This window comes from Dermacentor albipictus, chromosome 2 (genome assembly GCF_038994185.2).
Source record: "Dermacentor albipictus isolate Rhodes 1998 colony chromosome 2, USDA_Dalb.pri_finalv2, whole genome shotgun sequence".
In the NCBI taxonomy this organism is placed as follows: domain Eukaryota; kingdom Metazoa; phylum Arthropoda; class Arachnida; order Ixodida; family Ixodidae; genus Dermacentor; species Dermacentor albipictus.
In genome coordinates this window covers 44,350,180-44,422,268 of record NC_091822.1, presented here as the reverse complement: position 1 = coordinate 44,422,268, position 72,089 = coordinate 44,350,180, and the positions used below count along the sequence as shown (strand labels likewise).

The following is a 72,089-nucleotide window of genomic DNA, read 5'->3' as shown; positions in this document are numbered from 1 at the left end:
AAGCGTTTGCTGAAGCATGGTTTTAAGTCGCGCTAACATGACGAGACACAAGAACCAAGAAGGGAGACACACACAAAGCGCTACAACTTTTTACTGAAATTTATTTGAAGAAAACAAGTAACTTTAACACAAAAAATGTAACCAGTTAGAAATCCAACAGTGGCATATACATTTATTATGGAATTTCCATGAAGTTCATCTCTCCTTTCAAAAACGATACACATATACACACATCTGGCTTATGCACCCGTCACCACTGCAACATGAAAACACCCGTGTACTTACATTTAGGTGCACGTTAAAGAAGCCCGGGCGGTCTAAATTTCCAGAGTCTCCCACTACGGCGTGCATCATAATCAGAAAGTGGTTTTGGCTGCTGAAATACCATAATTTAATTTGTTACCACTGCAACATATGCCTTAAGCCTCGCCTATCTTCTTTTCGATGGCGTCATAATGCCTATAAAACAGAGTAGTACTTTTAAACTTTGGCTGGATCTGCAAGTGGTGAAATGCTGAACTAGATATGAACAAGGTGGACATCTTAAGCAATCTGTGCGTTCCCGCCATCGCACGCTTAGAAAACGGCCAGTCAGGGTAATATAACTCTTGCCACATGCAATCGGTGTTTCGTATACAGCGCCACGTTTGTACAACGTTACCGAGGATCTGTCAAGCTGTGATAAACCGTGCTCAGGCGCAGTCATTAAGGAAGGGATGCCAAGTATAAGCACCCAAGAAGTTTCTAACGAACAAACGTAGCTTTATGGCTGGTTCCATTTTTATGTGTACTAAAAGTAGTTTTATTCCACTAAATTTTAGTTGAAAATTGTTCCTTTTGGTTTGTGTCTTCCTTCTTCGTTCTTGGGTTTCGTCAAGTCAGCGCTACTTAAAGCAATAAGAATTTGTTATAGAGAGTACCTACAACGCTTATTTTACCTCTTCTTGTTTGTCTTAAATAATAAGAACGTGCTCTGCGCTCAAAGTGTTCTCGGCTGCCTCTTTCATTGAACATCTTCTTTCGGTCAGATACTTAAAGAAGGCTTGCTTTAAAATAATACGCCGTGCGTATCGTCTCGCACAGAACATTCCCGAAATATTTGAGGGTCCGTTTGTGACACCAAAATTTGCCCCGACACCATTCCTACCAACAACCTGACATAATTACGCACCAAAGTTTGAAGGCAACCGCTAAAACCTATGCCTGTACTTGCCCCCCCCCCCCCTCTTTGCAACGAATGAGAGTATATAAATAAAAATCGGTGAATTCTGATCTCAATATGACTTGCCACGGTAGTGTTTTAACACTGAATTCACAAATACCTAGGAAAGTGGGCGGGAGAACCGCCGCCACGGTAGCTTAACTGGTGAAGCACTGGCCGTATTTTCTGGAAGCTCTGCGTTGGGCTGCTACCTGCGGCGTGCAGGTTGCTTTTTTCTCCACTTTCATTTCAATTACTGTTCTTTCTCTGCCATCATTATACCTTTATGATACAGTCGCGACTAAGAAGAAAAAAACGCCGAACCCTTTACGATGACTGTCGACGCTAATGTGTATAGCATTGAATCGATATTGCGACACAACGTATTGCCGCTGTCGAAACGAGTTATGATTGAGGCGCTTACTACAACGGGACTCGTGTTTCGCGCTTCCCTAAGAACACTCAGCGCAATCTAGCGGTGCTACCGGGCAGCCTGCACGTGGCCTTTGAAATTCATGGCTCATCGGTTTATGTGAACGCTGGGAAACGCTTAATTCGGCATCTGGGCTCCTTCCTCGTGCTTCTGTGTGGACACGCTGCGCCACGTAGTGGCACTGCTGAAGAGTCCGTGCGTACCTTTCGAGACGAGAAGCGTGGCGCGCCGGTGCCTGCGAACGCTCGGACGTGTTCCCTCTCTTGCCGCACATGCAGTGGCACATACTCAGTGACCCATGTTGGGCAGAGGGTCATCGAAGAGCGACACAGGCCCAGTGCATTCATGACGCAGCTCGCTAAAACATTGTCGGGAAATACGTTCATTGAACAGCGACACATAACCGTCTGCTTCGTTGTAGCGCAGGCTAAAGAACAGGGACAACAGAAAGGCGCATTGCACAACCACTGCGCACTAACTTTAATGAACAGATTAATTTTTAGTTTGCGTGGCTACTAGTACCCCCGAGACGTCATACGACGCGTGCGCATACCTCGAAAAACATGAACAGATTATGGAAAACCACACGCAGTCATTTTAGATCGAAAGCTCTACTACGGTATGTCTCTCAAGGTCATGGATGGCGTCGCGATGACCTCGAGCCGCCGGAGCGCAAGTGTGGCAGGTGTGACGCCACGCCAAGTGATCCGCTGCGGAGAGCGTCACAGTTGTGCTCGCTCGGATACGCTCGGAGCCTCGCCGCTACTGTACCACATGACTAAGCGAGGGTTACCGGTGGCTTCGCCAGCGCTTGGTCGCTTATGTATGGCGTGCCTGTGCGTGCGCTTCACCGCAAGCGCCCGTATGAATTCAGTCATCCAGTAGATATAGCTAGACGGCAGGCTGCGAACTCCAAATGCACAGTTGCCTGCTGAACCACCGGAGCAAGGAAGGGCCAGATTTGCACGTTATAGAGAAAGTTACCAAGCGCGGAAGCGTGCCAAGATCGAAACTACTGCAACCGCCACCGTCGTTCAGCAACACGAACAACAAGAAGGAGAAGGAGACGAAATAGTGGATACAAGCAACGGCACCCACTGCGATCGTTTGACGAGCCACATCCTTTGGCTGGCGGAAAGTTCAACTATTACGGCTAGGTTTCACCGCCACTTCACGGACGGTTCGGCAGTGTATGTAACGTGTATAAAAGACTGAGTCCTAAGTTATATGAAACACGGTTTGTATAGTCTTTGCAAAACCAATCCAAAGAAACCTTTCGCTCGTGATAACTAGGTTTACAAGAGTTAAACCCCAGCCAATGTTTTAGCCACACTGATTGTTAGATACGTTCAACGCCCGCAGAGGATAATAGCGTTCTTTTGTCGGTAAAGGAACTGATGGCTCACTAACGCATGCCTCACCAAATGTTGGTATGTTTCTCTCCTCCTTTATAAACAGTTTCTTTAAATGAGGCTTAGCAGTTGCATCTTTGGCATTGTAGCGGAAGACAAGCATCAGCAGACACAGTATTGGCTTTGTTTTAGGTGTGTGTGTTAGCGGTGACCTTGGCGAAACTGCGCGGCGACGAAAAATCACCGGTGCCGCAAAGAGTGAAAACGCGTCAGAAAAATGCACTGAATGACGTCATATTTCCCAGGGAGTTTCCAATAAAAATAAAGCTAATTACTTGCTTTAAAAAGGAAACTTCGTACATTTGGTCTAGGTGGGACTCGATCCTCGGCATCCTTCCCTGAAGCCACGAGTGATCTTTCTTTTCCTTATTGTCATATTTAACACATTGGCCAGCCACTCGCATTTATTCACTTTCAACTGTGTAAAGACTTCGAATATTTGAAGCACTTCTGTTGTGTTATCATCGCCGCTTGAGCGATAGTGGCGGCGCGACTATCGCGACAGCTTGCTATATTAGCCCAGTCATGCGGCCACCGCGGGGCATTCCACTACGAGCCGTCATGGAATAAACCACGTTTGGTTCTGCTCACGCCTCTTCCTTCGGCTGCGGTTTTCACCCCGTGAAAACACTACATTGGCGACGAAGATGGGATGCTGAGCAATTCTGCGGCAAGCTGACATGGCAACGGAAGGACCGGCAGCGGCGGGTGCAGTGGCGCAAATCGTGGGTCGACTGGGACACATCGAGCCCTTTGACGAGTCCACAAGCGACTGGCCGTCGTACGAGGAACGCTTGTCGTCGTTTCTTCAGGTCAACCGTATCTCCGAGGATGACAAGGTACACGCTTTTTTGAGTCTCATAGGCCCAAAGACGTACAGTCTTCTCAAGTCGTTGACCGCGCCGGAATTGCCGTCAGCTAAAGGTTTCGAGTTTTTAAAGAGACTTCTTGGTGACCATTTGTCACCGAAGCCGTCGGTAATAAGCGAACGCGCAAAATTTCACAGAAGAGCACAACTTGAGACTGAGTCAATTTCGGAATATGTTGCGCAGTTGCGGAAATTGGCACAGACATGCGAATTTGAATCCGCCCTTGACCAGTCATTGCGGGACCGTTTTGTCTGCGGTCTGTGCCGAGAAGATATACAGCGCGTGTTATTCACGGAGGATAACAAGCTAACCTTCCAGAAGGCCGTAGAACGAGCGCTAGCCATGGAAGTGGCGAAAAAGAGCGTTGCAGAAGTGCACGCTTCGGAATCAAGCGTATCAGGCGTTCACAAAGTCGGAGCGGTTGGGAAAACTGATATGACGCAGGGAAATTGCTACCGCTGCGGATCTGCGAAACATGCAAGCAGACTGTGCCCGCACGTTGCGGCCATTTGTTTCAAATGTGATAAGAAAGGGCGCATTCAAAGAATGTGCCAAGCTAACAAGAAGAGAACGACGAAGGGAGCGCGTCGAAACGCAATGAAGGGGTTGAGTCCCGTTCAAGCTTCTGTTAGCGTGAAGGGAATTGTTTCGCCTGGTCTGGAGCCGATAAAAGTTTCAGTGCAAGTACAAGACGTGCCCTTGGAAATGGAGCTGGATACGGGGGCTACTGTGTCCGTAATGTCTTTGGATCAGTTTCGTCAAATGTTTCCCTCCATCAAGGTCGTGCCAACGACGCTGAAGCTGCGGACGTTCGACGGAGCCATCATCCAGCCTGTCGGAGTGGCTCACGTTGCCGTGCAGTACGGAGAGCAGAGGGCCCAGCTGCCTTTTTACATCACGAGAGAAAAGGGACCCCCTCTGCTAGGTCGACAATGGTTGCAAGCCATCCGACTCGACTGGAGCCGTATTTTCAAGCTCAATGCTATTCCCAGGTGGGACGATTCTGCCTGTTCCAGACTGCGCGCTCTTCTAGACAAGTACCAGAGTTTGTTTCGGGACGAACTGGGGACAATGGGAACTGGGGACGCGACGCCGGTGGTGCCAGTAGTAAAGAAGGACGGTGGCATAAGACTATGCGGCGATTATAAGACCACCCTAAACCCTTGTCTTGAAACTGATCGCTATCCACTCCCGAGAATCGACGAGTTGTTCACAGCGCTCGCAGGGGGCCAACAATTTTCTAAAATTGACCTAAATCGAGCCTATCAGCAGGTAGTAATGGCAGAATCGTCAAGAAAGTATTTGACACTAAATACTCATAAAGGACTTTTTTCCGTAAACAGGCTGCCGTTCGGTGTTTCGTCGGCACCCTCTATTTTCCAAAGAATTATGGACACAATGTTGAAAGGCCTGAAAGGCGTCAGCTGCTATTTGGATGACGTTCTCATCACCGGCAAGACGTCAGATGAGCACTTCGCAAATCTAGAGGCGGTTCTGAAGCGTTTAACTGAGCGCGGCGTTCGAGTAAAGAAAGAAAAGTGTTCATTTTTCCTAACGGAATTACGGTATCTGGGTCATGTTATCAGTGCAGCAGGTGTCAGCACAACGCCAGACAAGATAGACGCACTGATGAAAGCGTCCGCACCCACAGGCAAGCAGCAACTGAAATCGTTTCTGGGCGTTGTAAATTACTACGGGAAGTTTGTTCCTCGATTGTCTACTCTGGCGAATCCACTTTACAAACTGCTGCGTCCCGACCAGCCATGGCTCTGGGATGAATCGTGTCAAAGGGCATTCGAGAAAATCAAGAATGCGTTGGCGTCATCCTCGATCCTGGCGCATTACGACCCACATAAACCTTTGCAAGTGGCATGTGACGCTTCCCAATACGGCGTGGGCGCAGTACATTCTCATGTAGCTGAAGATGGAAGCTCTCGGCCTGTGTTTTACGCGTCGCGGACATTAACCGAGGCCGAAAAGAACTACAGTCAGCTAGAAAAAGAAGCGCTGGCCATTATCTTTGCCGTAAAAAAGTTTCATTTCTACATCTATGGAAGATGTTTCACACGATTACGGATCACAAGCCATTGCAAACAATTCTTGGGCAAAAAACGGGCATTCCGCCAATTGCAGCGGCACGCTTACAGCGATGGGCTGTCACGTTGTCCGCTTACAAATACTCGCCCGTGTACAAAAAGTCCAGTGACAACGCAGAAGCAGATTTTTTTTTCAAGGTTCCCGCTCCAGGGTCCTGAAGACGGTACGTCTGAAGGCGAGGAATCATTTTATGCTTTGCGTCTGGACTCTATGCCGGTGTCCGCTAAACAGATTGCGCTCGCTACAGCACGTGATCCGATGCTCAGTAAAGTGCTCCAGCTTACAAGCATAGGCTGGCCATTGCATTTGCGCGATGCGAGCTTAAAACCATTCTTTGACAGACGTTTGCAGATCAGCGTACATCAAGGGTGCCTCATGTATGGCCTGAGGGTTGTTATTCCGTCCCCTCTTAGAGAAGCCGTGCTCGACGAACTGCACCTCGGTCATCCCGGCATTGTGCGGAGCAAGGAGCTGGCTCGCAGCTATGTGTGGTGGCCGTCAATTGATGCAGACTTAGAGACAAAGGTACGAAGTTGCCAAGCCTGCCAGGAACAACGGAATGATCCAGTTAAGGCACCTCTGCATCCCTGGTCATGGCCGACCGCACCATGGAGGCGAATTCACTTGGACTTCGCGGGACCTTTCCGAGGAACTATGTTTTTAGTCGCTGTAGATGCTCACTCGAAGTGGCCGGAAGTGTTCGTTATGCGAAGCACAACATCCGAGCGTACTGTTGCCTGCTTGCGTGAACTTTTCTGCAGATTCGGAGTTCCGGAGACGGTGGTGTCCGACAATGGACCACAACTGGTGTCCGAAGAGTTCAAGGCGTTTATGCGGAGCGTCGGGGCCAGGCACGTCGTGAGCGCTCCCTATCACCCAAGCACAAACGGTCTGGCGGAGCGTTTCGTGCAAACATTGAAGTCTGCTCTACGCAAGTCATCTCCCGGTGAGTCTATCGAAGAAACACTTCACAACTTCTTATTGGCGTACAGAAATACGCCTCACCCTACGACTGGAGAAGCTCCAGCTAACCTATTGATGGGTAGACGATTGCGCACCTGGCTGGATGCAATGAAGCCTACAGTGGAGGGGAAGGTGATGCACAGTAAGTTCACCCAAATGCAGCAGCGCAGGAGCAACAGGGACTGTTTTTGTGTTAATGACAGTGTTCTAGTTCGCAATTACAGAGGCCCAACGAAGTGGGTTCGTGGAACCATTCTGAAGAAGACTGGACCAGTCTCGTACAAAGTCATGGTAACCACCCCCCGAGGCAAGTTCATCTGGCGTCGACATCTCGACCAGCTGCTGGCTGACGCCGGCCCTATGGTGACACCAAGGGCATCCGACTCCGATTTCTCGGAGGGGTTCCTGGTCTTCCCTGAAGGTCAGACTGGTGACCAGCCAACATCGGAAGAGCCGACACCCGGGGAGTCCATCCCTCCAGCTCCCGGTCCTCCATCAGAGACATCGGCTCCGCACAGGCGCTACCCGTCAAGACAACGCCGTCCACCCGACAGATACCAAGCCGTTCTTTAACTATTTCATAAGGATACAAGGGCACCCTCTAAAATAAAGAGGGAGGAGTGTTGTGTTATCATCGCCGCTTGAGCGATAGTGGCGGCGCGACTATCGCGACAGCTTGCTATATTAGCCCAGTCATGCGGCCACCGCGGGGCATTCCACTACGAGCCGTCATGGAATAAACCACGTTTGGTTCTACTCACGCCTCTTCCTTCGGCTGCGTTTTTCACCCCGTGAAAACACTACAACTTCCTCTTCAGCGCCTTGGTGTTTCAGCACATCTCTCACTTTCGTGACATTCTCAACAACATGAGAATTAACCGATCGTGCTTGGGGATCAGCTTGGAAGTGCATACGTGACCTCCAAAAGCTTTAAAGACCGAGAAGCATAAATACGTCATAAAAGACGCTATTTCCTTGAACAGGAAGAAATCTTATGCCGTGCGCATCTATTGGAACTGCCTTGCACGGTGTCCTTCGAAGGACACCCCAATAAAGACAGCATTCCAATAGCCAATGAAAACATGCTCCATTCATTGTTGTTTCCTGCACAAAAGACAATAAACCTCTTCGTTCGAGCCAAGTTTTTACTGGCAGTGTGCCTGTGTGAAGTTTAATGAAAACCATATTCACCCATGCAGGTACTAACTTGTTTTTGACACGCTTCAGAGCTTCGTTTTCTAATTCTTCATGACAAATCCATCTATATATGGGGGCCGGAAAGACGGTGTTTACACAGAGAATGCAAAAAGAGCCCTTAGGAGGCGCTTCCTGGGCACATTGCTCGAGTACTCCATAGAAAACCTACTGATCAGAAATTTACAGGAGGACATAAAGCCACGACTCATCCACGCTTCTGCCTTATTAAAGCTGTGCCTAGTGCGTACCTGACTGCAGACGTCACGTCGTAGCCATCTCGCCAACTAGCGTGTGCGTTACTGGGCGGTGCACGTGGTGGTGCGGAGAAGGTGGCGCCATTTATTTAGCGTAGAAAACAAGCGCGTTGACAACCTTCCGAGGTCTACAAACGGTATAATGTGTTCGCATTCCCACAGGCGAGCACTCTTAAGTGTCTGCCGAATTTTAGGTTTAGTAATTGCTGTGGCGCCCGGTGTTGTGGGGCAGACAGAGAAGCAGTTGGTTGTGGGAAAGGGGGAAGATTGACGCTATCTTCTGCAGCCCTTGCGGGAGCGCGGCTCAGCGCTCCCGCAAGAAAAGCGGTCGCACGCACCTAGCGCATGGACGTCACAGTTCGAGCTGCGGCAGCGGCAGCGAGCGATGGAGCAGCGGGCGCGCACTTGGGGCTCGGAATGACGGACGCTGGTGGTGGTGGTGGAAAAAGTTTATTATTTATTGAGAGGGAAGAGGGGAGTAAGAAAAAGGGCAGGGTGGGTGGGTCCCTATTCCAGGACACCAGTGATTCTGGCTACTCTCTCCGCCTGGTCCAAGGGGTTCCTTTGGGCCCGCAGCTCTGGCCGGGTGAGGAGGATCTCCCACGGCTCCCTAATGTAGGCAAGCATCTCAGGCGAGTTCGCTTCTCGTGGTCTTTTTGTACATTCTCACGTCACATGTGGCAGCGACGGCCCCGCACCACACCATGGACAAGCGCTGGCATGTAGTGTGGGACTCATGTGGTGTGCTCTTCCAGAGTGGGGATAGGTGTGTGTCTGTATTCTTCTGTGTGCGCGGGCTTCTTGTACCCCCAGTTGCCGATGCGTGGGGGCAAGGCGCTCTCTCGTGCGACGTTGGTGTTCGAGGATGTCTCGGGCTATACGTGGACTATCTTGGAAAGGGCTGTGGTTCCCCGCTCGGTTTGTGAGTTCTCGAGCTAGGGAGTGTACCCTCTCATTGCCTGGGATTCTCTCGTGGCCTGGACACCATGTGATTGCATGTTCTTCTTAGAGCGCGTCGCCTAAAATTCTCAGGGCGATTCGTGGCAATCTGCCTTGCACGTAGGTTCTGCATGCTACTTGAGAGTCGGAGATAACCAGTGCCGAGTGCCCGGCGCTGTCACTGTGTTTGATTGCCATCGCGATTGCTGAAGCTTCAGCAGTGGCTGTGCATGTTGTGTTTATTGAGGCCGTTATTTAGGCTCTTTTCCGCTGCGTGTTGCGAACTGCTACAATGACGTCTCCTCTAGCAGTCCGAGCGGCGTCCGTCGATTGCACTTCTTGATTATTCCCAAGGCTTTTGATAAGTTACTTAGCTCGGGCTTGTCTTCGGCCTTTGTGGTATTCGGGATTCATGTTCTTTGGTATCGGTGTGGCTTGTATTTGCTTCCTGATATGGCCTGGTATCTGGTGGATTTGGTCACTGCTATATTGCGGTTTCACTGAATATCTTAGTTCAGTCAGTACTTGTTGTACGGCTTGTGTGAGACACAGGCGCTCTGTCTGATTTATCATAACCGCTGTCTTGAGCTCTTCAAAGGTATTGTAAACTCCTATGGCATGCAGTCTTTTATTTCCGGTGTTCACCGGTAATCCTAGCGCCACCTTGTACGCGCGCCGTATGATGTGGTCCACCATCTTGATTTCTGTGCGATTTAAGTTTTGATAGGGAAGAGCATATGTTATACGGCTGATTAAAAAAGCTTGAACGAGTCGTATCGTTTCGTTTTCGTATAGGCCTCTCCCTTTCTTTGTGATTCTTCCTATTAGTCTTGCTATTTGCTTCGTTGTCGCTTTCAGGGTCGCGATAGTGTGATCCGCTCGCCTGTTGCTTTGTACCCAAAGGCCCAAGACACGAACCTTGGTCTTTTCTGGAAGCATTCGGTTCTCTAGTTGGAGGTACAGGTTTGGCCTGTTATGGTAGCTTCATCCATGGACTCTGACCCATTCCGACTTTTCTGGTGCACAGGCCATGCCGTGTTCTGCCACGAAGTGTTGAACGGTGTTGATGGCTTCTTGTAGGGTACTTTCTTTGTGGCCTAACGATCCTTTGTGCATCCATAAGCTGATATCATCCGCATAGAGCGCGAATTTGAGATCTTGGATTTGATGCAGCCTTATTGCCAAATTGTTCATGTCAATGTTAAACAATAATGGTGAGAGTATAGCTCCATGTGGAATTCCTTTGTTGGAGAGATTGAGCTTGGGTGATCACACATCTTCTAAACCTATCGTGGCAGTCCTACCAGTTAAGAAGGATCTGACGTAGTCAAAAATTCTCTTTGCGCATCCCATTTCTTTTGAGTACGCCACTGCGGAAGAAGCACGTGCCGCTGCGCCTTAGCGAGGAGGTCGCCTTAGTGCCGCACTTTTATTTTCCATTGTGGTTGGTTATGTCTTGCAAGAAGACTAGCCCCGATTGCATAACTTCATGAATTACCAACATGTCTTACAAAGAAGTGTAACCCCACCTGTATAAATTCATGTACTATTTGATGTGCAGCAGGCTTTCGCCTCCTTGTGTTACAGTGTTACAAGAGTGTAACCACCTGCCGAATATTTTGTGCTCTCATTGCCTATAATTTATTCATCTACCAGTTTGATTGATGTAGTGCATTCCACACGTGAGAGGAATGCGGTATTCTACACATGCCTATAAGTCTATTTTTGAGCGTACTGCAGGACGAAGGCCTTTCCCAGTGACCTCCTATAAGCCCTATCTTGCCCTAGCTCATTCCAAATTGCGCCCTCATTTTCCCTAATGTCATTACTCTAGCTAATTTTCTGTCACCTTCGACCACGCTTCCCTTCTCTTGACAACCATTCTGTAACTCCAATTATCCACCGGTTATTCGCCCTAATCATTGCATGACGAGCACAGATTTATTTTTATTTTTCCAAACGTCAACTAGAATATTTGCCATCCGCGTAATTCGCGCTCTCATCCACATCCTTCTCTTGCTGTCTCTTAATGTTATGCATGAGATTGTTCGTTTCATCCCTCTTTGTGCGGTCCTTGTCTTGTTCTCGAGATTCTTTGTTAACCTCTAAGTTTCTAGAGCATATGTAAGCACTTTTAAAAGGCAATGATCGCACACTTTCTTTTCACTGACAGTGACAAGCTGCCAGTCAGGATTTGGTAATACTTGCCATGTGCACTCAAACCCGTTTTTTTCTTGTGTAAATTTGTTCCTCATGATCAGGGTACCGTGTGAGTAGTTGACCTAGATAAACGAACTTCTGTACAGGCTCTAGATGCTGATTTACGAACCTGAATTATTGTGTCCTTGCCACGCTAATGAACGTTATCCTTGTCTTCTGCGTATTAATCCTCATCCCCACTTCACACGGTTTCGGTTAATGTCCTAAATCATGTGTTGTAGTTCGCCCCCATTCTTGCTGAACAGAATAACGTCATATGGAAACCGAAGATTGACGAGATATTCGCCGTTGATCCTCACTCCTAAGCCTTCCTACTCTAATAGCTTGAATTCTCCTTCTAAGCATGCAGCGAATAGCATAGGAGAGACTGTGTCTCTTTGCCGGATCGCTTTCTTGACAGGTAGTTTTCCGCTTTTCTCGTGGAGACTCTAGATAGCTGTGGAATGTTTCCAGATGTTTTCTAAGATATTCACCTATGCCTCCTGTACTATTGGATTACTCGACGCCTCCATGACTTCGATCCATTAAAGTCATATAGAGCGGTTGATTGTATTCTGCGGACATCTCAATTCATGATTGATGTCAAGGACGTGATCCGTTGCAGATTCCTTAAGCCAGCCTATCTCTTGGTTGATTACTTGGTTGGTTGCTGCCACATACAAGTGCGCAAACGTCGATTGACAGTGTTACGCATGCCTACATGTAAGGCGCTTGTGTATGTCGCAGTCATATGTAAGGAGCCGTGAGATGACCGGAAGAGATACCCAAGCTCCGCGAAGGAAGAAGTCAACGGGTGCACGACAGCGGTGGCACGAGGCACAATATCGCGGTTTTCAAACAAGGCGGACAGCAGTTCCGAGCTACCCAGTGTGGCCAATACCCCTCGTGGGTACGAGCCATGTTTTGAGGCAACAACAACAACAGTTCCGAGCTACTGGGGTGAACGAGCTCCTGCCGGGTGAGACGTGCGTAGCAAGGTGCGGAGAACCGCGGAGTCGAGCGTGGACGAGTCTCCGACATATCGGAGCTCCAGCTACCATTGTTCGAAACGCTGGCTGACCCGAGGGCCTCGTTAGCTGCCGCATCTCAGCTGTGCCGAGGAGCGTTCCAGTCTCGCGCAGTTGTGGCTGTGCTAGATGCGTTCCTCACGGCGACCGCCACACGCAGGTTGCGGGTGGCCCATGCGCCGGGCACCGAGGCCATGCTGCACATGGCCCCTCCAGGTTGCCGCTGCGGCTCCTCAGCGTGCCGTGCGTGCAGAGAACCGTGCTGTGCGGGGAGAAAAAGTGTCGTTGTCGCAGCCGACTAAAGCAAAGGTACTCTACAGTGCAGTGATGACGAAACCGCGAACCTCTCAGCACGAAACTGCTTCTCCTGTGCTTGTGTGGGGACGTACTGCCTTTACGCAGCTTGTTAACTTTCTTTACATTTTTTCAAGGTTCTTTTAATTTACGTCAATGTTCACAATAGAACAAAGGTTCGGAAACGACTCTATGTCTTTCTTCCGCATCACTGCGCATTAGCAAAACTGCTGAACAGACCTAAACACTAGTCATCCTGATATCGATAATGTGCTCTTATAAATGCAATGATCAGCGTACCTTGTAAGTAGGACACATTCACCTATGGACAGAAGGACTCCGTATAACTCTATTAAGCTGCAATGCGCTGCAAACCACACCTGTCGTGCATCCTTATGAACTGTACGCGCTGTACGCATGCGGTACATTTGACTGATCGCTAACATTCACTGTTGTTTTGTATCCTCAACTAAGGCGCTATAACGTAAAGCTATTCCAAACTTTTCTATTGCAATTCTGCAATCAGCCTTCTACGAATGGTCAAAAAGTTTTTTCGATCCCCCCATTTCGCCTGTCTGTCACGCGAAGTCATGAAAACCGTGATGGCTTCCCATCTGATATGACGTAAACACACTGGTTACGTATCATTGGAAACAACAAAACAAAAATAGTTATTTATGATTCGACGCCTTTTCGCAATTAGCCCTCGGCTATCGGTCAAAACATTCGGGTGACACCCATTTCACCTGTCTGTCACGCGGCGTCACGAAACCGCGAGGTCTCACCATGCATGTCAAAGTGACGTGTACGCGTTAAAGATGCAATAATATGCCGAACAAAACAGAATTTTCTTCTGAATAGCCGGAGGCTGCCCCGTTCCGAAAGGAACTAAAGATGACTGCCACCGATCGCTCAGGTACTGGCTACTCGTAGCTACCGGAGAGCATGGGTTTATTTGCGTACAATAAACCTTTTTGTGTGGCCGTGTAACGTTTTCTAGCACATTCAGCACGTTTCCGAGCTTGTTCTGTCAACTCTTCTTTGCTAAGGATTCATTTTAGCGGCATTCTTACCTTCCGTTGCATGCCACCGTGATTTTCGACCAGCCACCACAAGCTAAGTGAAAGTGGACCAATCACAGACGCCTGCACCACCCTCTTCATCCGGTAATCGATTTTCAGAGCACTGGCTCGGCCCCATCGAATGCCTCTCCCCTTGACCTTGCTCCTCGCCCTTTGAGTTAGGGCAATGTTATTCCTTTTTAAAGCAAAGAAAAGTTACCTCCTATAAAGGAGGAGAGAGTTTTATTGGTCTGTTCAGACAACACTGCGGGTCACCGCCCGATTCTTGCGTGAATGGTTACGCAAATTTGACCTCAAGAGACTGGAATAAAAACATATCGGAATAGTTTTGCGTTTATAGGGCCCCTAATTTCTCCCTCTTCCTTTTCCTGTATCTTCATAACCCTTTACTCAAGTTATAGAGTAGCAAGCGAACACAAGCTTCTCAAGCCGGCTTTTAAGCCTCCATACATGAAACCTTTATCTCTCTTCTCTTTTTTACCCGTAATTCGGGATATGTGAATTCGACTTTCACCTGCGTCAAGTTGTGTTTTTTCCCCACTTTCACTCCTTTTGTTCTGATCATTTCTAAACCTCAGGTAAGCGTAACTGTTAATTAACCATGTGAATTTTCCGTCTTCATTGTCCATTTTATTCACTTGGTATAGTAACTCACGTATGGAAAGACAGGTATCAGCCACCGCGTTAGCGTTGTCGCTATGAGCTTTTGCTGCCAAGCGTGACATCGTGAAATCAGCGCCTGGTTGCATCAACCACATTAGGTTGGCGGCGCCATGTAAAGACGCCTGTGCACCGTGCATTAAGTGCATCGTCGAAGAAAAACAGTTCATAAAAATTCCTTTGGAACCCAGGCCGATGGCGTTTCGCTTAGCCTTTAGAGATAGGTTTCACACATTATACTTCATACTTTAATTATAAATACGAATTCACAAAGGTAACAGTCATTATCGGGAATGTAAACTCGAAGCCAACTGCCAGATGGTGCTGCAGGATTATATGACACCGATAAATCAAGGTGCATACATCAGAGTACCCAAGAAAAAGGCTGAAAACTGTGGACATCGGCCCTGCTTCAAAAAGCGAGGATTAGGCAACGTTTACTGGAAGTTACAGCCCAGTATTTCTCCTCTAATGTTTCCGGTGCGCTGATAATGTACGACGGTCGTTTCGCTTGTGTCGCCCCCCTTCAGCGAGCAACAAGAGCTAAAGAAATAAAAGAGCGAGACACGACTGACTTCGCCTGCGCGGACTAATTGCTTTCGTGCTATTCGTTTTTCAGTCGGTTAACGGCACGAGAGAGCAAAATAAATCGAAAAGCAGAAAAATGAAGGCGCGCCAGCGTGCGCTGTGTAAATTTCAATTAATTGGGGGCACACGCGCTGTGCTGAACACCATGGCCCAAGCCGTATAGACATGCACTTTTCTTTGCATCCCCATATGCAAGCGTACGGTAGCGCTGTTGACAATGCTGCTTCCCCGTTCCTCCCCCTCGCTCTCTTTCCATTTCTGTTACTAAAAAATAAGCACGCTTTGCTACTATGCTGTTGCACTTCCAAAGTGAAAGAGCTTGCAAAATCCTCAGCAGTTTTCTGCATAACCTGCACGATTCTAACGAGGTGGATAAAAAGACGAATAAAGAGGCAGAGTACGGGTACCTTATAACTAAATCCGCTCCGCTCTTCAATAAAACATTCTTCTTCTTGCTTCAACGTAGTCCTTCCTTAATGTCATTGCATTGTTTCCATCGCTTTACTTAAAGATTGCATCTTCTTGAGCTCATCAGACTGTACTGTAATTAACGCGTAAAGAAGTAACAAACTGAGTCCTTGTCGAAAAGGGCCCCTGTCATTTGGGGCAGACTTTGCTTAGAGGCAAAGCGATTGAAACATTATGAAAAACAGCAGAAGATATCTCAAAATGGCTGTTGGCGGTAATTCATTAAGCATTGAATTATTTTGGCAAGGCACCGCAGTGCCACCATCGAAACATGTCATGTATGAGGTGTGTATCTCCAGCGGAACTCATCTTTCGCGTTTCCCTAAATATACTCGGCGCCATCTAACAACTACTTGGCTTTGTCGAAAGAGAAGAACGTGCATTATTGCGGCCTATTGATGAAATCTTAGGGCTGCTCGGTCCCAGAGAGGCCCTATCAAACCATCCGTCACCCAATTTATTTAACAGGCCGAAAGCGAGGTTACACATGAACATACCGACTTGAATGCCTAAACCTTAAAAAATAGAAAGCAATGAGAGTGTCTCGAAAAAGTGATCAGCCCACTTCTCAAGGCTTAACGGTTGCCCTCTTCAATTCGTCGACAGTTACAAGCATCTAGGCGTCGATGTCACCAAAAACCTGCCTTGGCAGAAACATAACGACCATGTTATTAACAAAGTTAAAAGTACGCTTGGTTTTCTTCGCCGGAATTTCCGCCTCATTCTCGTTCCGCTGAAACTACAACTATATAAAACACTCGTGCGTTCTAAACTCGAGTACGGTTCACCCATATGAGACCCCTACACTAGGTCACTAACACAGCCCTTAGAATCAGTTCAAAACCGCTCAGCTAGGTTTATCCTCTCTAACTACTATCGATTAATCAGCGTTTCTAGCATGAAGCAACACCTTGACCTACCTCTCCTTTCTAATGCACGTCGAATTTCCCACTTATGTCTGTTTCATAAAATATACTACACTAACAATGACCTAAAAATGACACTTTTTTCGCCTCCAAGCAAAAAAAGTGTCATTTTTAGGTTTTTATAATGTTTCAATCGCTTTGCCTCTAAACAAAGTCTTCTCCTAGCGAAAGAAGTGTCATTGACCATCCAATGAAGGTTGCGGTGTCTCAATGTAAAAAAAAAACAATACATACCTTGAAACCTTCATTCCGAAAGCCAGTCAAGACTGGAATCACCTTCCCACCTCCACCGTCGCTATCACAGATCATGATGTGTTCAAGTCGCCTATCTGTGATCATGTGCTGCCTCTTTAGAATTTTTTCTTTTCTTTTTTTTTACTATTGCCCCTCCCTCCGTAATGCATGTACGGCCTTGAGAGTGAATAAATGAAATTAAATGAACTGCGTGCTTGGAAGAGCAAACTTCCAAACAGTGAATAGCAACCTTGTTGCCTTAGAGTATTATAGGTTCAACAAATACTGAGATTTCATAAAACGCTGTTGAGCCAACGACGTTTTCAGAACCATCAATAAAACTCAAAGCTGTTTATGCAACAAATGGATTTGCGCATTATTGTTGCATTCGCTGGCAGGGGCATACAGTTCGACTTCGTAGGCGCGATAACGCACTAATCATCATCATCAGCAGCAGCAACAGCCTATCTTTATGTCCACTGAAAAAGGACGAATGCGATCCCTGCGATTTCGAATACCCCTGTCCTCCACCAATTGATTCCAGTTACACTGCTTGGATGCAGGGACCTGATTATGGATTCCTCTTGGATGTCATTCGATCCGCAAATCCTTTTTCATTCATGTAATCATCCTTATTCGCCCGTATCCCATACCGTTTATTGCCTGAGGCATTTAGCCTCGCATAAAAAAGAAAGTTGCTCCTGCAAATTTTCTGATTTCATCACTCACCTAGTTTTCTGCCATCCTCGACTGCGCTTCCCTTCTCTTGGCACCCATTCAATATCTCTAATGGCCCACTGGATATCCATCGTACGCATCACATGGTCTATCCAGCTAAATTTTTCCCCATACCGCTCTCTTCCTGTCTTTTACCGTTACGCCTCACAATTTTCGTTCCATCGCTCTTTGCGCAGTTCTTAACTTGTTCTCGAGCTTCTTTGTTAACCTCCAATTTGCTGCCCTATATGTTAACACTGGTAGGATGCACTGTTTGTGCACTGTTTTTTTTTTCAGTGATAGTGGCAAGCTCCCAGTCAGGATCTGGCAAATCCGGCCATATGCACTCCCAACCCATTTTTATTTTTCTGTGAATTTCCTTCTCATGATCAAGGTCCCACGTGAGTTCTTGACCTAGATATACGTACTCCTTTACAGACTTTGGAGGTTGACTGGCCATTCTGAATACTTGTTCCCCTGCAGGCTTTTGAACATTATCTTTCTTTTCTGCCCATTAATCTTCAGCCCCACTTTTAGACTTCCCCTGTGAAGGTCCTAAATCATTTGTTGTAGTTCGTTCCCAGTGCTCCTGTACTAGACGACGTCATCTGTGAACTGTAGGTTGCTAAGATATTCGCTGTTCGGTTTAATAGCTTGAATACTTCTTCCGAGTGAATAGCATTGAAGAGATGTGTCTCCTTGCCTGACCTCTTTCTTGATAGGTAAATTTCTACTTTTTTTGTGGAGAATCAGGATGGCTGTGGAATCTTTGTAGCTATTTAGCAAGGTGTTCACGTATGCCTCCTGTAATGCTTAACGTAATGCCTTTATGACTGCTGGTATCTGTACTGAAACAAATGCCTTTGCTATAATCTATGAAAGCCATAGAGAAATGTCGATTGTGCCCTGCAGATTTCTCGATTACCTGGCTGAAGCAAGAATATTTGGGCTGAATAATACCCAATAAAATTGACACAGAAGCGTGTCGTTGCATTTTTGCACTCTATTCTCGCCACACCATAGGCAGTGTTCAAACGCGGCTCCAATTCTTGAGACTACATTGTGTATGAAATGGTCCCATTAGAACTTCCAGGTTATTCAAAAGCGGCGGGTAATTAGGCATGGCAAGGCTTTTTTTCCCACAGGCTCACCCTATCTGTTTGGCCGTTTGAAAATCAGTTTTGGCGGCTACTGTGCGCAGCAAGACTTTTGCTCCTTCATCAGCCAGCTCATGTGTCCTCATTCCGCGTATGCAGTACAGTCAGAATGATATTGAGAATAATGTGACAGTGTGCCGATTACGGAAACGTGCAGTAAAATCACACGCGGCAAAACGTTCACTTGGGAAGTGCTGTCGCAGCTTTTGTTTTCTTTGCGCCTTTTGTGTCCATCTGTCACATCTATTTCAGCATCTGTTCTGAGGCGATATTTTGTTCAGGCCGACGTCAAAGACACCCACGAGAGCGGGGTTGCTCAAAAGAGTAGTCATTTCCTTTGAGTCCTACGCTTTTAGCTATCCGGTAGCACCACTGGTTCCGCTGTCTCTAACACGGTGCAGCTACGTAGTGACGGATTCTAATCCTAAGGTTCGAGATGAGTTTCTCCGTTGCGGGCCTCATCACATCCCGTTCATTCCCGAAAAAGTAAAATCCTGATACGTTCGAGCAACCTGAAGCGGCTGTGCAGTTGCTGCCCCGTCGCTTGCTCGAAGCTTTCGCGTGAAGGTCTCCGGGCTTTTCATTTCTCGGCGCAGTAAGGGGACGGAGTGAAGCAATGCCGGAAATCCACTCGAATCTGTTATTTAAGCATCTGAGCATTCTATTTTTGTGAGCAGGCTGATTCGGTGTGTACATCATGAAAATAGCTGCTTAAAGCTTTCATAAACAAACAATTTGTGTCTGGCGATCGACTTCGGCGCTTTTAAATAAGCATAAAAAGCCCAGGACGCTGTGCATACAAAACCCCAATGACCAGCCCCGGGAAATACTGTTCGTTGCTGAAGAAGAAAAGATTTGGTCAACTTGTGTTGTATAACAGTCTTCATTCCATAAGTGAAAACTACGAAATACAGTTTTAATAAAATTGAACTTTATTATTGTTTGTGAAAAAACAAATAGTGGCTACTGCTTCAGAACGCATCTTTACATCAAAATTTCGGCAGCAGGTTACACTCCTGTATCACATGAAGGAGAAAGCCTGCTGCACACTTGGTAATGCATAAAGTTATGCCATCGTAGGACTCAGGCTTCTCGCAAGACATAACAAGCCGCAGTGGGAAGTAAACGGGTGGCAACCGTTGTCAGCTAGCTTCGGCCTGCTCTCCACGTTGCCGCCTCGCGCCATCGCGTTGCTCTTTTCGCAGTGCGGGTTCTTCGGCTCGTTTTCGACGCTTTCCGGCGGCTTCGCGCACTCGTATAGCAGGGTCAGACTGCCGCCAACGCCATTGCTCTTCGACTTTACGCTGCATCCTCTCAGCAAGGGAAAGCACCACTCGTGGTCAAACCCCTTGCTGCCTCTGCTTCGGACGTCACACCTCGTGTCTCACTTTTATTCAGTTACCCTAAAGGCCCGGACGGCCATTACATAAGGGGGAAATGATAATAAAACGAAGATACATTGTAACTCATCGAAAAATATCTACGCGATGCAAAAACAAAAACAGAGAAAGAAAAGAGGGAGAGAAATCTTGATACAAGACAATGAATCTATTACATAAACTACGGCTAATAAAACTGTTAGCAAAATACACAATGGTGCAAACATCGCAATTTAAATTGCTATACACATAAGTGAATGTAAACCAAGGGAGCGAGAATTACAATGACCAAGTAACCTATAAAAAGGCCTGCGGTTTCCAGGTACTCGGCACTAAGTAGGCTGAACCGAAGAGGAGATCTGCGATTTAATACTACAGGAAAGAAGAATGAAATAGTTACATGACACAAGTACTATCACTACCATTACACCAAAGCAATAAATCATCGAATACCCCCCCCCCCCTCTCAGCAGTTGCGACGGTGGTTTTCAACACCTTCGCTGTACAGCCACTTTAGCCGAGCCATCTCGTAGAGCTCTCGTAGCCGTCTCGTAGAACTCTCGAAGAACAATCTTCCTGCTATCATTGGCGAGCATCCTCAGTCGTAGCGTACTTCCAAGGGGAGTATGCAATGCTTTAGTGATGGTTCAGATGCTTCTTTTGAGATTTTTTTTTGAAATGTATCCTTTTCTGCGTGTCGTATGACTGATTGTATTGATTGTACGCACTGTTTGCTTCACTTTGCTAGGCGCTTGTAGCCTCTGCCTTAAGGGGGTATGTTTCATTGCATGTCTTACTTGTATACGGGGGTATGAGCCACTAATGATGATGATATTTTTACCACACGACTAGACGCCGCGTTTTTTTTTATGTATGAGCCATTGTCAACAAGCCAGTTAAGGCTTTCTCCTTAATGAAATTAGTGGTGTCCAAGGGAAAGTACTCGCCATCCGGAGAGAATGTGCGAAGAACTTGCCGCGCTGAAGGAATACACTATGACGAATGTAGCGTAGTACATGTCGACATTATTTAAACCACCATATGTGGAGGCAGAAACAAAACTGAGAGACCATGGAACGCAAGGTTTTTGTCATGGCCGCTAATGATCTAATAAAATGCAAAATGAGGCTAAGTAAACACACTGCATATTGCATTTCTTTGTCACCCTCCTCGTTCTACTCGCGACCCTCATTCTACTCACGACGAGTAGCTCATGGTATTATATCGAATTTCGAGCATAATAGAGCATCGCACAGAACTTCCCGAGCTGAATTTGCAAATATTATATTTACGCACAATTTATGGACATACACCGCGCACATATGCATTGAAAAATTAGTAGACCCCTTCAACACGACATAGCCTGCGATATCCAAGCCGCAAATTTTCTCGGCACACGCCGTTCTTAAGAAGAAACTGCGGTTTAGGCATGACAGCGGTAAGAAGCCGACATATCCTTCAATAAGTACGGCTCTAGCCAAAAGTAACCCAAGCATGCCCGAAATGAACGAGCATTCGCGGCAGCCGGGCGAGCTGGAGCGAGTGGGGTCCTGGCCGTGACGCCACTCGCGAGAGGGCGCCACGCCAACTTCACCCCGCTAATATTAAAAGCGATCCGCGATGGGCACAGAGCTGATGTGCACCGAGAGCTGATAGGTGAGTGTGCGCTGTGTTCTCGCCGCTTAGTTCGCGCTGAAGCGACAGCAGGAAAAGGGCAACTCCAGCGTTTCTTTCTTTTGCCATATTAGGATATTGTCATTTACAAATGGCATTGACAGTCCCGTCACCGATAGGGTGATTCTGTTTGCTTACAAATTAATCAATAATTTTAAATAACCCATAAACGAGATACCGAAACCGAAAGAGGCAGCTGATTGGCGTGACGAGATGGTGAGTCGATGACGTCAGATCCTACACTACTATAATGTAAACACGCAGTACACTTGGCGCTAACGCCGAAAAAGCAAAACTGAGGATGTGTCCTGACGACAGAAGCAGCTTTTACAGAATTTCCTAACTAGGCCGCGGTTATTTACGCGACGATTTCAGCTGAAGTTACGGTGTATTCTCTAACGTTACAAACACAGGATGGCCAGTAGAAAGTCATGAGTCGGGAACGCAACCCTACGCCAAAACTCATTTTCAGGAAAACTGAATGACTTGCAGCCATATTGTTTACGCAGATAATCAGAGTATGAAAGAGAACATATATTCCAAATTTTAGTAAGATCAGTGGGCATCAAAAAATCGCCGGAGCTGCCCTGAAAGTCAATTCGTTCGCTGCTACTGGCGCTCTTAACGCCGTTTTGGCAGCAAGTGCCCACGGTCTTCGAATGAAACTTGTTCATGTCTGCCTGTGAACGCGTTACAGTACGTTTGTTAATTTAGTTAGCAAGCAAATGTGTACAAGTCAGTATGGTCGGTAGACCTACTATCCTTATTTCTTAAAGCTGTATAAAAATTGTCTTCCGGAATAAATGCCTCTTCTTTCGAGTCAAACAGCAGCTGTTTAAAGCGAGGGTTTCTTTGCAAACGCTGCCGGACTTTCTTGCCGTTTTTGCTGGGTGTCGTGCTGTCTTTCCAAATAGATCTTGCTTAAAAAAATTCACTGACAATTACTATATTCCTTAATGCGAAAGTTGAGCGCAGCTGTTTAGGTTTTTCCAATTCGTATTACATTAAGGGAAGCATTTGACTGTGAACGTGAACGGCAGGGTGATATAGGCGGCGGAACAGTCTCTGCTTGTGCAGCTTGTATCAGCAGCGGCAGAAGTACTCCAATCGGTTGCGTCGCTCATTGTTCAGAAACAACGAACACGGATGCACGTGGTTCGCGCGGAGCGCATTCTCTAGCGGAGGCGTGGCAGGCGAAGTAACGCATGCGCAATGCGTTACCACCATGGAGCGTGTCTAGTTCTACACCCGCTTTTCCCTTTGCCTTTCCACCTTACTCTCCTCTTCGAGATTCTGCCTCATGGTTCCGCTGCACCCTCCTTCTTTACTTTCCTCCTCGCGCTCTCGCTGCTATCGCCATCTTTGCCCGCTACGCTCTGCGTTCGCTCTTTCATCCATCGCTGTGGTCTTTGGCTCTGTTACGAAAGACGCCGATGCTCAGCACAGGGACGAGCTCCTAAAAGCTGCGCTTTAAAATTACCACAGAGCTCATCTCACCATGAAAGTCGACGGCAACGCCATAAGCATCCAAAGGTGGTGGTGGTGGTGATGTTGAAGCACGCGGGGTTAGCCTGGCATACATAGCCGGCAATTGTTCCACCTGATCCTCCTTCGAGTTGAGATCAGGGGTGTGTAACCAGGTGTCGATGAGCCCCGTGTCTCGCAGGAAGGCTATCAGCAGTCGTTGCGCTCTCTTCCTGAATGTCGCGGGCCCTCCGGGGAAAACAACGTCTTCAATGGTCCTGTGCGTGAGACCGCTTTTTTGTAGGTTGTCAACCATCGCTTTTCTTTCTGTGTCAAACTGAGAGCATAGCCAAATGAAATGTTTGATGTCGCCAATGTCACCACAGAAAACACAGAGTGGGGAAGCGCGAAGCCCAGTCTGGAATAACCAAGCTGGGGTGTACGCGGAGTCGGTCCTGATGCGGTATATAAGCGTCGCTTGTTCGCGTGTAAGTCCATGAGTCACACAGGATCCATGTGGATTCTTGCGCATCTCTCTAAAGTGAAGGCGGATTGCACCCTTAGGGTTTTGAAAAGTTTTGGAGCTTTCACTTTTGGGACACATGTCAGCGCTAGGCATGCAAGGACGTCAGCTTCCTCGTTTCCATCAATTCCTACGTGTGATGGAATCCACTGAAAATTTATGTTAAATCCTTTGCTCGTTAGGTCGTCAATCAGTGCCAGAGACTGCCTTCTAAATTTCTCTAGAGGTAGGCCCCGATGTAATATCTGTAATGCTGACTTGGAATCCGTCAGCACCACGACATTTCGTGCAGAAAAGGCCCGTAGTTTCCGCAAAGCCGCGGTGATTGCGGCGCTTTCTATTGTTGTAGAGGAAACTAAGCGATCCAGTCGGCCAGACCATGACACATCAAGGGATGGTATGCAGAATGCCGCTGCACAGCTATCTGTTTGTGCGCACACCGAACGGTCTGTGTACATTTCTAGATGACTTTTAAACACAGTGCTCAAGTGGTCCAGCACAATGAACTTGGCTTCGGCAGTTGAAATGGTGCGTTTCGTCGCTAGGTGGGGTACAATGAGGCTGCAGGTAACGTTCGGAAAAGACAATGGCGGGTCAAGGCGACTTCGTTTAGGCAATTCCAATCCTAAAAATCGGGTGGTGTTCAGCGCCGCATGGAAATGTGAGCGAGTTCTTGCTCTTAGCCGCCGGAGAAGCGCCGTGCCTGCGCGTCACTCGCCCAGCCTTAGTAGCTGCGTCAGCAAGGCCTGAGATGCCAAGAGGCGAAGTGGAAGAGTCTCTGCCTCATTAGTGACTTTCTTGTTTGAAGCCGCCATTGGAACTCCCATCGCCAAGCGAAGTCCCTTTCTGTGCACTGCCTCCAAGCACTCGAATTGACTCGATGACGGTGATATCAGAGGGAGCTGATAGAGAATGCGGCTTGTTATCAGTGCAGCGTTCCGTTTAAGCATGGATATAGGATTGTTTCCCCAACGTACACCTGCCAATCGACGAAGTGCGTTGATTCTTTGCACTGATGCAGCCACAACACTTTCGACCGCACTACGCCATAATAGCTTGCTGTCGATGGTGACGCCCAGGAATCGAACATGAGTTGCACGAAGAATCGAATGCCCTCTGATATTCAGCGTCAGACGTGCTGACTTGCATCTCACTCCCGGGAAAAGCATAAAAGCAGATTTTTCTGCTGATAAAGATAGGCCAAGCGTCGATAAGTGGCGATCGATAGTGGAGATTGCGGCCTGGGCTATCCGGGCCAAACGATTGTGTTGGTACGCCGAGATCCAAATGCAGATTTCATCTGCGTATATGGACATTTTAACTGCCGTCCGACCTACTTTCACGGCATCTGGAAGGCTGGCCATGGCAACGTTAAAAAGCAAGGGAGATAGAACACTTCCAGATAGAGCAAGATAGAACACTTCCTTGTGGGACGCCGAGGGAAATTCGTCGCTTGTCACTCATTATACTTCCGAGCTTAACTTGGACACATCGATCACTGAGAAATTGATGAATGAATCGAAGAGCATTTCCCGAGACGCCCATGGCTCAGAGTCCGTCGATGATGCCTATATGAAGCACACAGTCGTATGCCTTGGCAACGTCCGTAAAATGGCGATTGTGGAAAGGCCGTCTACGCGATGGTGCTCGATATGGCTTAGTAGATCCAAGACACTGTCCTGGGCACTCAACCGTGGACGAAATCCGGTCATACATGTCTATTTCCTTGCTCAAGATACCATGTTAACCTCGTACATATTAGTCTTTCCATCAACTTTGATACGCGTGATGCTATATAGCGATACTGGCCGATATGAGGTGAGGTTTGCAGGATCCTTTCCAGACTTGAGCACTGGCACCACCCATGCTGTCTTCCACGCTTCTGGGATCTCTCCTCTGCTCCAGACGTGAATATGTCCAGAAGGGCTCGTTTTCGTTCATATGGCAGATTTGTCAGCATCTGATTGCTGATCGAATCGGGACCCACAGCACAGCGTCTTCTTAATTTGCTAAGCGCCAAATCTAACTCACGAAATGTGAACGGTGTATCCATGGTATGGAATGCTTCAGACAACAGAGGGTTCGATACTCCTGCTGATCTGCCAGATGTGTACACGACTGCAAAATCTTCTGCAAGGGTTTGCAAATCTTTTCCTTGCTTTAAAGCAAGTGCTTCGAATGGCCTGTGTAGGCGAATCTTTCCGGATAGGCTATTCATTACTCCCCATATCCTTGTCATGGGAGTAAACGCCGATAAACTCTCACAGAAAGCAGCCCATTGAACTCGTCTTAACCTTTTTGTGTGACGACGGATGACAGCGTTTATCCTGTTGTATTCAGTTTTCGCAGATGGATTTCCCGTTTTTCTCATTAGTTCTCGCTCTCCTCTCCTACGCGCTGCGCAGAGGTTCTTTAGTTTCAAATCAGGAGTAGGGAAATGATCTGGCAGTTTCAACATTGAGGTAGCCACTCTTTTGCTCCACAGCATATCTGCGAACAGCTCACCAGGGGATTCATCCAACGCTACTCTGTATGTGTCACAGCGTGTCACAGCACAGAATTGTCGCCCAGCATTGTGAAAACCGGTGATGTTGGTGAAGATCAGAAAGTGGTCACTGCCCATCCTGTCTGGGGTCGTTGTTGACGATACGACAAGGTCTGTAGAATGGATCACGAGGTCTATGGCACTCCATCAATCTGGTGGTCTGAAGAAAGTCGGTTTGCCATCGTTCGCGATACATAAGTCAGCAGCATCCGCGGCTGCGAGAAGTTCCTTGCCTCCGGAATCTGCAGTCTTATCTCCCCAAAGCGAATGACGTGCGTTAAAGTCGCCATAGATTATTATAGGAGAGCGGCAACGAATGCAAAGGTCCTTTATGAACGCCTCCATGGAGACCTTCCTGCGCGGACTTATATACACCGACACCACACTGAGTTGTCGTTTTCCTAGGCACACTTGCGCCGCCGCGATTTCCAAGAAGGTAGAACAAAGGTCTTGCACTGGTAAGGTGACGTGAGGTATTTCTCGCCTGATGTATATCATCGCACTTCCATTTGCAAATGATGGTATACTCGGGTTTCCATGTCTGATGTACCCTGGGATCGTCCTTCCATATGGGAGACCGGCCTCCGAGAGGGCTAGAATTGGTATAGGTATGTCTCGAAGGAAAAGGTTGAGTTGAAAAAGACGCTGCAGAATACCGGCGCAGTTCCGTTGCATTATTAAGGGTAGTTTTGGACGACAGAATGGACCAAGTGGGCGAAAAATTTCCAATATGCTACTGAGGGTATGTGGAAGTAGAGCAGAGTTTTACTGACTCAAGAGCCAGCACTGCTTCCAGCATATCCTTCGTTGAACTAGCAGGCATCTTCGCGACGTGGGAACGTAGCGTCCTCAACAAAGCGCCTATCACATGCAGGCAGTTTTCCTGCTGACTGTTGCCAAGTGGTACTTGAGGTCGGTTTACTGCGTCCGCATAGGTGCATTTTTCGGATTCTTTTCGAACAGGTTTCTCAGCCGCTGTGACCGTTTGCGTTGGCTCAATAACTTCGCTTATCGGTGTGAGACGCCGGAAATGAGATGCGTACTATGTTTCCAAGCCAGTTAGTTGTGGCGCTCTGGACGTCTGCTTCGTGTTCGATGGTGCGCTTGCACTCTTTGGACCCAGAACAAACAACTTATTTCTCCGCTGAGCAGCTGTCCGCGCAGGACATCGACCGTAGCTAGCAGGATGGTCACCGCCACAATTTGCACGCACAAACTTACTTGCACACGTCTTAAAGTCATGAGGTCCCCCACAGCACTTGCATCTGTGTTCCCCACGACAGTATTTAGCGATATGTCCGAAGCGCTGACACTTAAAACAGCGTGGTGGTGTCTCCACGTAGTCGACAAGCTCGTGTTTGGTGAAACCAAGGTTGATCTTCTCCGGGCGTTCAGAATTTGGAGTAAATGTGAGAACCACCGAGTTTGTGCGCCTTGACTCCCATTCAGATGACGAGGTTTGGACCCGACGGATGATTCTTCTTGCATGGAATACAGCCTGAGGTCTCAGGTAGGTGAGCAGCTCTTCATCCGAGTACCATTTGGGGACTCCCTCAACAATGCACGTGTTTTTCATATAACTGTGTGGGACACGGGCAGATATGACTATGCAGCCGATATTCTTGGTCTCTAGGAGGATGTTGGCTTGTCCTTCTGTCTCTACATCTAAGAGCAATGCTCCCTGTGCTGTGAAGTGGCTCTTCACTGGTGCTCCACCGAGTATCTTTTCAAGCTCAGAATATAGGACAATAGGGTTTACTTGCCTTAAATCATCTCTTTCCGATGTTGCAATGATTAACACTGGAATACCCTCCGCCCTGTCTTTACGATGGCGCACAATTCGAAAACCACCCTCGTCCATGTCTAGGTCTGAAGGGTTCGCCACGTTGTAGTCCTCGATGATAGTTGACTCGTCTTCAGATTCACCAGTGTCTTGTCGCCAGTCAGGCTGGCTTGTACAAACCAGCTGGCGTTTCTGAACCGGTGTCAGCCCTTGGGAGGTCATGGCGGGGTGCTCGTCGGTGCCAGCTTGGTTCCTTCTAGCACCTTGTGAGGCGGCGGATGGCGCAGCACCCGTCGGTCTCCGATACGGAAGGTACCTTTTCGAGTCGACAGACGTCTTGAACCATTTTGACCAGTAATATTACCAGAAAATAACTAAAATAACGATAAATGTAGGCAGAGCTACTCAGACAGGCTAGCAGCAGGTTCGTCGTCTTCTTCTTACCATAAGCATCCGACAAAATGTAGCGACACACCCCATTTCTGAGGTCACGTTCACTTAACGTGCGTAGTGGTCATTCTCAGACTTTCGTTGCTTCGTCTACACGTAATATACTCATAATGGGAAAGCCTTTGCCATTATGAACAAACCCTACCAACTAGCCCAAGAATCAGCCTGTTGAATGTAATATATATTGTCAAACTTTGGCACTCGCTTTCCAAGGTCGCCCATGAGCATGCTGGTAGGGCGACGACTGTATGACATTGACGCAGTGAGGACGATAAAATAACGAAGAAATAACGACTTCGATCGAACTACAAAAGCCACATAACGGCGTCTGCATGACCACCACGAGATGTCCATTCCCACATGATGACGAAAGCCTGAAGACGACGAAATGGCGATAATGAGGTAACGATGAGTGCATGACGACGATAACGTGACGGTGATCTGATGGCGAAGGTGCACGACCGCGGTGGCATGACGACGACGGTATAACACGATGAATGATAACGACTGTCCAACTGCACAATTATGAAAATCGCATGACAAAGGCGGCGTAATCACGATAGAATGACGTCAGTATAATTACAATAGAACGATGAACAAGGAATGACGCGTTGATGACGGCATGATGGAAATGGGATGACAGTACTAAAGTGATTACGATGGTAAAACAACAGTGCGACGATGACGGCATGCCGATAATGGTATGACAACAACTGCGCAGCGACGATGGACAACAAAAAAGTGGCATGTTGCAGTTTCAATGACCGCGATGGAAGGACCTCCACGGCATCACAATTACGACATGACAGCGAATGCATGGCGACGACTGTATGATGACGAGGCAGTGACGACGATTATCTGATAACGACATGAAAACAATCTGATGACGATGAGTGAACTGCTTCTCGTGTGCTCGTGAGCCAGTTCCAGCGCCAGCTCGTGTACCCCACCAAGGACAATCAATAAACTTTTGACTCTCTCTCTTTGCGATGACCGCCACGTGTATCACATTGCGCAGCACGAGTGCACCAGAGCACTTGCGTGCGTGCCAGTTTCACTTAGGTGAAAGACGCAAGAATGCAATGGACAAATTTATAACCTCTATTTACCGCCTCGCACAAGCTTCGCTTAAAATAAGCTCAAGATCTGCGTTCTGTCTGCATAACTTATTATTGAATGGAAGCATATATCTAGAGCTGACACCAGCGCAAGATACAAAAATTTCGAGGACGCTTAAGCTTAGCCTTTAGAAGTGGAACGCGATAGCACTCACGATCCCTCACTCTTTCTCACGTTCCCCAGCAACTGCAGCGTATGCAACCGTAATGTTTACCGGGAAACGCGGGCGGTGAACGCTACGCACGAAAGCGAACTTTCTGGTAGAGACAGGGCCTTTCACGTGAGCCGATTCCGGAGATAATGCAAAGCCATGTCAGAAAAACTACATCCTTTTCGGGTTACCGTTATTGTTCCGCACTTAATATATCAGTCTTAGAAAATTTAACAGGAAAGGCATGCGTTGTGGTTGTTTTGTTTCATGACAGTTTTTGTGGGCTTTCGTTCTCAAATTTCCGAGCAATAACTTTGTCACGAATGTAAGACAAGGTGCGAGCAACCTTAAAGTTACAATGGTGTGACAATATAGCCCGCACATACCGCATGTCATAGAGTAAAACGTGGCACTTACACATACCTAAATATATACAAAAATTTTTGCTCACTGGACGCCGGCGCCGACGCCGATACCTAATTTTCTGCGACATGTGTCCCTTAACGTTATCGCGTTAAAAGTGAGATAATTCACGGAGGTACTTTGAATGATTACGGACCATTGAACAATCCCTCAGCTTTATAGCTTCATGATATGCCTTCAGGTGTGTGGTTCAAACGTTGACACCTTGTAAAGCTAAAATGCCAGTGGCTGATGCGTTTGCATCTGTACCACGCAGAACACGTTCGACAAGAACTGTGGTTAACATTAGTACAGCGCAGTGCCCGGCGCTTTAGCTCATTGTAAAAAAAAAACAAGACAAAGCTAGAGTGAGAATAAGAAAACAGCAATACAGACAGAAAAAGAATACGAATTACAATTGAATAAGTAACACATTCTAATACAAGGGATAAACGAACGGATTAGGTGGTGCAGAACTTATGAATTGTCTAACGCAAAAACAAAATACTTGCAAAACTGATCATTACAAAGAAACGGAGAAAAAGACTGTGTCAGAAACGGCATACGCAGTAAATAACAGAGGTCGTAAATTAAGCCTGTTTCACGCATAAAAGAAAGAAGCGTTTTTGTGGCGGACTGAGCTAAAACAGCGGAAGACATCAGCCCTAGTTCGATGTTCATTGTGCAGCACGTCATTCTGTGTGGCCATTGCGACCAGGTAAGATCGCGCGTCTGAGCTCTGTCTCTCTCTCTACCTTCTTCTTCCTTCTCTGCCTCCACCTACCCTATGCCCAGCGTAGCGTTGCGAACCGAACTTTTTGTTCTGGTTAACCTCCCCACCTCTCTACTTCTTTATTCTCTCTCATTTCTCTGTCGCTCAACGAGAATTTCCCTATATTGAGTTCGGGAACATCTCGGAGTTCAAAGCGCATATCTTGAAGGAGGTATAAATAAACTTTTTCTTGGTGTTATGATATGCTTGTATCTGAAAATTATCCATGCACTCTTCGTGTGCATTACATAGAAACCCATTTGAATCTACTTTTCTGTACTTTAAATGAGATGTTGTGAATAAACACGATGTTGAGCCGAATGCGATGAATGCCTGCACGATCAGGCCTGGCGAACCCTCGCTACATGCGAAGCATTCCGAACAAACTTGCGGATTCCGCCGCATCCACAAATTTGCGTCTTTTCACGTTCACCTGCGAATGGCAAAGGAACTTTGCGAGTGACCAAGAGATGGCAGCTTCACAACTTTTCTTTGTTGCTTAACACCTATTAAAGCGGTGGCCTGTGCAGCAAACTTAAGATGATAGGTCATCGAGTCTCGTGCCCTGCACGGAACACGGACGTTTAGGCAACTTAAGTCGCTATGTAACGGCGTGCAGGTTACAGTACTTCTTGACTTTTTGAGGTTCAATCTATGCAATTTTCGCTGGGTTGTTTCGCGAAAGTAGAGGGCTAGATGTTTTTAGTCGACTAATGGTGACATAGATGAAATGACTTAGGGTATTGTGAGCCTTCGCATGCAATGCCGCTTCTTTCTCTATTGTCGCGTAAATAGTGGTGCACAGATTCATGTAACATATGGTGTGTGCTAGGTTGTGTTCTACGAAATAGATTTGGTGGAGGTGCTACGTGGAGCTGTCCTGCACATGCGCCCGCTTTGCCAGCCAAGCACGCAACTTGTAAACGGTCGCCATCTTTTTTTCCGACGTGATCACCAGCGAAGCGATGACGGCGGAGCCAGTCGCGGCTCTCTTATCTACTCCAGGGACGCAAAGCACGCAGAAATAATATTTACTCAACTTTATTCCTACCATACGGCGTCCTGCCACGTACGTTCCCATATTTTTCCTCTATCTATATAGAGTTGTTTACTGCCCTGCTTTTGTATTGAAGTGACGGCGCTAGCAATGAAATATTCATACAATTTCAAATACCACTGTTATTCTTTTCCGCCCATGGGAGCCGGGAACATTTCCGGACTTCGACATTGAAGAGTCGATCTACATCTACGAGCGCGTCAGCAACAATAACAGATCAAACACGATGCTGATGTTATCGGATATAATTTTCATACGAACTGACTGAGGGATGTCCGGACTGACTGGAACTCACTGGTGCACGTGTGGTTTTAAACACATGAAGACGATCTGACAAGCTGGAGCACTGACAAGTGATTGACGAAGTTGGCAAGTTGTTCAGTAGTTCAGTTTGTCGTCAGCAGGCCGCTGTGAAAGTGAGGAACCCCTAGTCTTGTTATCGACGGAATAATGCAAACATGAAAGGACGGCGCCTTTGCCGACGGGCTAGCGCCAACATGACTGAAAGTGACAAGGATTGCGGCTTATGATGGAAAACTGCCGAAGGCACATTTTATTTCAGCGGGTATTGGACCTCAGTATCATCAATCGGACATCCAATCAAAAATTAGTGTGCTTTATTTCTGTCTCAACCCCATAGTATATTGTGTGTGAACATCAAGCCGTACAAAATAAAAAGATTTCGATTCTACGCCTTTCTTACCATGAGGTTTCCGCGTGTTTTTGAGATGCTCTAGGGCTGCGCCCACTTTCCCTATCTGTCATGCGACGTCACAAAACCACGAAGACACAACTCGTAAAAGAGACGGGTAAGCATTACCGATGCAATAGTACGCATAACGAAATTGGATTATGTTCGGAATAGCTGGGGAAAGCATCCATCCGAAAGGAATATGGTATGTCTACCCACCGATCATTATGGCATTTGCTGCTCAGAGTTGCACTGCAGAATGGAGTTATTCGCGCACAATAACAATTTTTGTGGGAAAATGTGCGGTTGTCGAGGCCTTTCGGTACGTATACGACACTGCCCGGCGAATTCTTGTTCGCTATGGATCCGTTCTTATGACATCTTTTTTTTTTTACTGAGATTGCATGCCGCCGCGATTTCATACAAGCCACCGCATGCTAAGCAAGGGCAAGCTAGCCATTCGCAGATGCCAGCACTTTGACTGCGCTAGCATGGCCCCACCAAAACGATCTCCACTTCTGCTTGCTCCTTGTCACTTGTTAGCGAATTATATAAGACAAAAATTAACTGATGAATACGATACTCCCTAACGCGAAATTTGAGCGCTCCTGTATACATGTTTTCATTTCGCGATATACCGGCTGGCGCAGGCAATCTGTCTCGTGCGGCATGTTCCAAATGGAGCGATGTGTGGCACCTCTGCCTCGCTAATCAGTAGATCGTGAGAGGCAGCACGTGTGTGAAGCGTGGGTGCGATTCGCTGCAGCCGCCGCAGACAGACCTCGGCTCATACAGCGCTTTGTTTTCATACAGGCAACGCGTGCTACTCTGGTGCCATATTGTAGCCATCGTCACCGCACAGCCTGTCTTGCGCGGTACTACGCTTTTCTTCTCACGCTTTCGTTCCAGCAATGACGAGAGTGGCCCTTCGTCGTCTTAGGAAGGTCGTGCCAGCACTGTCAGCGGCGACGACACCCAAGGGAGCGTTACTCGCAGCCGCTCGCCATCGCCCCTTGCCACAGTAGCGATCCCAGACACACAGGCTGGTACCGCAGACGGACCTCGGCAGCTGACGCTGCGGACGAGCGTAGCTCTCTCCACCTGTCGGCACCTTGGACCCTCCCCCAACTCCCCGGAAGCGCAAATTAGATCTCCCACGCGGCTGCGGATACCGTGGCCACCGGCAACTTAGCGCATGCGCAGGCCGTCTCCCCTCTGTTTCTTCGCCGCTTTTCACATCATACTTCCGCTGCACGTTCCCACTGCGCTAGTGCCTTTCTTTCATCTCACGCTGCGCTCCGCGTTTGCTTTCATTCTTCGCGGCACTCGTTCGTTCGGTTACGACAACGCTCACTGCAGGAACTGGCGTCTAAGAGCTGCGCTCTAAAACCTGTCAAGGTTGGCAATGTTGTTCGAATTGAAAGTAAACAACAGTGACTTCCTATATATGAGGAGAGCGTTTGATACGGTAGTTCAAACAACGCTGCGGGTCACTGCCCGATTATTGCGTCAGTAGTTACGCAAATTTCTCATCAGGAGATCGGAATAAACGCAGATTGAGATAGCTTTACCGTATATAGCCCGTGCACTTTTAAAGTTGTCGCTGGCTACAGCACAGTCGTGGTGTAATACATGCAAATGAAAATTAATGCAAGAAAACTGTTGCTACGAACATAATGGAAAATAGTATTATTTCTTTTATCAGTACTGCGTCAATAGGCGTGCTTTAGACGCTGTTAAAAACTACAAATATACCAGATCCGACTTGAAATGAAACTAGCACATTTAGTAGATAGAAAGGGAAGTCATGCAAAAGTTCCGGCAAAGTGTTTGCGAAGCGGAACGAGTGAAATAACGCTTCGCGAATACAATATACCGTTTGTCCGGTTCTCGAGCAAAGGTGAGTAGTTCGGGGCACATATATAACGAAGGTAACATTTGAAAACTGGAAAATTTGGAAAACGTGATAAGAACCTGTGCTTAATCTCTTTACTTATATTTATTTATGAATGCCTTACCGGCTTCCAGGAAGGAACTGGCAAAGTGGGAACTAAGGTTACGTCAATGTAAATAAAGCGTTACTGAAAAAAGCAAGGAAGCATCTACTTTGCAAAATAAGTATTCGTCGGAAGCTCGCAACGTCATGACAGTCAGTATCAAAGGCACACCTAAAATGAAAACCAATAACAGAAGAAATACGCACCAAAACGTAATAAGTGTATATTACACGAAGATAATTGCACCACAATGTTCAGTCTGAGAAAGAAGCTACTAAAATGTTAGTAACTGCAAGCAAATAGGTAATAACTGCAGCGGTTAGTACCTCTCTTGAATCGTTACCAACTTTTTGCTGCCTGCAGTCATTGCCTAATACAAAACTCTCGTCACCACCCATAGTGTGTCCAAATTAGTAACTGTCCACAACCCGACATATCAATGTTTAATAGGGCCTGAGGAACATTTGCTTGATCAAGTGCAGAAGCATAATTTTTTTTCGTAACGTTAACCGACTGCAGTGTCTAAGCACCCTGTCAGGGCAGAAACTCCCACTGCACAAATGTCATATAGTGTGTGCAGCATACGTTGTAATCATTACTTATAAAACCTATACTCTACCTTTGAAACAAAGACTGCGGTATTTTAAAAGATACGCAACTCCAAAAAATACCATGCACACCATAACGGTCTTTCCAGTAAGCTCTTTTTTACCACCGGTCTTGTGTTTGATAAGTGAAAGAAATGTTGTAGTGCTTTTTTCCTCGCATAATTTGCCCGCCAACACACTCGCCGGCGTTCCAGCGCCTCCTCTTCAGAAGCTGTTCCGTGTTGTTGCAGAGGCAATTCTCTAGTTGCCTGCGCTTTTCGCGCGTGCCAGCTCCTGCACCAGTTCTCGCCCGCATTCAAACTGCACCTCGGTTAGGTCAAATCGGAACGCGGCAAGCGTCTGAACACACTCGCTCGCCCGCGCGATATTAGTAAGAGTGTTCTGTGCCGCTCGTCGATGTAAGCGTCTGTGACGTAATTTTATTTTATATTCTTTATTTAATAATACTGTCAGCCCATAAAGGGCCATTATAGGAGTGGAAGATACAAATACATACAAGGATACGGTATGACAACAAAAAGCAAGCAAATGAACAACTGCAGACGTCTCAGCAGGGGCGCGAATCAGTTTAGATTCTATGCACCTTACAAGTTCCCCCCAAAAAATCAGGAAAATATGAACAGACACACCTTTGGCAAATTATGATATACACAATAGTAAGCGGTAAAAGAATAACGTGTACACAATGTAAAAATTCCTGCACGCATGGGGCCGACATGACAGAGTCGGGGACCGCATTCCCATTGCGCAATACCTCTCGGGACAAAGCTGTACTTAAAACAGTCATTTCTGACTTGAGGCGGTGTGATTTACCGGCTCTGACGATGTCTGGATATTTCGTTTGTCGAGATCTTCAAGTACTTGTGTTTGCCGACAAGCAAGTGACCATTAATGATAAGGTAAATTAGTTTCAGTCGCTCATACCTGGTACGCAAATCTAGCGGAGGTAAGTCGGCAAGCTTACGAAGTTCAGTGGGGGATTGGCAGTAGCGATACTTGTTAAATATGATTCTTGATGCTAACCTCTGTATTCTATCAATCTTTTGTTGGTTAGATTTAGTGTCGGGATCCCATACAGTTTTAGCATACTCCATGACAGGACGTATTAAGGATTTATGGGCTAAAATTTTTACCTCAGTTGTCGACGCACTTATATTCCGTCTTAGGCTCCAGAGCGCTTTGCTAGCCTTACCACTTACAGCATGAACGTGTTGATTCCATCTGAGGTCAGAAGTGAACGTTATACCTAGATACTTATGTTTATCGACTTGCTAATAGGTATACTATTTATATTGCAAGGATAATGCACATTTTTTTCTTTCTTGTTATGGACATAACAACAGACCTAGCTGTGTTTAGTTCCACCTGCCAGTCGTCACACCATTTTTTTAATTTTTTGCAGACTAGACTGTAAATTGGCCTGATCATTACTATCTCCAACTTTATTATACATCACACAATCATCAGAAAAAAGTCTGACAGGGACGCTAATATTATTGGGCAAGTCATTTATAAAGATCAGAAATAAAACAGGACCTAGCAGACTTCCTTGCGGGACACCCGACACAACACGGGAAGGGCGTGATATGCACCCCGCGAAATCAACGTATTGTTCTCTAGAATAAAGGTAAGATGAAAGCCACTGAGTGATTGCGGGGCTTTGAAATACGGAATTAATTTTTATGACTAATTTCGGATGGGACACTTTGTCGAATGCTTTCGCAAAGTCGAGGAAGATTATGTCAGTTCGACCAGGGGAGTTTGACGTTTCAGAGAGGTCATATACAATTTCAATGAGTTGGGTGGTTGTAGAGAGCTGTTTCCGGAAACCATGCTGTCCAGGAAAAAACGAGTTGTATTTGTGCAAATAAGAAACTAATTGTTTATAAATAATGTGCTCGATGAGCTTAAACACGCGCTTGTAATAGAAGTTGGTCTAATATTTGCCACTTCCGCAGTACTGCCACTTTTGTATCGGTATGATTTTTGCGCGTTTCCATGCTACCGGGAAGCAACCACTATCAACACAGAACTGAAAATTTTTAGTTAGGTATTTAGAGTTTCATTTTGCATATCTACGTAAAAACTCGCTTGGAATGCCATCAGGACCAGGGCTCTTCTTAATATCAATATTCAGCAAAAGATTTAAAACGCCTTGTTCATTGATGTCAATGTCTGCAATGGGTGGTCTAGCAGCTGTGTAGCCTACATGAGGTGTATTACTATTATGTTTAGAAAAACGGATGCGAAGTAAGCATTAAAATTATCAGCTTGCATTGCAGCAGTACTGCAGAATTCTGAGGATAACGGTTTTGTGGATGGGTTGACATACCGCCAGAACTTCTGCGGCGCCTCTTCAAGGAACTTCGTAAGTGTCACATTATAAAACTTGTGTTTACATTCTTTTATAAGGCATTTCAGGTCATGGCGATGTGTTGAATTGAGATCTTCTTATCGGGGGTTGGATTCCTCGAACAGCCCCCACGTTTTTTCCTTAATCATCTCTTTAGATGCATAACTTCCCTTGTAATCCAATGATTTTTCCTTTTAATTCTTTTATAGCACTTTGGTATGTAGTTTTTTATACAATCCATGACCATTGCAAAGTAGTAGTGCCATAAATCATCTTTACTAGCATTTGACTCGAAGAGATGAACAGAATGGTCGAAAGAACGCTCTAAAAAGTTTAGCACAGCAACATCATTAGCAGAGGAAAACTTCAAAAATGTTTTATGAAGGGTACATGGGTATGTTTCAGGTCCTAAGGTTAGAAATGCTTGCACCATTTTATGGTCCGAAAGACCATCCTCCGTTTTACATATTTCTAGATATGATAATAAAGAATTTGACAGAAAAATTAACTCTAGCATTGATGACTTAGTCTCACAGATTCTTGTATAATCTGTCACAACCTTGGTTAGGCCTAAACATAAAGCTAGGTCCAAAAGCTGGTCGAAACTTGAAACTTCAGTCGGTCCCGGTGAAAGTGTCGGAAAATCAATGCCGGGAAAGTTAAAATCTTCTAAAAGTATAATATTATTGCCTTGATGCATGTTAGACTCCATAAATTTTCTTAAATGCAAAATAACATCAACGGGTGAGTTAGGAGCCCTGTAAATACAACCAATAAGGACTTGACGTTCACCCAACTTGGTTTTGATCCAGACCATTTCCATCGCTTTCTCGGTCTCGAGAATAGCATGCATATGGTACACCGTTCTTAATCAAGAATGCTACGCCGCCACCTCGACCTTCCCTATCTCTTCTGACAATTGAACACCCAGGGGGTGTGACCTCTGCATCACTTACATCCTTACGCAGCCATGTCTCTGTTATACCCATAACATCTGATTCATCCTCCAACACAATGCTCTCTGGGATTTCAACCTATTTAGGATACTTCTGGCGTTCACATTAATAATAATAAACTTTGCCTTTATTGTGCGGGGTTGTCAGGTGTTTCTTGCGCGAAGTGGTTGCACAAGTTTGACGCTTTTATGTTTATCTTCATCCCAACCGAACACTACATTATTAACTTTCAATTTATCGAAGATCAATGCTACTTCTGCTCCACCTTTCCTTTCTTCAGAGCAAGAATGCCACAGCTTCTTTCGTAATTGAACAATCCTTTTAGAATAATCTTCGCTAATACTAATCTGGGTGCCTTGGAGCTTGAAACAATTATATATTATTCTTTTCTTGTCCCTGAAATCTACGAACTTTATTGTGATCGGGCGGTTCACACCAGGAATCCTCTTTCCGAGCCTGTGAATCTTCTCGGTGGAGCCTAACTTAAGTTTGAGTATACCTTCGAATATGTCCTCGTTTGCTTTTTTCATTAGCACTTCCTCACTTTCCTGCTCGTCTTCCACAACTCCGCGTACAATTATGTTGTTTCGTCGAGATCGGTTTTCTAAATCATGAACTTTACTGCCGAGCACAGCCAAACTAGCATCATTCCTGATAACTAAATTCTCAATTTTAGTGAGCCTGTCACGTGTTTCATCTAGAGACAGCAATTTATTTTCTATCGTTGATAGCCTGTTTTCAACAAGTTGCAAACTAGTATCAGAGGAAGCTTGATTTTCTTGTATTTCATTGAGCTTAAGCAGGATTGTCTTCTGCGTTTCAAGTAGTTCCTTAAGCATCTCGTCAGTCAAAGGACCAGGGTTTTCTTCAACGTCTCCGGATATTAACAGCAACATCCTCACCACTGACAAACAATCACATTCACAATCACAAGCAATTCCAAAGGATGTGTGGACACGGCAACATGACCAAACAGAGGAAATTGCTACGGAAACCAATATTTTTTTACTAACCTGCACGAACAACGGTATGTCAGTCGACACAGCTACGGACGAGTTGCCGTGTCCACTGAATGAAGGAGCCGGTGAAGGTCCTTTTATAAGCGGTGGGCGTGTGCCGACGTCAGAGTCCATTGGCGTCATCCTGCGCCCAAATGTTGCGCGGTAGCTGATGTACACGTGCGACAGCAGTGGTACCATCCAGATATCAGGATCCGGACGGGATGCGCCGTCTTCGCTTTCCAAAGCGGGGACGCACAGTGCATGAACGGACGCAAACTTCAGCGGGCAGGAGCCATGGTTCGCGCGATGTAGAGGAGCAGCTACAGTGAAGAGCGTGCAGGCCGAAAAGTAATTGTTTCAATATCGGGCTTTCCCACTCAACGTAGCGGTTTCGAATCCTGCCATCGGCCAATTTTGACGGTGTTTATAAAACACTATTTCGTTTAAAATAATGTGTTTGGAAAGCCATTTGAAGCAAGAAGGATGAAGTTTAGGCAAATATTTATACAAACTATAGCCACAATGCTGGCTGACAAACTAACACGTTGGAGACTTGTGCAGAAAGTAGCAAGCGGTAAGCGTGTGGAAGTCTGAGTAAACAGATATTCGTGTGTTCATTTTTGGGACACGACACGGAGCGTCCAACGGGACTGGACAGAAAATTGCCCTGGGCACCTAGCCAAATAATATTGGGTTGGAACTTACAAGAAATGTAGTAGTACTTGCTACCTTGAGGCCAGTAACTGCTTGCTACATATTTCGCTAACCTGCTAGCAACAGCGTTAGTAACGGCAACGCTATGAATAGTTACTACTGTAGTTAGTAATGGTAAGGGTAGTAAAAGTTACTAGCTGCAGTTAGTAAGGAAAAGTGTAATAACAGTGAATAACCTAAAGGTAGCAAATACTATAACTTTTTTTTTCTGAGAGTAGGCACACAAACACGACAAGAGGCATATGAGTTAGAGAATAATCGCAAAGCAAATTGCAAGTAAAAAGTAAGGAAATCAATGAAGCCAACAATGGAACTGTCCCATAGGTGTTAAGCCAGATACACTATAGACAAGACGGCATGCAGAAAACAATTGCAGTGCTTAGATTTACTTCCCCGCCGTGACAAGCTAGGTTGAACCTCATCTAATGGCGCAGGAAATTAAAGGGTACATTGATAAAACTGACACTGCCAATATCAAGACCTATGAATAGTGTGATAGTTTTAAATGAACTTCCTAACAGTAAACAACAGTTGTGGGGCACGCATTCTTTCTTTTTTCTCTTCCCACTTACCGTTCACTGCAACAACCTCACGCATGCGCATATTGCGCGCGCATCTCTTGTTTACCGCAAATACAGACACCATCATGCTGCTAGATTATATGGGATACTATCGGTTATCCCGTGCTAAGCATGTATTTTGTTTAACTACTTTCTTCATTTTGCACTTTCTTTGAAAACAATGAGCTGGGCGCCGTTTGATCTTATCGATTTTGTGCCTACGTAACGAGAGCATAATTTATTGAAATGGTGGGTGTAGGTCCACTCGAGAAAGTGAGTAAGGGGAAGGGAGCTCTGTATAGCTCACTATGAAAGCTACTCACGCGAAGATACATAGTGAGGTAAGTGCCTCTTTAACATAGCTTATGGTCCGATGTATTGCTCAGATGATGTGAACTCCTTAGTTCATTACATATCCCAGAATGTCTTTACCTTACCACACGTGGTGGCGGACATTACAATCGGTCTCCATTAATCAGCTTAACAGCTAACATTCGAGAAGTGACTACTCGCGGTATGGGTCATAGCGCTGCCGCCGCAACTGCGCTGAGGCGATCATGTCGTCCGTGATGGGCAATCCTGCTTTTTGCTTGCTTATAAGGACTTGTGGTCCTCGAGATAGTGTTTCTGGGTAGGGGATCGTCTCGCACAGAGATCCTAGCCAGGAGGGGTTCTAGCCAGAAGGGGCCAATTAGTCGTGCCTCGCTCGCCAGCTCATGGTCCGACTCGCAGCAGAGACAGAATTGCTTTCTGCTCAATAAAAGAAAAATCTCGGACAAAATTTCCAAATAATTAGTTCCTAAGTTCTGCTCGCAGTTGGACCGCCGCCTCTGGAAATGTGTTTAACGTATCGATCAACTGGTACTTGCTCTTGCGAACCTATGAACTTCGTTGTGAATATAGTGACTGTTCCGACTTTCTCAAAGTAAGCTTCAAAAACTAAACCAGCTTGTGGGTTATGCGCTTCAAATTTCATTGTTCCCTCTAAAACCTTTTACTCCATTTTTTAGTCTTCATTTAGCCTTTATTTACTCTTAATTACACTTTGTTTTCAACAAGAACCACACTTCTTTGTATGAAATAGTTAAACGATCTGCAATGCACACACGCATCGCGCGTTTGTTACCTTATGAAGAACGACACGACCATGGGATTGCGCTGGACAAATTAAGTGTAAACAAAAGGAGCCAAGTTAAAAGCAACCGCAAAATCACACAACACGTATTTCGAGGCGCTCCGACAACACTGTAGTTTTCTGCAGCGCAGCACTTCGCTATAGCATCGTTTCCCACTCAAGCTGTATTTTTTTCCTTAAATATGAAGTCAGCAAATTCGTAATGTGAGAACACGCCTTCGTTTCTAGGCAATAGAGGGCGCAGCACTACGACGTTGGGCGCCCACGAACTAAGAAGCATATTTTTATTTTTCAATATGCGCTCGCCTTGAAAATTGCGTTTTAATATCGCTCTAGAGGCACGTGGACACAGCTTGTATAGTTGCTCAGCACAAACACAGTCTTTAATTTTCTCGCCTGTTACACGATACTGCCTTCATAACGAAACCGCAACGTTCACTTGCTTTGCGGTGTCATCAAAAACCGTTCAGGAGAAGAACGCTGAGCAATCGCACGTTGCGCAACTCTCGAATTCACCCGGAACGCATTTTAAGAGCGAACAGACAGCAAATCCACACGTAGCAGCCTTCTTCGTGCATTCCCGAGCTCAAGGTTGAAAAGACGACGCCAACCTGCTATCCGGCAGCGCTTTCACATCGAAGTTGGCAATAACGCAACAAGATTTCGCCGGTGTGATGCGGCGTCTCCTGCTCTTGTCTCGGCGTCGTTTACTGCCTGCCGTAATGGCGTAGGGACAGTGATATACGAGTCTCGAAGTCAGCCATAACCATTTATTTTCTGCAGCACCCACGGTTACGAATTTCGCCTCTTCACGCTGTCGATAGCCTTTATTTTCAATTTTTAGATGCGCTATGGGTTTGTATGTATAGGCAAGCCCCAAAAAGAGACGCATATATATATTCGTAAATTGGTGTAGCATAAAAGAAACGGAACCAAGTTGAAGAGGCGGCCAAGGTTGCAATGACATCGCTTCTAATTTTAAAAAAAGAAAATACGTTCTCTTTACTGCAAAAGGCCTGGCTGGGGAGCCCATGGTGCATTACTTTTGTATTGCCTGCATGAAGTCACTGCTGTATATTGGCCCTTGCAAAATGGTTGCTATTTTCTTATGTTTATTTCTGAATAATGGACAATTTCTGCCATGCATAGACCCCCCTCCCCCACCCCATATATTATGAGGGTCCTAAGGAATATCGAAATATAATAAATTGGCAAATGAATAAATAAATACATTCGTTGCGCGTGCCCCCCCCCCTCGAAATAATATTCTCGAACACGAACTTTCCGTATTTAGTTCTTCAGCAACGGCAATACGTAAAAACCCTCTGGCCATAATTTTTGCAAAATGGCAAGATATCTTCTTGCGTTGCGAAATGCGCCCTGAGCACTGAAGTGGACATCAGTTAATCGCCCCTCTCCTTCCCCCGCTTCGGTTTTCTCGTTAGCAAAGACAGCATAGTCGCATTATGCGATTAGGGAGTGCACCAACGTTGCTGCAAGATAAACAGGATGCCCCAGCAGCCCTTGTCCAAGCTACACAATATAATGCATGGAATCTCCATGAACAGATATCTGGTATACTGATTGTGCAGGTCAATGTGCCCTAAGGAACCAACTTGAATCTGCAATTCAGCCAGTGTCTCCATGGGCCCTGCACCATGAGCGAGTTCCAACAGGAAAATGACGCCACACTTTCAGCACAGATTATGTTTGACAGCGAGTTAGAGCAACTCAATGAGAAATTAGAACAGTACAGAAATTACTTACTGTTTCTTTCACAACTTTATATAATTATCCCTCGGCAGTTAAAGAAGTAGTCTTGGCTTCTTCAAAAAGCACCCATATTTACGGAAAATGAATCGTGAGAATCTGTGAGGCGGTGCAGTTTTCTTTCGCAAGGCGTGATCTGTCAAGATCAAAGCCCTTCATTACCTGTATTAAGCTATGCCTATGAGGGGGAGAAAGAGTAGCTTTTAGTGAAGAGAAAGGAGGAGAACTCGGCCGGAGAGCGTGTCTCTGGCGTGCTACTCCTTACTGGGCAAGGGGACCTAGGAGATACGGGCAGGTGATAATGTGCTACTATATACACGTTGTCCAATACGCGGATGCACGCTGTAGACATAATACGCGCAGGAGTAATCATGGCCTCACAAAACGCTATCGCACGAATAGATTTAGCACAGTCTGCACGTCTCACAGGTTGTAGAGGCGATCGTCTAAGCCAGTCTCACGCAGAAAGTTTCAGAGTTACTTTATGGTGCTTTGGGCATGGTGAACTCCTCTCCACGCACCTAAACGTTTCTCTACCGAAAACAGGCGGGAGTCCAAGCTGACAAAACACTAGACTTAAGCGATCTTTTTGGGAGTGTGAGTGACGTTACAGTTAGGGTCCTGTTCTTGTCCAATCTTGTGAAGGTATCGGTGAGTGTACGCCATACCGAGCCGTCGTAATCGGTGAATGAATGTTTCCTGGCCTCCGCAACCGAAGTGGAAGCCTGAATTGCAAACCAGAGTCAAATCTATGCAGGCGCTCTTGCCGATGCTCGGGGTTGGCCCAATGGCTCGCCATTCATGTTTTGCTGGCGTTACGGAGCAAGGCAGTAATGTCACGCCGGGAAAAATTGAGTTTTATAATCTTCGTGTCAGTGTGTGCCTTTTTGCCTCCGTGCCAGCCTGCTCATTTCCAGTGATTTCGCAATGACTAGAAAGCCACTGCAGCACGATGGTATGCCCAGATTGAGACGCTTCAGCAAGCAGAGAAATATTATCATAAACCAGCGGGCCATGTGCGGTTCTGTGTTTCATGTAATAGCTGATTAGTTACAGTGCTGGTTTTGAGTCACAAAACAATGTCCATTCCTCGAGGCATTGTTAAGTATGCAGTAGAGTGCTTCTAGAACTCCACTCAACTAGACGACGTTATGTGTCCTATCTTGAACCGTAGCGCGATCCCCATTGCAGTTACCATGTAAGCTGCCGCGGAGAAGGTCTGAGTCCCAGAACCATCTGCAAAAACCTGTTCGGTATATCCATACATGTAAGCTATCTAGGATACCGCGAAGTGCTTGAGCCCAGCAAGCGGTGTTTCCGACGCCTTCGTTATTCCGGAGATTGAGTGTCAGCGTTGCTTTAACCATGGTCCAGGGTGGAACTTCCGGTATGTCATGCGGTTCGAAGTCCGATGGCAGTAAATCTTGCGGTGATAACACAGCTTCTGAGTAGGCGGTGACAGGCCATATGCTTGTGACGTTCGTATGTAAATGATTCCTGTGCCTAGACATGCACTCGCAATGGTTCATGTTGCAGATAAACTCGAGCTGGGCACGCGCGCGCCTCTGCAATAGTACCCCAAGTAGAAGCACGTTGTGGCAGTCCTAGGCGAATTCTTAGTGCGCAAGCCTGAGCACTTTCAAGTGAGCGTGTGGCAGATGGGCTAGTCCAAGAAAGTATAGGTGCACTGTAGTGGAGCTAGCCAAGAAAAGTACCTGGTATAGCTGCAGAAAGGAAGATTTGGATGGCCCCCACGATTTTCCAGAAACATATGGAATGACTAGAGTAAAGCTGTCCAGTCTTTCGAGTGGATTGTAAAAGTAACGCTGGTATGGCAAATTAGGTCTTCGGGCTCTGACGAGGAAAATACCTTCAAAGAAAGACCTCATATTTAGTTTACTTAAGGAATGTACCAAGGTTGATGATGTTTTATATTCACTGACTTAAGATACAGCTTCTTTAGGTATGGCGTATAGACAACTCGTTATATCACATAAGAAGTTCCATATTTTTACTAACCAGGTAGCAAACAACGTTTTATTCATGGGATAATCTGGTCAAATGGCAGACCTTGTATTTCCTAAAAAAAAATCTATATTATTAGGTGCACAGTGCTTTCCTTCTGATGGTTACCATTTTTTACCGAATTGTACTAGATATATATTTTCGATAAGCCAAGGACGCACCCACACTATGCAGAAATGATTGAATGTTCTCGAATATGATCTAGCGAAAGAGCTTTGTCCAATCAGATTGCGCTTGTAACGTGAAGGGTGTTCTGTATTCTCAATTATGATAGACTTCAATGGTGAGTTCACATCAGACTAGTACACTTACTGGAATTGAATTACTTTTACTTGAGCAACCAGTGACACCCAACTAGTCACTTCACTGACGAAACAAGCTGTACCAGAAGATGCAACCTTGAACACTTGGATTTGCTGCGAACTACAGTGCAGCCCCTACGATCTGCATTTGACGTCCAAATAAATGCAAACATACAGGTCGGTTGCCACCTTCCCACAATGACCGTCCGGCCTGCAGCTACGCCTCAATCACCTGAATATGGCTAGTTTGAAGGTTTGCATGGAGGCGCTTTTAAGTTGCCTCCATGGGTGTTAAAACGTGCTGCTCATTTCTTATTCCCTTAGAGGAATCTATGACTTATATTAACGTTTAAGTTAACCTATAGTTCCAAGTAACCCATAACATAAAGGTCACTCGCTAAATAAGAACAACTTGATCTTTGTTTTTTTCTTAATTTTCGTCATGACTAGAGGTTACATGTATCGAAGCAGCAATTCTAAAGCTTACTGCAACACCAAATGGCTTGTAATCTTTAGTTTGTAACCTATAAAAAGACTTGTCATTCGTGACCTAGGGAACCTACTTTATGGATTGCAAGTTTTCTGATGGTTGTGTCCTATTGCCATCCTGATATGGTGTTTTCAACAGGGAACAACTTGTATGATATGGTGCACGGCCGGGGAACTGAGGTAGGTTAGACGAAATTAAGATTCTGATTGGTACCAGTTGTCAAGAAAGCTTACATCTGGCACGAGATCATGCTCGAATGAGGCAGCAGCAATTCATTGGTGTGTGATCTGTACTGCATACGTGCCATTATAATCTAAAAGCGAGTCACCGAAACAATTAGCATACATGGCAGAATATTGTGGCAAACGACGTTGAGGCGTGAATTATCACTACGGTTCAATGTAGTGAAAAGTCCCGGTCACCACAGCAGGCATTTTAGTGTGTGGTATAAAACAGACATTTGTATACATGCACAAAAACTAAAGGCCAATGCATTATGATGAGTGAATATATATTTCACGTAGTAGTTCTGCGGAAACCCGCAAGATGGAGAAAGTAATGAGCAAAGAAAAAATCAGAAATCCACCTGTTCGTAGCAGTTGCTACGAACAGGTGGATGTCTGATTTTTCCTTTGCTCATTACTTTACTCCACCTTGCGGGTTTCCGCAGAACTATATACTACGTCAAACACTTGCCTTTGCTTCGTGTTGCCGACAAATTCGACTTCGCCCTCCCATCTGCTAGCCGCCTGGTTAGCTCAGATGGTAGAGCGGCTGCCCCTGAAAGGCGGTGGTCCCGGGTTCGAGTCCCGGACCAGGACAAATTTTTCTTCAACTCTGAGGCTTTTCTTTAGAGGAACCCGTTGGGTTTCCTTTGTAGCAATTGCTACGAACAGGTGGATGTGTGATTCTTCCTTTGCTCAGTATATATTACTATTCAACATTCTTTTCCATGTCCTTATGTATCGATGCTCCCTTTAGTCGCCTTTGTTTCGTCTTCTGAAACGGGAAACCCACTGACAGCGGCCGCATGCTGAAGGGCGCACGCGGGCGCACCCTGGAGTACTACGACTCCAAGGCGCGCGCCTCTAGGACTGACAAAACAAAAGCGTCGAGGAAGCCGAATACTGTATTGTAGGGCGAGAAAGGTGCTTTGTAATAAGACGTATGGTACGCTGCAGCGGAATATAATGGCGCCATTTTCTTTTCTTTCTTTTTTGTGTTCTTGACGTATAAGAGAGAGTTGTTCGTAATTTGCATCAAATGTCGCGTTTATTAGAGAATGCCAGGAATGCATCAGTTTTGCCTGCTCACTAACGCGCGGGAAAGACACTGCTACATTCCCATGATGGCGACAGCCACTCCAGTAAGGTCTTGTAGAACGATAAACGTTCGCTGACGGTGCGCAGCCACAATGGCGGCGGGCTAAATGAGCACGTAGAAAACGTTAACAAAGGGAAAATGAGACATCCACCCGTTCGTAGCTATTGCTACAAAGAAAACCCCGGGTGGATGTCTCATTTTCCCTTTGTTCATTACTTCTCTCCACCTTGCGGGTTTCCGCAGAAGTACTACGTCAAGTAGAAAACGTGCAAAAGCAAACGAACATCAACATCTTTCAATAATAAATAATAATATATGGGGTTTTACGTGCCAAAACCACTTTCTGATTATGAGGCACGCCGTAGTGGGGGACTCCGGAAATTTTGACCACCTGGGGTTCTTTAACGTGCACCTAAATCTAAGTACACGGGTGTTTTCGCATTTCGCCCCCATCGAAATGCGGCCGCCGTGGCCGGGATTCGATCCCGCGACCTCGTGCTCAGCAGCCTAACACCATAGCCACTGAGCAACCACGGCGGGTGTCAACATCTTTCAACTATGGAATATTATCATCTTGATATACCGTTCTGCGACACTTTAATGGAACTTAGTTTCATTATTATTTTCAGTTGAACTAGATGCATGGCGTAAACGAACACGCTTCAGCTCCAGCCAAACATAAGCGCAGTCATAGCTCATCTGCGCTGCGCGGCTCCCGAGATGAATACTGGGAAGAGTATCGCCGGCTCTGTCTTTCTCTAACGGTCGTGTCGCGCTTTGTTTCGTCGCTTTAAGCACGTTCTTACGCTTCGCGATTAGGTAGCTTGCGCCTACCAAGCGTGTGGTGTGTCTTAGTCGCTCGTGAGGCGTGGTACAGTTATTAGCAAGACAACTAAAGGTGCGCGAGCAGCTGAAAAGAAGCCATGACGTCCTGGAGCAGGGACATGTTGGGCGTGCTGTGTGGCCGCTACAACGAGCCGCATTGCCGATGGGGAGCACAGGTTGTGTTGTGACTGCTGTAGCAAATGCCCAATTCAGCAGTAAATGTTACCTAGGCAAGCAATGCCTCTTGTTCAATTATTTATTAGCTGGCGTGTGTCCGTACCGTACGTTTCACCGTCAATTCATTCATGCTCATGCTGACACTACTCAGCTGTATTGAAGCGAACGACTGACTCGCTTCATAAATACTCTTTTTTCTTGTGTCTCGATCAGTCACCGTGTTGGTTATTCTTAAACCTGAATTTTATGTTGCACTTTTGCGCGGACACACAGCATTAGACCTCATTCAGGGAACTGGTAAGAAGGAAAAATGGAGAAGGAAAGGCAGGGAGGTTAACCAGTTTAGCTTAACCGGTTTGCTATCCTACACATGGGAGCGGGATGGGGGGATGAAAGATTGGGAAAGGAGAAAGAGAGAGAGAGAGCACACATAGCACAGCACACACATCATCCGTTAGAGTCCATTACTCTTGCGTGGTACGTGATATCACTGTCACATCCGCTTGTCCAATTCCGTCTCTTTCAAAAACCGAAGTAGTCCCTTCGTCGCCTTCAGCTGCGATGTCTTTTGTCGGCGGCATGTGAAAATTGTTTCGAGGGACCATGGTGATGGGACAATGCTGATGTGTGCAGACTGATATGGATAGTTTACAAATTATTTGTAAACTATCCTGATTTAAAGAATATTAGTTGAATTTGAAGTTTAGTCGGATTTTATCTATAGCGCAAGAGAAAAAAAGCATACATCTCAAGCAGTACATTAGGAGGTCCCAAAACAGAACTGTGCGGGGGATCTTCTGCTTCACAATGCTTACAAGATAATTGTATAAACCGCTGGAGGGCGCATCTAACGAAAAATTACACACAGTGGATTGTTATCTAAATACAAAATAACAAGATAATACAATTATATAAAGAACTGTGCTAATAAAAGCCTATTTCATTATGATAAGCTAACAGCCATAAAGAGAGATTATGAAGATGGTTTATAAAGAAGTTATAAGAACACAACACGAAAGTATTTGCTTAATATCAATATAAACAATACCAGAGGGGAAATGTGTACATAGAAGATTTATTTCAGTGTGTAATCACTTGATAATGCGTTTTTACAGTGAAATAGTCACGTTTTTGCGGTCTTGTCTTTCGCACTGGAGGAGAGTATGAACTGACTTGGGAATTAATTTTCATTCAGTTGCTTATTCTATAATTTTTATTTCTAGCAGAATTTCCTAGACAAAACAGCCTGCTCAAATTATGCGTATTTAAGTGCTCGTCCGGTAGCAGTTTGTGTGTTTGTGGTTTATTTATGTCTTTTTTCATTACATGTTCATTGGTGTTGTTTGAAGGGAGACACTAACGAGTACTTATAAGAATCATCATCATCATCAGCCTGTTTACTCCCACTGCAGGGCAAAGGCCTCTCCCATACTTCTCCAACAACCCCGGCCATGTACTAATTGTGACCATGCCGTGCCTGCAAACTTCTTAATCTCATCCGCCCACCTAACTTTCTGCCGCCCCCTGCTACGCTTCCCTTCCCTTGGGATCCAGTCCGTAACCCTTAATGACTATCGGTTATCTTCCCTCCTCATTACATGTGCTGCCCATGCCCATTTCTTTTTCTTGATTTCAACTAAGATTTCATTAACTCGCCTTTGTTCCTTCACCCAATCTGCTCTTTTCTTATCCCTTGACGTTACACCTATCATTCTTCTTTCCATAGCTCGTTGCGTCGTCCTCAATTTGAGTAGAACTCTTTTCGTAAGCCTCCAGGTTTCTGGAGAATAAAATAAGAATATAAGAATAATCCCTATAAAATCTTATAATCTTATATAATCTTATAAAATCCCTATAAGAATAAAAGCTCACTATTCTGTTCTTGTAGGCTCCACTACCCAGTAAGGAGGTCGGAGAGTTAGCAATTGACATACTCAGAGCGAGCAGACATACTTGTGTTCACAACAGAGATGAGATAGTCTTCCTTATGATAGTATAAAACTCATGGGTCTTTGTATTTAGGAATATTGTACACGAACCGTCAATATTTCAGTCTGTTTGAGCCATTCATGGTGCTTTTGTAGAAATTTGCGTTGTCACGCAGCGCTCTGCGCAAAGGTGGTTTCATTATTGCTTCATGGCCGTGGAGAAAAACCCGAGCAAGGCAAGATGTATTGCTTGTGAAACGAAAACTTCGTGTCATCTTGTTTTGCATATGCAAGTAAAGTAATCAATAACATTACCACCGAATGTGTTGCATCAGCTTCTCTTCTATCAGTTGCTACTCGAACTATTTGCAGAATGTGCGTGCTGCCCCCTCATATCTCCATAAATTCCTTTTCTATACAGGCAATGCTCCACGTAGAAACGTGCAGTTATTCTGAGATGTGCCAGGTTTTCAAATGTGCTTTCCACTTGCACAAAATATTTTTATTTGAAATCTCACCATAATATGATGACGGCATGATACTGTTTGCAGAACACTTTCAACATGGACCGCAGCAAAGAAACATGTTGCGGGTCGAATCTGTATACGCTGCATTTACCTCTACTAAAGCGGCATAGTGTGTATTTCATAAAGTGCACCGTGTCTTGCTCATTTAATCTAACCAAGTATGTGCCAGCTTATTTAAAACAGTACAAATTTTTTTATGCATCGTGCCTTTTAGACTAATTGCTGAAAGCTGCCTTGTGTAAATGACCTGCGCTGTAATATAGCAAGGCCGCAAAGCTGTGACAAAGACTGTCCTTTAATTTCAAAAATAGAGAATTTCAGACGACAAATTTATTTCTGCTAGACAACTTTTATAGCAATCAATACAGAATTTCAGCAACAACCATTAGTACAAATAGTACGAATACTTGATTGAATTCCAAATAACCAACTGTGGTTAACGGCAGAGCTGGTCATCAGCACTCCATATCCGGTTGCTTTAAGCAGGGTTTGGATACGGGCTAGTTGGTATTCCATTGCGAACATCACTTACAGCACCGACATAGACAGAGGGACCAAAGGAACGACGAAGACAAGCACTGACTTCCAATTGATTTTTATTTTGAGTAACACGCATATATTCCGAGACACCAAGACAAAAGTGCCCCCTACCCCTCCCCAAAGCATAAAACCGACATGAGTATGCATTCGACATTCAAAGAAACCCTGACCGCCGCCTCAAGATGAACTAGAGAATTGCCGTCAGAATTCGACAGTACAGTAACTAAGCGGCACAGAATATATTTTATGGCGTGCTCATGAGTTACCAGTATATGCACAGTATTGAGCGAAAATATTGATTGTATAAGCAGCCTCACAAAATTTCCACTAGAGGCCTAGCTTTTGGCTTGCTCCTAAAAGTCAAAACTGAAAGTATTTTTTTATGCTCTAAATTTGTTCAATAAATTCAATCTGTGTAATTTCAATTGAAAATGCTGTCTTAGTGTAGTATGCGAAGCGTTAAGACATCAGAATGTATTTTTCTTGATTTTTATGTAATCTTTCAAAGTCGGGAGGTTGTGCGATTGCATAAGTCCCATTTTCACAATTCTCTCAGCTAATAATCCTTTAGCACTAAAATTTTACGAGCGCTAGAAAAATAAGGTGAGTTCTCATTTGCGGAATCATTTTATTCACTTCAATAAAAAACTTCCTAGAGAACAAAAAATAATCGCAACACCCTTGTTACTTTCTGTATCTGAAAACACGCTTGAATGAAATGTAAACAACGTGTTTTGCATAGTTCAACAATAAAACTGGGGGAAAAGCTAGCGCATGACTCGTATGACGCCAAAGAATCGGGAAAAAAGGAATAATCAGTAATTATTTTGAAGGAACACAATTTAGGTAAGCACTAGAAACTTTTGATACACGTAAGCATTAGACCGGCCCTAAGTTTCTGGCAATAGGAAATTTTCGCCGTATCTGGACTTTCCAGGTAAGCGGTGAAACATTGGAAGCATTTGATATGCCATCTCTAAACGGACGAATGACGAGAGATTAGCAATAATAATTTAAGCCCCAAATTACACAGACACTTCAAGTTTGTCTGCACATTGGCCCTAACATTCCTCGCACTATCACGAAATATAAACTTCGTTGGTAACCTATTTATTTATTTACTTACTTAGTTTTACATACTACAGCCCATCTTGAGCTATAAATGGGGGGACCATAACATCACATGTCAAGTTCTTGCGAAAAGATGATAAGGGACAAAAAAACTAACATTTCCGGACAAAACATTCCAGCGTTCCATTGTTGAGGGGAAAAACTATGGTTGTACATGCCACTTGAGCGTTGCAATGGTAAGAGATTCAGATTGTGAGAGCTACGGGTACGAGAATGACCACAAAACTTTACGTATTTATCTGAAAGGGTACAGCGTGGAGAGTTAATTAATGTGTGCGGGAACCTTATGCTTTCGTTGTGCGACGTGTTGCCAGCGTATTTAGGTTCGGTCTAAAGAGGTTAGAAGAAGGCGAATAATCTGTATTGCAGCGACAGTAAATAAAACGGACAGCCTTTTTTTATACGGGCTAAATCTTGTTAATATCGTTTTTATGAAAACGGTTCGAAACTATACAGGCGTATTCAAGGATTGGGTGGAATAACGATTCGTATGTTAGCAGTTTAGTTTTTTGAAGAGCCACAGGAAGGCTCCATTGGAGATTGCTGAATTTCTTTAAGCGTTTATTACATATTACTACAATATGCTCGCTCCAAGAAGAATTGTGTGTAAATACGAGTCCGAGAGACTTCTATCCAGGTGCATTTAGTAGCAAGGAATTATTGAAAGACTACGAGAATAGGGAAGAAGTTAAACACCTACTAAATGTCATTGAAATGGTTTTGGTGAAGTTTATACTCGTCTGCCTGGTGTCCCACCATCAACCAAAGTGGGAGAGTGCGTCGTTAAGAACAATGCGATCTTGAGGGGAGTGAATATCATGGCAAAGGACGCAATCAACAGCATAGAGACGTGTGTGGGTAATAATGTAATGCTGCAAGTCATTAATGTAAAGTACAAAGAGAAGTTGGCCGAGGTCGGTTCCTGTGGCATGCCAGAGGAAACATTAGCAATAGGGTAGTCAAAAACATTATGATGTGCGTATGTCTTGCGTGTATTCAACGAGCTAAGATACGGTGCTAACACCACGACGAAAACCATGATGTTAATTACTTATTATGGTAGTGGATTAGAGGTAATCCATGATACCTTTGTGAATTATATGTTGGAGTACATGGCAAGAATGAGGAGTCAACGAAACGGGATGGTAGTTAGTTAACATTTGCTTTTTTTCTGAGAACTGCAGACTGGCATATAATGTTTTTTGGGCGCTTCTAGTCAGACAATCATGTACTCACAGAACACGCAACTCTTAGGTAAGGCATAATGTCATTTCATGCATGTTGCCCGAATCCCTTCCCGTCATCTCTGCAGCCTATCCTGTAGAACACCCCGTAGAAAGTCTAGTGAGACCCTTTGTACACATCGTGGTTCTACTACCTCGGGCTTCGCGCCAGCGACACACACCATCTACTCCTCCAGGATGATGCAGCCCGCCTAAACTACGCCTTGCGATTTCTGAGACCCAGAATGACTTGGATCTATCCATTACCGTGCTTCAGCAATCCATTTCATTCTCTCCGAACCGATATTACCACAGCCACGCAACCATCAAGAGCGACGGCTGGTTACTAGCTAAGCCGTAGGGTTGGTGCGTGAGTGCTTTTCAACTGACACAGCCCCTTTTTCTTTCACAGTATTGGCTGGTCGTTCGACTTCCCACGCGTTTTGCCTTATAATCTCATCGTGGTTTTGGCCCGTAATATTTCAGAACTTGCCTAACTTTACACATTATAGGCTGCATCGCAACCGCTTTCTTCGCCGTTCGTACGTACCACACAGCTGAATCGTCGCAAGCGGCTACTTAACTTCTCTACACTTTTTGGGGCGCGAAGCCGTGCACCCTTTCCCTGTTGTCGTTGTTGTTGTTGTTGTTGTTGTTGTTGTTGTTGTTGTTGTTCACTGAGCCTTTTCATATAAGTTCAAGTTCAAACGCATCGATCGCATTTTTGTATCTATTGTGCGTAGGGGAAGTTCACATGTACGGCGCTGCCTGTAGGGTATGGATGGCGCTTTCTCGCTTAGGCAGAGTACACCCACGAAACAAACAGGCTAGATAAAACATTTAAATAACGTGTAAATAGAACTCGCTATGCGCTGACGTAATAGCTCAGCTAAAGTTCAATTTAGCGCCATCCCCCGAACGGAACTTGCCCTGAAAAAGGAGCGTCGCAATCGGCGCACTATTTTCAGGGGAAGTTAACGTCAGATTGCGTAAAAGATTGAACGAAAAAGAAAAATGCAGCGCCGTCACCTGCTTTTCAAGTCTAGTTTAGGGGATAACAGTCTACAATACAGGATATATGCAAGGCGACCCCAGGGTCGGCAGAAGGATCAAAGCACACTTCTGCTTCTATCATGACACTTCTCGTAGGTAATTCCCCTCCCGGTTGGCATTCAGCGCTACTCAAGCGAGACAAGTGTACCAAATCTTACGTGAAACCTGCTAATAAGCATTAATCATGCAGTGTTATTACTCGGCGGATCGCCAATTTCTTTTTTTTTTTCTTTTTAACATTTTCTTTTGCTTGTAAAACTGTTCAGAAAAAAAACATCCCGCGGTTCATTCAACGCGCAGGGTGCACAAGGTAGAGCCAATGCTCTGGCAGATTTCTGTGTCCATAATCGCGCATTCGTGCAGCTAACGCAATAACAGAAAAAATTAGCGGTCCCTTCGAGACAACTGCGCTTTCCGTGCCTGCTTTGTAGAGCGCCGTGCTCAGCGACAGCTGAGCACGGTGCACACAAGGCGATGTTTCAAGCTGTTCTACCTCAATATGCGTCCGCATCGTCGACCACTTTCAGCTTTGTATCACCTTTGTATATAATCAGTAGGTTTCGTAAGTCAGTGAAATAATAAATAATTCTTTCTTATTACCTAAGACTTCGTAAAAGCAGCTGTTGCTCCTTGCTTACGAAAATACCTTGCAAATTGAACAAATCCACCGAATCTGCAGCAGGGCATCATTTTTAATATAATTACGAGTAATTTCAACATTATTTTCGTTTTCTAATGCAAATATAAACTGAAACCCAAGTTCTGTAGATTTTAGGGACGCCAAAGTGAATGCGTAATAGCGGAAGTACAGGAACAAGCTTGCGAGTGTTGCGCGTGTGAGAAAATTGACCCGGCAGAAAATGGGCCACAATAGAGTAGGCACGAATTGAAGCACGAACAAATAATCATTGATCGGACCACCAATCCCGTGTAATTACGTACCACTGCAGCGTGTAATGTAATTTCATACAACTTAAAGAATTAAATAGCATGAAATGGGCATTTAGGAGCGTAAATTAATATAGCAACATTATTAAAAGCAAAACACAATAAGAAGTAAAGAAAACACCAGGGGAGCTTTAACGTAAAACTATTCCAAACCTTTCTATTCCAATTCTCCTATCAGCCCTCCACGACTGGTCAAAAACTTTTTTCGACCACCCCCACTTCACCTGTCTGTCACGCGACGTCACGAAAATCGCGATAGCTCCCCATCTGGTATGATGTGTACACACTGATTATGCATGATTTGACATAAAAAAGAAAAACAGTTATTTCTGATTTGACCCCTTTTCATCATTAGCCCTCGGCTATGGGTAAAAAGTTTTCGGACTGCACCCACATCACCTGCCTGTCACGCGACGTCACAAAACCGCACAAACTCACAGCGTCAAAGTGACGTGTACGCGATAAAGATGCATTAATATGCCGTACAAAACTGAATTTTCTTCGGTATAGCCGCAGGCTGCCCCGTTCCGAAAGGAATAAAAGATGGCTGCCGCCGATCGTTGAGACGCTGGCTACTCGCACCTGCCGGAGAGCATGGGTGTATTTGAGTATAATAAAACTTCTTGCGTGGCCGTGTAACATTTTCGAACACTTCCGGCACGTTTGCCACCTCATTCTGCCAACTCTGCTTTGGTGATGGTTAGCTTTAGCGTCATTCTTAAGCTTCCATTGCATGCCGCCGCGATTTTCGACCAGCCACCACAAGCTAAATAAGGGAAAGCCGACCAATCGCAGACGCTGCCACCACCCTCTTCATCCGGTTATCGATTTTCAGTGCACTGGCTCTGCCCCAGCGGATCCCTCTCCACTTGAGCGTTCTCCTCGCCTCTTGTCAGCCAATTAGATGCGACAAGCCGCTCAGTGTAGGCAATGTGATTCGTTTTTCAAGCAAACGAAAGTGACCTCCTATGAACGAGGAGAGTGTTTGATTGGTCTGTACAGACAACCCTGTGGGTGACCTTCCGGTGCTTGCGTCGGTGGTTACGCAAATTTGACGTCAGGAAATTGGAACAGAAACATATTGGAATAGTTTTACGTTATAGGGCCCCAGTTTACAAGATATTAACGGAGGCACGAAAATTAGTGCTTTTGAATAGCACTAATGTGTCCCGGGACGAAAAAAAACAGTCTAGTGATGCAACAGACAGGAACGATCGACGAGTAATTAGGTGGCAGAAACTTCGCCAGAATTTACATAAAAGAATACGCCAACAGAGAATTAGGCACCGCTACAAACCCAAGCGAAATTGAAAACGTAGCGCCGCATTCCAGGTGTTTATTACAACCTAAAAATTTTAACACCCTTAAGGGTGTAAATGACTTGTCCCATGGGTGACCCCCTTTTTGGGTGTATTGCTACACCCCAAGCAATGGGGTGCAAATTAACACCCCACAAAGGAAGGGGTGTTAATATGACGTCACCTTGCTTATGGGTGTAAAACAAACAACACCCTTTCTATATGAGGTGTAACACAGACACCACCCTTTCAATATGGGTGTAGCATGGACAACACCCTTCCAAAAGGGTGTTATCCCTGCAAGTATTTTAGCGTTCACTACAGCCATGTAGTTAATGGGCAGACTAGCTGTTGTGAATGATGCCTAGCCTTAGCTATGGTACTACCTTGTTCAGTATGAGCCAGTATCTGTGAGGCGTCGTCATATTGCGCTTCTGGTCCGTCATCTGGTAGCATAACGTGCCACCCTTTCAGGCAAAAAATTTACGTTTCATGATTGCAGCAATGCACACACCCTATGCTTTTCGTAATCTTCCTCTGCAGTGATAGTACACTGCCGGCAGGATGCAGAGCGCAATAACAACGCGCGCTGCACTAAGCACACAGGATCTCCCGCACCTTGGTGCACCAGTACTTATCCCTCCGTGGAAACAGCACACAGCCAAAAGCATGATGTTACATGGATTTCAGAAATAATTAAAAACCTCCATTTTTCTTGGTCAAAAATTTTCGCAGCAACACCAGCTCGACCAGGAGGGAAAGACACCACAGCTCGTTGTTGTAGCTCATATTGAATGCAATAGAGCGCAAGCAATGCATGTATTGGCGACGGTAACAAGTGCAGTACTACAGAAGCATACGTTTGCCTGTCAAGCAGTTTTTTGCCGTTTTAAGCAAACATTTTATACCTGTATTCATCACAGTAGTCATTTATCTCTACGGGATGCTTCTACTAGTATTTTCACATATGACTTACAAGGTAGCACTGAAAGCTAAAGAACAAAGTGCAACAAAGCGCTTCCACTTCGAATGTTTCAGCATTTACGAACAAAACCATGTGTAGCTGTGCATGCTATTCAATATATAGGCATGCACTATTTCCTGAAATATATGTATGCTCCATTTACTGCCAGAGACCTGCTTATACCCAATAATTTAGTTAAGTTTCACCACGTGCTTGCATTGAATATCCCACAGGCATTGTAAGTTAAGCTACCAGAATAACAATCGGCTAGTCTAAGGTTACCTAATTGAACAAAATCATTGTAAAGTTTGTGACGAAATGTCAGAAGTGTTTATTATTTCATTAAAGAGGAATGGTTACAAATAATGTTCGCACATTTTAAAAGTAAAAAGGAAGATAAGGAGTAAAACCATACAAATACAAAGACATAAGCACCGAATAATGGCACAAGTTTGCTCAATTAAATTTTAAGCAGAACGGTTTTTTTTAAATAACTTCACTGCTAACTATCACATGTTTTCATTTGAAAAGCACTGCATCTTATTATAGAGTACAAAAGTAATCGGTCACATAGGAAAGAACAAGTCTGAGTGTGTCTATGTGAACACAAGGATAGAAAGTTGGGCGAGTTGGTACAGTAACATGATCTTGGATTCTAGCGCGAAGCGACACGGACACAGACTAGAAGCAGACAGCATAAGCGCTAACACTCAACTAAATTTTTATTGAATGGAAGAACATATATATATATATATATATATATATATATAAGTGATTGCAAAAAACTGCAGCATAAGAACATGACAAGGTATGAAGACATCAGGTAAACATATCAGGAAGTAGCGAAGTCAAAAAAGGAAACAACAAAAAGACTACTTCAGATTAACACACGTGTTGTGAAGATACTGAAATTCGCATCCTAACAGAGACAAAGATGCATGGCTAACGCAAATTTCTCCTAATCTTTTAATGTGGAATGCCTCTCTATCTATTTGTTGTGAAAAACTTTGTTTCATATTGTGTGGACATGATTAGTAATGGCCAACTTAAGTGCTGAGTAAGCTAGTCATGTCCACACAATATGAAAGTTTTTCAGAACAAATAGATAGGCTCGAGAAGGCTAGTTATCATATGCATTTATTATCACTAACCTGCGAAAAACTTTCAAAATGGGTAAAAGGCCCCGCTAAGAAACAAGAAAAACAGAAAAAAAGGTTTGCTTTGGTGCCCTATGTTCATAGATTATCCCATGGTTTATGGAACGTGGCCAATAGATATGACGTGGATAAAGTTTTCTCGGCCCCGCAAGTTGTCTATCATGTGCCTATGATAAATAGGAAACTTGAACAGGGTGGCAAAACAGAAAAGATGATTGCGGCGTTAGACATGTGTCCCTTATTGTGCCTTGTAACACTGGTATAGTTTTTCAGGTTCCTCTCAAGTGCGGCAAGACTTACAATGGACAAAGCGGCAGGTGCATTAATATTAGACTAAAAGCACACAAACATTCACTTTACAACCCTAATGCTTCACATCTAGGGTCACATTGTTTCAATTGCGGTTGTAAACCTTTGTTTGAAGACACAAAAATTCTTTCGAGGCACAAATGCCAAACCACACGGGAAATAATCGAGGCATTCCGCATTAAAAGATTAGGAGGGACTTGCGTTATCCATGCATCTTTGTCTGTTAGAATGCGAATTTCAGTATCTTCACAACACGTGTGTTAATCAGAAGTTGTGTCTTTTTGTTGTTTCCTTTTTTGACTTCCCTACTTCCTGACATGTTTAACTGATCTCTTCATACCTTGTCATATATATATATATATATATATATATATATATGTATATATATATATATATATATATATATATATATATATATGTATTTATATAAACGCGAAGCGAGGGGGTTAACCGAGGGTCCCAATTTTTATTAGTCATATCATAAGCCAACAAACACTGACACCGAGGACAACATAGGGGAAATTACTTGTGCATAATAAATGAAATAAAGAAACGATAAATTAATGGAAATTAAAGTGGATGAAAAAACAACTTGTCGCAGGTGGGAACCGAACCCACAACCTTCGTATTTCACGTGCGATGCTCTACCAATTGAGCTACCGCGGCGTTCTTTCCCTATCCACTTTCTTCGGTATTTATGTGTACTAGTAGAACCCTGGGAGTGTTAGCCAGCGCCGCCACTCAAAGACCTTGGCGGCAGATGTGGAAAGCCCTTTTTGCCGCAGGCGTCACGAGAACGTGATCTATTTGGGTGAAGGCAGCTGGTCAATAAACCCACACATTCTACCTGAAAGCATGAATGTTGCTGGATTCGAGACCCTCGCTATGTAATCAACGAGAAGCGAGGTTTGTTGGCTTATGATACGACTATATATATATATATATATATATATGTTCTTCGTTTTAATAAAAATTTAGTTGAGAGTTATCGCTCGTCCTGTCTGCTTCTAGTCTGTGTCCATGTCACTTCGTGCAATTATCCAAGAGCATATGTGAACACAACATGGCTAGTTATAACTTGGGAGCGCTGCACAAAAGTTGAACTTGAGAACTAGTAATAGTAGACATTTACTTCGCTCAGCTGAACGGCAAAATATTGCAAATACCACAGAGACAGCATAAAAACTGGGCAGGACAGAGCACTGACTGTTAATTATAGTTGCAATATGCACACCAAATCTAGACATAAAAAGTCAAAACTAAACTGCCGGAAATGCTCATCTCTACAAGAGACCACTGAGGAACAAATGGTATTCTTTTTATAATTCCATCTCATAGGTTACTGATCTAATTAAACTCGACACATAACCCCTTGTTCGTCACAAATGCCCTGTTCTCATTTCATATGCATGATTACCAGCCTTGGTGAAAGAATGACTTGCACTAATGTTTTGAACACCGGTAAAAATGCTGCTTGTTCTCAACTTTCTGTTGTGACAGCACACGTGTGGGCAGTTGTGAACGCAGTTGCCTATAGGGCTCAAACACCATGTTTTGGCTGCACAGGTACTGTCTACCGAACACCTGGTTCAATATAGCTTGCACCTCAGAGTGTGCAGCCAAACTGCTGGCACAGCATTTTTTCCCCTCGCCAGTTGATAAAGCCTGAACAGCTGCAATCAACCGCAGATTGCTCGTAAAGGTGCCATAAGGTCAGGCAGCAAACACAGATGCCACGTAGCAAAACTTTCAAAGTGCATTTTGTGAGTCGAGGTGTGTAATTTGTGCGTTACTTCGGCAGCACTGCCACATTCACAACTATTCATTGCAGCTCCTAAATTTCAACCACATCAACAAAATTAGGGCAGTTCCTTCAGTATGGTGGCAGATGCTCAGCTGCAGGCTTTCTAGAACTATGCATTATTTTCAGACAGTGCCAGCACAGCCCGTACCACATCTTTGAAGCACTCCAGACAAGTACACCAGTTACACTGTACACAGCACCTGGTGTCCATTTACCTATAGAGGCAAGGCAGCCCCTAGAGCGTTTTGTGACAGGCATGCTGGGCACCTTGTTTCCTGAAAAGCGAGTGCCATTTGATACTTCAGTGCCTGTAGTGTCTTCTACATCTAAATGAATATTGAATACATAGTAGTAACATGAAGACGACTAAAAAAGCCATCAGCCATCAACTGTGTGGCTAATCTGGGTGCAAGCTATTCTCTTATCAAATATACCTGTAGGCATTGCGACCAATGTGCTCCCAGATGTATGAGGCATTAGTTATTGCAGAGCTGTAAGGACATGACAATCCTAGGATGATTATGTTCTTGAGGCTTTTTCCCCCCTTTCCATCTTTTGAAACGTGTATACTGTAGTCATGAAAACAAAAATGCTAAACTTGCGTGTGATAAGTTTTGCGGCTTATTTCCTAGCAGCTCATTGAAATGGGCCACGATGACAAATTCAAACGCTGTTACCTCATCAGACATTCAAATTTCTTGAACACTAATAAAACCCGGTAGGCATTAGAGTGAGCATCACTTAGATACATTACACTTATTTAAAGTTATTGCACCACTTTGTGCCAGGTAAAAATGTGAGAAACATAAAAAATGTTAGGATTCTACGGCCAGCCGTGAAAACTAAATTTAAAAAATCATTAAGCTTTCTTAAACGTGTACAGGAGCTTTACAACTGGCCGTGTTGGTGATGGGCACGCAGATAGATGAGCAGCCATTCCACTGAGACGAGAATGTTGAGGGCTTCGCATGGAAGTCTGCGAGACACTGCAGAGTAGTTCTTGGTCCACATGAAGGAGGTTGCTTGCATGCACGTCTGGGCCATCATACTGAATGCATGGTGTTACCGGAACTTTTTCCCCCTGCATTGTGGTAAATAAAGCACGGTTAAATTTATACGACATTTAATATGCAAGAGGTGAGGCATCCACATAGGGACACGAGAGTAGAAAAGTGAACACGAACGCGAAAAACATGAAAAATTTCATTAAATTGTTTTAATACATAAAATTTTTGTACTATGTGTCATTCATTATGAGGGTTCATAACCGCAACATATTTCATATATAAGCAGGTAGAATTATCAGCTTGGTGAGTTTGTACAAGCTCGTTTGAGGCAAGAAATCGAGTTTCACAAAGACAACCTCAACATTCTTGATTGAAAAAGGAACACCTCACATGACATGCAGTCCTGTGAGTGGGAATCGCACAGTTCAAGAAAAACAAATTAAACCTCGCACACCGATCCTGGAAAAGGAATAAGCACCTGCTACTGCAAAAAGCTAATTAATTGTTAGGCTTTAATAGCACAAGGGCATCTTTGGTCAAAGAGCGCCCAGTCTGTACTGCAAAAGATTAACTTAGCGCATCTTTACAAAGCAAGTATATAAAGATGACTAATGACTCTGCGCTACAGTTGCTTTGCTTAGCATGAAGTCATTTTAATGCATGCACACGTACATACACGCCACACCCAAGTGTAACAGCTGCAGAATTAAAATTGGGCAGCAATGAAGTCGCAACCTTTAACCCTTGATCCCAAGCTGTACTAGTGGCTGGAGGTAGTACCAATATCGCCAATGACGAGTCGCAATCTTTCTGCCCGATGTTATGCTGCTCTGACTGTCAAAGATGAGTTACAGTCGGCATTGAGGGAAAGCTGCCCTAAGAGCAGCTTTTATTTTTGTGTTATTTTAACCAGACACCAATGATCTAATATATTTTTAGAATGAGAATGACACCGAAAAATTGAGTACGTAAAAAATTTAGAAAATTCGGTACATTTTTCCGGAATTAACTTTGGGGTTAACGGGTAAAGCGGCAATCCAGAAACTAGAACAATTTTTGACATGTTTGCTACCAGTGGATGCTAGAAAATATGTTGGCATTCTGTAATTTTGTCCAACAATGCAAAAGGGATTCCTAATAACTGAGGAAATAAATGGTAAGGTATCATGAAGTATATTTCGTCAATGTACTGCTGAATCCCTCAACTTCTGTTACTATATAATCTCCACTCGATTAAGCTGCATTTTCTGAACTAGTTCAGGAGGTGCTGCATTTCACTGCTCGTTCCACCAGTTCAACATGGCAGCAACTGCACGTTGTGATTTGTTTTACTTAGTGCAGGCTTTGTACAAGGCGAGTTCACAGCATTCCCTGCACTTGGCCGAAAGGTCATGCATGCTTACGCAGCAGGTGTGGTGCCACTTTCGCTCGAGCGAGGTGCAGAAATCATAGAGTTGCATACAATAATTACTAGAGGGAACTCTGACGTTAGTGTCTATAGGAGATCAAACAAGAACGGTTGTACCAGCATGGAAATTATGGGAAGTTCATGGATTTGCCTAAACTTTGTCTGTTTGGCTTCAAACGGCTTTGTGACTTTGTAAACTAGTCATTTTCAACAATATACTGTGTAATAAATAAATAAACATTAAAATCGTCTGACGACAGGATTCAAACACAGGAACTCTAGAACAGAAGTCTGATATTGAAACCATTAGGCCACGGAGGCATGTAACGACAAGTGAGTGGAACGCCCTGATGAATTTATCGCAGGCATACCAGTGCCTTGAGACACTTGGCACATTTCGATTTGGTCACCTGGACAAGCGCAATCATTGCAATTAATAGCAATTGTGCGTGTTGGCGGCGTCTTCTGCACTTCGAAGAGCATAGACTGCGCTGAAATTTACGATAATAAGATTTATATAGAGTATAATATACGAAGCCACAAGAACGTCTAAATTCAAAAGCACGAATATCAGACAAATCCATGTGCTTCCCATCATTCCCATGGTGGTACGACTGCAGCGCCAGAGTTCCCTCAAGTAATTACTGCAAGAAACTCTATGGCAGAAATAACCGAAGTGCCTCGCATATTGTTCTGGAGTAATAAACTAAGTTTTGCTGGTCCCATCAATCTTAATGGTCATTAATTCCAAGTTTTAGTGCAGTCACATGTCTAGTAGGCAATTGTATTTTGCATAAACATTGCAAAGCCAACTGTGATGAAAGTTCACTCTGGTAAATTGGTTATGATCGAGTAGTATAGACTACTGAAGCAATCTCTGGAAGGCAAGTGAAGTAATTTCCTTATTAGCAGCCTTTTAACAGCCTTCGAGCATATGACACGTACATGTACCTCAGATATGCAGATAATATTTCCTTGACTCAGTAAGAAGCGATGCTTCATGTTCCACGAGGCTACTTCAATCAACGCAGTATTGGTGCTCTCTAAAATCAATGCCAATGCAGATGATCCAAATATTTTTCAGGGGCAACAGTTATGCCTGAAATCATGCTAGATTAGTTTTTTTAACACAAGATCAGACCATGTTAGAAGTGCTTCTAAAAATCCTCCTATTTATTAGACTAGTCACATATCTGTACACAAAGGCTACTAATTAGGTCCCATGCTATATCATCTTAACAAAAACCACTTAGAAATACACATGCTGTGATAAGGTTCCAGACCACATTGAGATGCTGAACAAGGTGAATTCATTATATTTAAAATGAAGCTCCTGTTCTTCCAAACGAGAAGAAAGGATACTGAGGGTCAAAATTTTTCTTAATCACCGCTGGAAGATGCCAGGGAAGGCACGTGGAAACTTATTTGTAATTTTCCATTTAAATGTAGAAATGATAAAGGGAAATGAAAATGATAAAAAAACAACCAGTCATGGGGGGAGAACGAACCTACAGCCTTTGCATTAGGCATGCGATGCACTAACCCCTGTGCCACCGAGGCAGCATTCAACCATCCACAATGGCCCCTCAGATTGTCGATGCACGAACACGGCCGTAGTACCACAGTGGTTAGTATATCACATGCGTAATGTGAAGGTTATGGGTGCGTCCCCCCCCCCCCCACAGGTGGATATCTTTTAATCCACTTTCATTTACCTAGAATTTATCATTTCTATACTTCATATAAAAACATGTTAAACATGTTCTGTATGCTTTCTTATGTTTCGTATGTTCTTTAAAGAAGTTCCTGTATGCTTTTCCTTGGCCTCATTATCTGCTGGCTTCTTCCAGTTCTGTTACTTCCAACACTTATACATATTCTCATCTGGTAAGTAAACAGCTTTCAAGCCAGTGTTCTAGCCTTCATAACGCCATGAACACGACCAAAGATCGAGCGAAACAACTGTCTGCTCTCGAAAATGATTACCGCGTCCATTTACATACCTATGGCAGCCACAAGCAAAAGTCAATGGGCTAGCTGTCCCCAAGCCGCAGATTAGACTGACAGCAACATATTACGGTAGCGCAAAACAATTTCCACGCTGACTTAGCAGCCGCGGTGTGCTCTAAGTGCCACAGTTCTCGTTTGCCGCTCGAAATTCACACCATGATGACGGGCACTGCATCTTTCACATGAAATATTGCACGGTTTGCTCCGGAGCTCAATAGGAGAGCGAAACGCATTTGGACGTACCTGAAATCCGCATGCCGGAAACCCGTCGACGCTACCGAGAACGGGGCACACAAGCCATACACCCGCAGGGCGGCTTGACTTGGACGTGAGGCACTTCTATCAAATATTTCACATGCGACATGTTTCCCACCGATTGCGCGAACGCGAGAAAATGCCGCAGGTCACAATGCAACGCCGTGCACCCATGCATCTACCGATGAGCTGTGTGCGCGGACTTGCAGAAAAACAAAACTATGACAAAATGGCAGGCGCGAAAGAATGGCGGCTCTTGTTGCGGAGACGAAGCGGACGAAGCACGGAGGAAGGAAACTAAGGAGAGTCCGTACCCCCTCCACGCGCTAGGAGAAAGGTGTGGCGGAAATGATGTAGTAGGTTGTCATTTTTTGATGCTTTTTTATTTATTTTGCTGTATGGCCACGCCTTTTGGGCCACAATGGCGGCGTTGTTCTGATTTTGAGCGCTCAAACGTGTTGCTCTGGAAGGTTTCGTGCCGTGGCAAAGGCGCTGCGTTGGGCGGGTTTGCGTTGGTCACCGTTTCTTGTTGCGCTGTATTACCTGCACCGTGCTCTGCCGGATGTTGCGCGAGCGCGCGCGCTCCGCGCGGGAGACCACGGGCAGCGCGGGTGGCACAAAAGGCGGAGCATCGCCATGAGCAACGCCAACTTCCGGCTTCACTTTTGCTTCACAAAGAGTGACGTCAGGGCCTCTCCTTAGTTTCCTTCCTCCGTGGGACGAAGCAATGAAGCGCGAATGAATGTTGCCAACTGTTGGTTCCGCGTTATGCCGGTGGTGGTGGCTTTAGTGGCGTGTGTTGCGGCTGTCTAATTTTTTATTTCTTTTCCCCAAACAGTATAGCTAAGATACGTTCTTTGTTTTAATTTATAACTGTGTCGTTTGGCATTATTTTTTGTATTTTTATGCTATTAAGCCGCCAATTATGGCCTCCCAGGTTCGCGTGCGCCAGCTTCGCGCGCAAATCTCGGAGGCCTTAAGACAATTCCTTAGGAAATGTCGTTCTTGTCGTTGTTAACGTTTCATCATCGTTTTGTCAACTGAGATAGAGAGGTAGTGTCCCTTTTCTCGGGGTGGGGAGGGGGCGATCAAGACGGCATCGTTCAGCGGGGGGGCGGGGGAGTAGGTTGGTGTTGGTTGTTATCGCGAAATTCCCGAACCCTGTGATTTTTTTTATAACGTAAGCATTTCTATACTTACCCAACAAGAAAAACCATCCATCCGTCAGTCCGTACCCCACGATATCTTTCAAAATAGAACCCGCAGCAGCGAGTGAATTCACCTTCGTGCTAGCTCTCGCTTCAACGCGACCGAAGCGGTGAGGCTTTCAGCTCATGCCGCACTTTGGGCTTTTCGCAGATCACTTTCAAGATAGGTGTACGCGCGTCTGTTTTCAAAGCGAAGTAAACGGTGAGAACACAGCCCGTGAAGTTTCCAGAAGTGGGCACACTCTGTCCGCATTGCAATTCACTTTAAGATACATTTCGCGCGGCCGTGCCACAAGCAGCCGCCGCCGGAGAACGGTTGAAAATGGTTCGACGCGGAGAGAAGGGATAAAGAGCGATAACGGCTCAAAACGAACGGAACGTCACCAGCGCACCTGGCCCCGCCACCTGCAGTACTTTGCTTGCGCCATTCACTTGGCGCCGCCGACCACAGCAGCTCGTGTCGCCGCAGCGCTGTCGCTTATACTCGTCGGATCAAGTCTCATAACATTGATAACGACATGGATTGCGTGCAGATGAGGAAGAGTCACAATGCTTACGCATACTCAGACAAATTCCAGAGGAGTTCCTGTGTGATTTTTTTTACCGGAAATGTGCAATCAGCGCTGACCCAGAGTTGACAATGCATGTAAGAGGGTTGCCAAGCTTTTCTTTTTATGAGAGTCCAAAAGATCTGCTCAAGCTAAGACGTGCTGATGGCTGTATGTGTTTTTTTTTTTATTGCCGCATGCCCTCGAATCACCACGAATCCTACAGTGTAATGACATTAGAGCAGCATTCACGTCCAAAGGGAAACGCAGCCGGTAATTGTGCTGCTTAAGGTTTGCGGCCCGGCGGCAGCTGCCCTCCCCTTCCCCGTTTCCGTTGACAAGTTAGGGGGATGGGTTTAGAGCAATCTTACACCCCCCCCCCTCCCCACCGTGGTGTAGCCAGAAAATTTTTCCTGCGAGGGGGGGGGAGGGGGGTCCCATATTGACCGTGGTGGGGGAAGGAGCGGGGTCATTGCCATAGTAGCAAAAAATATACTGTTAGTGAGCGTTACAAGTGCCCGGCTTGCCCCACTTGGCTACGCCGCTACTAGCCCCCCTCCCCCCCCCCCCCGCAATCGACGCAAATCGAGCTATCAGAACGTGCATGACACGCATGCATGACATAACATGAATGACATGCCGCGAAGCTGGCATGAATGTCGTCACATCATCATCATCAGCTCATTTTGACGTCCACCCCAGGACGAAAGCTTCTCCAGCGATCTCCAATACCCTTTTTTTGTGCTAACTGGTTCCAGGTGTGTTCAAGTTTCCTAATTCCATCACGTCCACATTATTCTCTGCCGTCCTCGACTGTGCTTCCCTTCCCTTAGCACCCATGCTGCAATTCCAATAGACCAGGAGTTCACTCCCCTACGCATTGCAATGCCTGCCAAGCACGACTTCTTCCTCTTAATGTCCACCAGAATAACAGCTATCCCCGTTCGCTCTCTAATTCACATCGCTGTCTTACGGGCTATTATCTTCATGTCTAATAATTTTCATTCCATCGCTCGTTGCGCGGTCCTCAACGTCTTTTCAAGCTTCTTTGGTAACTTCCATGTTTCGGCCCATTACGTTAGTAATGGTAGAAAGCAATGATTAGCAGTAAGCTCCCTGGTCATGATTTAGGAATGCCTGCCGTAAGCCCTCCAACATTTTTTTTTTTATTTTTGTTAATTTCCTTGATCAGAGGCCCCTGCGAGTAACTAACCTCAATAAACGTATTTCTGCGCAGCTTCTAGAGGCTGACTGCCGACCATGATATTCGTTCTCTCGCCATGCTGCGGAACATTACTTTTCTCTTCTGCATACTAACTCTCAATCAGACTCTTACACTTTCTTCGCCAAGGTCCTCAAACGTGTGTTGCAAATAGTCTCCAGCGTTGCTGAATATGCCAATGTCATCTACAAACCGTAAGTTGGTGAGCTATTTACCGTTAGCCCTCACTCCTAACCATTCCCGGTCTAACTGTTTGCACACCTTTAAGTATTCAGTGGTAGCATTGTAAATATTTTGCCATTGATCATATAAAGCCTTTTGCAGATATCTGGCTATGCAAAGTCTGCGCGTTAATGTCATCCGTTCGATATCAACATTCGTGGGAAACTTCATTTTTGACCGCTGTTCAGAGCCAGTGCGCTGCTGCCTAGATGCCCCTATCTAACCATTCCAGCTACCTGATTCAAGCGCAGGTAGCGCGCGTTTCATGTATATCCAATATCAACGCCTTAACTGTCAATGTTCATTTATCATATACTGTAGCTTGTTAACTTGCTCCCTTATATTTAGGGTGTAAATTAGAAAGGCTGGGGTGTTCCAAGGATGTTTTCTTGTTGAACACCCTTGTTCCTTAGAAAAGGGTGTTTCAAAGGTGTTTACAAGGGTGAACAGATAAGTGCACCCGCATTACACCCATAAGGGTGTGAAAGGTTTAATAGTGTACTAATGCATTCATTAATTTAGGTTGATATTACGTTTCATTTCTAAACTGCTCATTGGCAACTCTTTGCGCAAGAGTTAACAGTTGTTCTTGCCGCTGGAAAGAACAACTGGCACTCTATGAGGACAAGATTACTAACATGCGTAGTTACTTAAGCGGTGTTGCACGGAAGTGGTATGATTTGCACATTATTGAAGAGGCTGGCAACTCTTGGAATCAGTGGAAAGAAAAATTCTTGACGACATTCCGAAGCAACCCAGTGCAAAGGTGGGACGCCGCGCTTAATTTCAAATTCAAGCAAGGCTCCCTCGTAGAGTATTTCTTTGACAAATGCCGCCTTTTAAAGCTGGCCGAGCCTATGCTTCCTCCGTCTGCCGTAGTAGCACTAATAATGCACGGACTGCACGCGCAAGTCCTGAAGCAAGTGCAACTACGGTCACCTAAAACTATGGACGGGCTCCTGGAGTGCCTTCACGACATATCATTTACTTCAGAAGAAAATATAAACGCTAGCTCAAGCGGTCACTTCACACGGTCCGGCATGGATTCGTCAAGCCGTAATCAGCGAGAACCGCGCCGCCTTGCAGGCGGCACAGAGAGCTTGGGTTGGCGCGCTCCCAGAGGTCGGGTGCATAACATCGACAGCGACCCTGTTCCCCTACTTTCGGACGCTGAAGAGGCTCCGACGACAAAAAAACTGATAAACAAGGGTGATCAGTCCGACCCGATGACCACAACTGAGACTGTTTATTTAACTTGCTCTAGCCTACTTCACATCCCTGTGAAAGTGGGAAACAGACACATGATGGCTTTGGTTCACAGCGGTGCTTCTGTGTCTATAATAAATGCCAAGCTGGTAGATGCAAGTCACCTGCATAGTGGAAGAGTACTACGGGTGCAAGGCTACGATGGAAAAGTGACAATGCATAATCAGTGGGCCTCAGTAAACATCGAGTTCCAAGGTCATGAAATAGCGAGTGAAGTACTGGTGATTGAGGGGGTGACGTATGACTTTCTGCTATCCAGACCAGATATAAAGAAACTAAAAATCAACGTATACTGGGACGATGCGGTTTTAGTGGAAGGACTATCAAGGCAAGAGACACAGCCGGATAGAAAGGATAACCTGCGAGTTGTCAATTGCGCGGAGGATATTGCAACGACCTATCCTGAACTAGTATGCATAGGAAGCTATCCACCGGCGATGACGTCACACAAGGTGCCTTTCGAACTCACCGACAAGACCGTCATCCGAAAATCACCTTACAACATGTCAAGAGAGCGCAAGATATGGTTGAAGAAGGAATTGCAGGAGATGCTAGACGCCAATATAATCCGGCCTTCGGTGTCACCCTTCGCCTCTCCCATAACTATTGCGCCGAAAGAAGATGGAACTTTCAGACTGTGCACAGATTACAGGGTTCTCAACCGACAGACAGAACTTATACCATTTCCCATGCCGAAGATAGACACGATTATAGATGAGACAGGTGGTTGCCGATGTTTTTCACGTATTGACTTGTGCAAAGGTTTCTGGCAGATCCCGCTAACCGAAGAAACAAAAATGTACACTGCTTTTATCACGCCCTTCGACCTGTACGAGTATAACCGGCTTCCTTTCGGCTGGAAAAACTCACCAGCATGGTTCCAGAAGATTATGAACGAAGTCCTGAAGCCTTTCCTAGGTGTCTTTTGTAACGTGTACATAGACGATATTATCGTCTTCTCCAAAACAGAGACGGAGCATCAGGCACACCTGTCCCAGGTATTAAATGCCTTGAGCTTGGCACACCTCAAGGTTAATTTTAAGAAAAGTGCGTTCTTTCAAAGAAAAGTGGTGTTTCTTGGAAGAGTCTTTGATGGG

General features: G+C 45.2%; 2 non-coding genes across 2 annotated transcripts; one reads left to right on the top strand and one right to left on the bottom strand.

Annotated features, from left to right (window-relative positions):
* Positions 1–47,386: 47,386 nt before the first annotated feature.
* TRNAS-UGA (transfer RNA serine (anticodon UGA)) lies at positions 47,387–47,461 on the top strand. The gene has a single exon. It is a non-coding gene; the product is annotated as a tRNA-Ser (tRNA).
* Positions 47,462–60,635: 13,174 nt separating this feature from the next.
* TRNAS-UGA (transfer RNA serine (anticodon UGA)) lies at positions 60,636–60,708 on the bottom strand. Its single transcript has one exon. It is a non-coding gene; the product is annotated as a tRNA-Ser (tRNA).
* Positions 60,709–72,089: the final 11,381 nt, after the last annotated feature.